Source organism: Lynx rufus, unplaced genomic scaffold (assembly GCF_022079265.1).
Source record: "Lynx rufus isolate CCGP_SWC_20201006 ecotype Redwood Valley unplaced genomic scaffold, mLynRuf1.p SCAF_2, whole genome shotgun sequence".
NCBI lineage: Eukaryota > Metazoa > Chordata > Mammalia > Carnivora > Felidae > Lynx > Lynx rufus.
In genome coordinates this window covers 8,102,531-8,159,133 of record NW_025814834.1, presented here as the reverse complement: position 1 = coordinate 8,159,133, position 56,603 = coordinate 8,102,531, and the positions used below count along the sequence as shown (strand labels likewise).

General features: G+C 47.9%; 1 long non-coding RNA gene across 2 annotated transcripts; it reads right to left on the bottom strand.

Moving 5' to 3' along the window:
* Positions 1-16,962: 16,962 nt before the first annotated feature.
* LOC124515715 (uncharacterized) lies at positions 16,963-49,474 on the bottom strand. Of its 2 annotated transcripts, none has more exons than XR_006962873.1 (3): positions 48,625-49,474; positions 48,385-48,514; positions 16,963-17,220 (listed from the first exon to the last, which is right to left on the bottom strand). It is a non-coding gene; the product is annotated as an uncharacterized LOC124515715 (long non-coding RNA). The 2 variants fall into 2 exon arrangements; XR_006962872.1 differs by lacking the exon at positions 16,963-17,220 and adding an exon at positions 43,881-43,905.
* Positions 49,475-56,603: the final 7,129 nt, after the last annotated feature.

Genomic DNA, 56,603 nt, shown 5'->3' with positions numbered 1-56,603 from the left:
GGTCAGACTGCAGCCAGGGCAAGGAGGTGAATGTCACACGGACGTCAGGGGAAGGCACGGGAGTGGGAGAGCGAACCAGGGATGGGAGCAGAGTGGCGTGAGCAGGGCCCAGTGTCTCCTCCCCCAAGGCAGGTGGCCAAGCGAGCGAGAGATTTCCTGGGCGACCGAGGGGGGAGGGGGGGATGAAAACGCCCCGACCGCCACCTGCTCCTCGTGGCCAGAGCAGGAGCCCAGGTTGTGGGGCCTGGTGAGAAACGAGACGGGCGGAAAACTGGGGCAGTCAGACGGGGTGACGGCAAACAAAGGCCTCTCTCTGCGAGAGAAACGCCGGCTGGCTGAGGGTCGCACTCAGGCCACGCGGGGCCCTCGCGGGCGGCGCCGTTTCCTCCGCTGGGGCCGGTGCCCTTCCGCCGGGGGCGCGCGGTGGGCACAGCTCCGGGGCGGGACAGAGGGCGCGGCCCGGCGGGCGAGGGGCGGCGAGGACAGCCACCGCCCCGCCCCGCCGTGTCCCTGGCGACCGAGGCCTCAGCGCCCGGGCGGGGGCCTTCGGAGGGTGAGTCTACGCCGGTTGCTACGCAACGGCCCGGTGACGTCAGGCGATTGAGTTTGGTTCCCAAGGTAACTGGCCGGGCAGCTGGGCCGGGAACTATTTGTGTCTGTCCCCAGAGGGGCTGCGGAGCCTCCGGGGTCTGGCGCAGCGGAGGAAATGCGCTGCTGGCCGGCGGGCAGGCGGGGGACAGAACACAGAGGCCCTTTCAGCTCTCGGAGCCGGCGACCCAGGCGGGGCGGCGTCTGCGCCCTACGGGAGGACGCCCCTCCTCCGCTCCCCGCCGCCCCGGTTTTCTCCCCACTCCTGCGGGGGAGGCCCCTGGACCGCCAGGCTTTGTCCTACTTCTAAACGCTCCCCTGGGTAAACCCTAGGAAGAAAGGGGCCTCTGTTTGCAGCAGCCCGGCCCGCACCGCCACCCTCACTGCACACAGTAGGCGCTCAGCACGGCATTCCCATGGGACTGTGGACATTCTGCCCTTTCAGAGCTGCCAGACGCCTCCAGCACTCACAACCCCGCGTCGGGTTCTGATCTCGAGCGCCCCGGTACCTGTCCTCCTTGCGCTGGTGAGCACATCAGCAGACCGGCTCCATATTTAGGGGGCCACGATGCAAAAATAAAGTGAGAGGCCCCTTGTTCAAAAGTGACTGAGGGACAATGTAGGAAACAGACCCCAATCCTGCCCACTGAGGACGAACTGCAAGAGAGTGAAAGTACATGGGTAAACTGAGGCAAGTGGTCCCAGTCACGGAGGAGAGAGGATAAGGTTCAAATCTGGAGTGGAAGAAGTGAGCGACAAGACACAGCGGGACCAGAAAGACCAGCAGGTGCACAAAATAAAGCAGTGACCTACATCTGGGCCTGAGAGCTGGCAGCAGGTTGCCTGGGGGACCCCCAGGGCGTCGGGGCGCTGTAACTGGGTCTCCGGACTAAGGCGGTGCCGTCTGGCCAGGCCTCTCGGGCTCTCCCCTCCTCGCCGCACCTGTTGCAGTGGATAACATGGAGCCTCTCACAGTCCGTCTCCAGGGTGCCACCATCACCTCCTCCAGCAGGGGGGCCAGGCCAGGCTGGCCCCGGGGATGTGGATATCCAGGTCCAGGTCTCAGAGACCGGGCGTGCATGCATCGACATCCAGACCAGCTGTTTCCCCAGGAGCCAGGGCATGCTCTGCCTGTCCCACCCAAGGGAGGCATCTGCCCCATCCCTGTAAACCTTCACTTCTTGTCAGCAGTCTGACAGCTGACCAGGGGCTCTGAGGACCAGAGGCATCTGGTATCTGTTGAAGAGCAGCCGCAAGGCCTTCTTTCCAGGGCAGTGAATTCCCACAACCTGATCCTCACTCGAGAAAAGCCTGCAACCCTTGTCTTCTCTCCTCTCTGTGAAGCAGGCTCCGTAATCCCAGTTTCACACACAGGATGGGTTCTAGAATGCCCTCTCGCCCGGTCTCACCTCCAGATTTGCCAGACTCTCCCAGAGGATGCCTTGAGAACTGGCTCTGGGCCTAGGAACCAGAGCTGGTGAGCAGAACCGGCGACATAATGTGCAGGGCCTAGGGCAGAGGGAAAATGCAAGGCCCCTTGTTTAAAAAGTGTTGAGAAGGTCAAGATGGGAGGGTGTCTGGCTGGCTCAGTCAAAAGAGCATGTGACTCCTGATCTCAGGGTCATGAGTTCGAGCCCTATGTTAGGTGCAGAGATTACTTAAAAATACGTAAGTAAACTTGGGGCACCAGGGTGGCTCAGTTGGTTAAGCCTCCGACTTCGGCTCAGGTCATGATCTCACAGTTTGTGGCTTCCAGCCCCTCATCGGGCTCTGTGCTGACAGCCCAGAGCCTGGAGCCTACTGTGGATTCTGTGTCTCCCTCTCTCTCTGCCCCTCTCCTGCTCATACTCTGTCTGTCTCTCTCTGTCTCCCAAAAATAAAAAAACACTGAAAATAAATAAACTTAAAATTAATGCCAAGATGGTGACAACAGACATGAGACCAAGCATGGGGCCCTGTATGGCTGCATAGGTTGCACACTCACAAAACCTGCCCCGCCCAGCTGGCAAGTCCTAGACACCAAGTAAACCTCCTTCCTGCACAGAATCTATCTGTTCCCTCTGTCAAGGTCCATCTGTTGGCCTCTCCCCACACTGCGGCCAGCCACTTACTTCCGGGGGCACTTTCCCACCCATCCATTCAACACAATCTGGGCACCTACGGGGTCCTCGGGCCCACCAGATATCGCAATGGGGATGTGCCCATTGCTTTCCCATCAAAGGACCAAAGTCACAGAATACTTCCAGAAATGCTCATTTATGCAAATGCTGGATGTTTGGTTCTCTATTTTCGGCTGAAGAACGCTCGCTCTTGAAAAAATAGATAAGGATAGATAAGCATCTCTGTAAGATGATGAAATATGAAATGTAGCAGCTGATTGATGAGGGTTTGGCACTAAACAACATTAAAACAATATGAAAGAACAGAAGTCAAGGGTGTGTTTGCGGCCTCTTAAGGTCCAGGTCACGCCCATGATTCATCTCACTCTGCCCTCAGGGAACCGGGGGAGGGAAATTCTGCCACAGCCCATTAGGTTTAGTTCACCCTGGGATCAGGTCCTGCAGTGGGAGCTCCCCGGGGATCAGCTGAACCTGCACCCCCTCTTCTCTCTCTGCTTGCTCCTGCCACCTTCCCGACCCTTCCACAGATGTGACCCCAGGAGAGCTCCCTGATAAACTTCCTGTACGCTAGTCTATGAAGTCTCCTCTCACCCTGGGAGGCACCCATGGGCCCCGCCCACCTACTTAAATGCCCTATAACAGCTGTTCTTTCATTCATTCCAAAGACCTTCACTGGAGACCTACTATGCACCAGATGCTGTTCTAGGTGCTGGGGGTAAAGCAGAATAAGGCAGGCAAACACCTGTGCCCTCATGGAGCAGACGTAAAGCAACCACAAATACAAAGCCATAACATCGAACTTAGAAGTTCTATTTTAAAAAACCAACAGAATGATACCGTAGAGAATATCTGATCTGAGCCAGGGGCAGCTACTTTAGATCAAATTTCCTTTGGGTCAAGAAAGTTCTCTCTGAGGAGGCAATAAGAGGCCAGGCACTCACCAGTTTGAAGGACAAGCATCAACCAGGCAAACTCAAAGGCTCTCAGGTAGGAAGTTGGGATGTTGGGTTCAAAGCAACAAAAGGTGAGTCTAGAATAAACCGAGTGATGGAAGAGGAGGTCAGAGGCAAGGCCAGATGATGCAGGGCCTGCAAGAAGAATCCAGAAGAATTCAGCTTTTATTCTAAGTGAGGTGGGAGCCATTGGGCAGTTTTAAGCAGGGCAGTTATGGGATCTTTACCTGTTTAAAGCATCACTCTGGCTACTGGGGGAGAATGGATTCACTACACAAACCACCTGCTGTTTGGCACATGTTCGCCCTTTGACCTAATTGTTACTAACCACCATTTGCGCAACAGCCTCTCTATTGCTGGAGGCCAGTCCTTGGACTCGTTTGGATCCCCACACTGCCTTGCACTGAGTAGGCGCTCAGTAAATATTTAGAGGCCAACCAGATGACACTTTTGTGTCTGCAGTGATCTTCTGGAGTCTTGCTTCTCGGACCAGCATCAGTGCCACCTGGTAGCTTACAGGGAAGGTAGAATCCCAGGCCCCACCCAGAACGTCTAAATCAGAATCTGCAATTTAAGAAGATCCCCCAGAAATCCGAAGGCATGGTAATGTTTGAGAAGCTCGTATAAAAAAGAGTAGAATAGGGGCGCCTGGGTGGCGCAGTCGGTTAAGCGTCCGACTTCAGCCAGGTTACGATCTCGCGGTCCGTGAGTTCGAGCCCCGCGTCGGGCTCTGGGCTGATGGCTCAGAGCCTGGAGCCTACTTCCGATTCTGTGTCTCCCTCTCTCTCTGCCCCTCCCCCGTTCATGCTCTGTCTCTCTCTGTCCCAAAAATAAATAAACGTTGAAAAAAAAAATTAAAGGGGCGCCTGGGTGGCGCAGTCGGTTAAGCGTCCGACTTCAGCCAGGTCACGATCTCGCGGTCCGTGAGTTCGAGCCCCGCGTCGGGCTCTGGGCTGATGGCTCGGAGCCTGGAGCCTGTTTCCGATTCTGCGTCTCCCTCTCTCTCTGCCCCTCCCCCGTTCATGCTCTGTCTCTCTCTGTCCCAAAAAAAAAAAAAAAAAAAAGTTGAAAAAAAAGGAAAAAAAAATTAAAAAAAAAAAAAAGAGTAGAATAACTGGAGGGCCAGACAAGGAGGTGCGGGGGGGGGGGGGGGGGGCTGGAGGTGAGCCAGGAGGTGAACCCAGGTGAGCACAGTGGGCTCACTCGGCAAGTCTCCCATAAAAGTGGCAATGGCCCTGAGTCACTGAGTCTGAGAGGAGCTGGGACCAGTAATACAGCTCACACTTATTTGGTGCTTTCTATACGTCAGACACTGGTTTCTCAATCTTTTCCATGCATTAATCATTTAGTCTTCACAACAGTCCTATAAAGTGGTACGATGACAGTCACCGTGCCCATATTGCAGATGAAGAAACCGAGGCCCGGTGAGGTTAACGTTATTCCAGAATCTTCAGCAGGTATACACGCATGTGTCCGCACCGGGTATTTATGGCAGAGTGTGTTCTGATTGGTCCCTGCCTGCCCTACTGATTATTCAATGTTTTGAACGTCGCCGTGGTTACAGAGCTGGACGGAAGAAGCAGGATCCAAACTAGTCCACTGTGCTGGAGCTACACTCTAAACCACTATCCTCTATACATCTAGTGCCATCACCGCCCAGAAACGGCACTCCTCGGGGACAAGTAACGTGTGTCAAAGTATTTTGCAAGCTATAAAACCCAGTATGAATGCCAAGTGCATAGACTCCTCCAGAGAGAGAAGCCTGTTAAAGCTGGAGTAGCTGGGCCGCCAGAGGTCAGAGGAGAGGTCGCGGTGGGGAAACGGCATTTTCTCTGCTTACTCCAGGGGGAAACTGAGTCAGAAGGAACAGCCTTCCTGAGTGGAGCCCCCACGATCAGCCCTTGGGAGGCTCTAATTTGCCGGAAACCCCAGGCAATAACCACGTTAGCCTGGGCGTGTCTTCACGGACCGACTGGACCCTCCTGATGCTGACCACTAGAGGGCGCTGCTCCCCAGCCTTCGTCCCACCGGACCCCACTTGCTCGCAAGAAACTAGAACTTGGAAGGGGTCCTCGTGAACAAGCACCACGGACTTTGAGAAGTGGAAAAGGAGGAAAGGAAAGGTGGAAGGGGGACTTCTACACACTTTCGATACCCCAAAACACTCTGGTGCAGGAGCTCTTGTTCCCATTTTACAGATGAGGAATTTGAGGGCCAAAGATGTTGGATAAGATCCCCCAAATCAGGAAGCTAGGGAGAAGCAGAGCTGGGTCATCTGATTTAAACCTCAGTTCCCAAAGGGACCACAGGTAGGTGTCAGCTCATCTGACCCTGTCATGTCGCTGGTGTCCCTGCTTCTGTTGACCCTGCATTCTGATTGGTGGCCGCAATCACTACCTCGCTCTGTTCCGGGCTATGTTCCGGCAACAATTCCAACAGCCAGCCCTCATAAAAAAGGCCCTTTCTTGAAACTTGAAGTCATGGTCTCCTGCTTCATTGCCCTCTGGCCTTCAGGGACCCCCATCTGCCACCCCAACACAGCAGCCTCCGATTTTGGCAGATTCTGGGTTGCCTCTGATCCTTAACCCTCTGATCCTAGCCTCAAATTCTACGTTCCTTCCGCACCCCAGGAACCCCACAGGTTCAGGCGTTGCCCCTGGCACCCCACGGCAGGTAGCAGCACAAATAAACACGGGGACATTTGACCAAGAAAAGCCTGTGGTTGGGGCCAAAGTTTTTTGTTGTTTTTTTTTTTTTTTTTTTTCCTCAGCTCCCACCAACTCCTTTTATGGCCTCTGGGTCCAGTTCCTTCTTCATAATAAGTCAGAGCTGGAAAAGGCCTCAGGAGTCACTAAGTCCAACTTGAGCCAACACTTTCCTTCTCTACATAACCCTCCCCACCCCCACCCCCTGCCTTGTTGCCTCCCTGCCTGCAGCCAGGTTCACAAAACCAGGCCAAGGCAGGAAGCTTCCCGCACTGGAGGGAAACTCCAGCCCTGGGGCGGGACCTGGGCAACTCGTCGGCCCAGGTGGCCCAGCCCGGCACCTGCAAAACGGAGGGGAGGGAGGTGCCCAACCGCCACTTCTACTAAGGCCCCGCCCCCAGTTTCTGAGCTTCTGTATCTAAACCCGGGGACCGCCCTAACGAACGTCTATTTCGGTCCCTTTCGCACGGCCCCTTTCCTTCCTTCTGCCCTGGGAGCTATGGGCAGCTCGCGTGTCTGTGCGCACGTGCGTGTAAATGATCATGTGTGCGCCGGAGCGTGTGCGCCGCGGCACACGCGTCGGCGCCAGTGCCCGGGTCTGTGTACGCCCCCTACCGGCTGGCCGCCACCGACTGCCGTAGCTGCCAGGTGGCCGTGTGCAGCGCCGCGTGTGCAGAGTGCCAGTCCGGACCACCCTTCCCTCGTCTCGCGGCCGAGAGCATCCGGAGCATGCGGGCGACTGGCTCTCTGTCCGCGGGCGCGGGCCTCCCTTCCCGGTCCAGCATTTTCTGTCTTCCCGGGCCTCCCCGCTCCGCCCGCTCGGAGCGCTCCGGGGCGGGGGCCGGGAGCAGCCCCGCCCGGGCCGCCTGGCGAAGGTGGCAGGGCTGCGGGGCGCGCACCGCCTCTCCCCTGCCGCCCCCGCCCCGGCGCCCCGTTGGGTTTTTCCATGACTGCATCCGGCCGCGGGCCGCCTTTGTTCCCGCCGTCCCTACGAGCTGGCCCGCCTCTCTCCTGCGCGCCGGGGTTTTTCCAGGGCTCAACTGGAGCATGGCGGAGCCGAGTCCTGCGCCCGCGTGGGCGGCGGCCCCGCAAGGACCCCCGCGATCCCCTGCGGGAGGCCGAGCCCTCTCCAGACGTAACGCTTCGTCCCTGCTGTCCCCAAGGCCTGCCGCCCCCGAGCCCCACATCCGTGCGAAAAGTTGGAGCACCCGTCCCGCGCGCCTCCGCTCTTCGGGAAGCGCTTTCGGCGCCCCAGGTCCCTCGCCGGACTGCGCGTCGTGGCGCGGGGGCCGCACGGGTGCAGTGTTGCCGGAGCCGGAGCCGGGCCGCCCCTGCCTCCGGCTTGTAGAAGGGCTCTACATTTCTCCCACGGGGCAGGGGGCGCAGTCGGGGCGGTAGGAGGCCTGGCCTGGCCCACCCCACTGCAGAGGGGACCCAGGCGCGCACACGGCCAGGCACAGCTGGGAGACACCGGGCGGTCCCCACCCCCACGGGAAACGTCACACTCGCCTCTGTAAGCGCCAGAGCGCGGGGGACTCCTCTGTGCCCTGAACCCCCTCTCCGACATCAGGAAGGAAGGGGGGAGGTAGGCAGAAAGGCGGTGTTCCAGGCACGGGATCCTCACGGGCCGCATGGAGACTGCGTGCCCGCAGCCCTGTCCTGTCCACACTGCCGGACCCAGTCAGTCCACGCTGAGCTCCGTCCAGTTTGGTGTCTGTGCAACGGTGGCTTTATGCCCCTGGGGAGCCTCTCAGCTGTTACTCGGCCATGTTGGCGGGAAAAGTGTAGAAAACGCTGTGTTTGCGTCTGAGTGAGGCTTGCTAACCCTACCACAGAAGCCAGACTCGCAGGGTGGCCTCCAGACCGGGGTATAGGGAGAGGGGGACATCTGGGCGGGGGAAGGGGTTCTGGAATAAGACGGTGTCTGCCTGTGTGCGGGTTTCGGAATCCCTGGCTGGCCCCTCCCCACAGCTCAACGGGAGGCGGCCCCAACTGGCCGAAGATCGAGAGGTGGGGTTGGGAGGAGGGTGAAGGACAAGGAGCACCCAGATCCAGGGAGGCCCAGAGCTCTCTCCCTGTTGGGGGCAGGCGGGACGCGCCTTGAGCGCTCCCGGTGCCAGCTCCTCTCTTCCTTCCCTGGTGTATTACCTTGTTTCGTAAGCAGTTACCGGGAGCCTGAGTGCCCTGAAAGGGTGGCTGTAAGCAGGATGTGACCCACTTCCCCAAACGGCGGCATTCTGGCTTCTCCTTTCTTCTCACCACACCCCCAAAGGGGTGCAGGTTGTGTTTAGGGTCTCAGACCACTTGTAAGTGGTTCAGATGGTAAACCACACTTCTTACCAGTCCCCCTAGTCCAGACAGAGCTGGTGGTGGGGACAGCAGGTGAGAAAGAGAATCTGCTGGCCCTAGAGTTCTGTTTGCGGTGCCTTTGTCCTCAGTTGTCTTGTCTGTCCACTATTTGCCCTTGTTGCCCCTGTTCTTGGCCAGGCTAAGAACCTTAATCCCCCGCGGTGCCTGGGCAGCTCAGTCGGTTAAGCCTGGGACTCTTGCTTTCAGCTCAGGTCATGATCTCACAGTTTGTGAGACTGAGCCCCGTGTCTGGCTCTGCCCTGTCAGAGAATCTTGGGATTCTCTCTCTCCCTCTCTCTCTCTGCCCCTCCCCCTCTCATGTGCACGTGTGTGCTCTTTCTCAAATAAATAAACGTTAAAAAAAAAAAAAAAGAATCTTAATCCCAGGCCTTAACCATTATCCCTCAGTTCTGTCATCTATAAAATGGGGATACAAATGGTGTCTATTCTCCAAGGTGGTTACATGGGTTAAATGAATTTATATGGGTTTAATATATGTAAAGAGCCTGGCACATAGCAAATACTAAACAAACATTTTCTGTCATTATTGAAAGTTAAGCGACTCCTCTAAGGTCACGCAGTAAGTGGCTAAGTTTGATTCCAACCCAGGTCAGCTGGTCCCAGAGCCCATGCTCTTTTTTTTTAATTTTCTAAAAAAAATTTTATGTTTATTTCTTTTTTTAAATTTTTTTAATGTTTATTTTTGACAGAGAGAGAGAGTGCAAGCGGGAGAGAGCAGAAAGAGCGGGAGACACGGATCCAAAGCAAGCTCCAGGCTCTGAGCTGTCAGCACAGAGCCCGATGCAGGGCTCCAACCCATGAACCTTGAGATCATGACCTGAGCCAAAGTCGGACACTTAACTGATGAGCCACCCAGGTGCCCCTCCATGCTCTTATACTATGCTATATATATGCACTAGCAGAATTGGGAAACTACTCATGTACACAGGTTCTCTGTAAACTAGAGGGGAATCACGGGTGTTGGGGGTTAGGAGACATTTTTCTGGGGGGGGCACATTCATAATGGTGATGTCTGATCCAGTTCCCACTTTGGGACTGTTACAATTGTTTTACGGCTTTCAAAAATTACATATATTAATCGAGAAATTTATGACAAGCTGATAATTACCTTGATGGTAGAAAACTCCAGGTCCTTCCAGCAGTGATGTAAATTCTATGACATTTCACTTCATATTTATTGACTTGTTTTTACCCAGCATTGCAGCAGGTGCTGTGGGGGCAGGGAGAGCATTCTTAGGAGGGCAGAGAAGTCACTTTACTGCCTTCTTGTGGAGACAATACATATGTCTATGTAATGGTGATATCTTTTTTTTTTTATGTTTTTTTAATTTATTTTGAGAGAGAGAGAGAGAGAGAGAGAATGTGCACGCATGTGAGCAGGGGCGGGACAGAGAGAGAGGGAGAGAAAAATCCAAAGCAGGCTTCTTGCTGACAGTGAGGAGCCCAACACAGGGCTCGAACTCATGAACCGTGAGATCAAAACCTGAGCCAAAACCAAGAGTCAGACGCTTAACCAACTGAGCCACCCAGGTGCTCCGATTTTTTTTTTTTTTTTTTTTTTTGAGAGACAGAGCGTGAGCATGAGTAGGGGAGGGGCAGAGAGAGAGAGGGAGCGAGAGAATCCTAAGCAGGTTCCCAGCTGCCAGCACAGTGCCTGATGCTTGGACTCTATCTCACAAACTGTGAGTCATGACCTGAGTTGAAATCAAGAGTTGGACACAACTGACTGAGCCACCCCTTCACATTTTAAGTAATCTCTACACCCAACATGAGGCTCGAACTCATAACCCCGAGATCAAGAGTCACAGCCTCCACCGGCTGAGCCAGCCAGGTGCTCCTAATGGTGATATCTTTAACTGTCAAAAGGAGCAATTTAATTAACTAACCATTAATATTTCATGAGGACCAGGGGTGAGCCGACTGAGGTGGTCCCATGATCCTTCCTCCTGGCCTTCCTGTCTTTGTATAAGCACCTCCCTGCGTGTGGGTGGGGCTTGTTCTAGCCAATAGAATAAGGCAAAGGTGATGGGTGGCTCTGATTATGTGCACCTGATTACATTACACAAGACCACAATGACCGTCTTGCACAGGACCTCCTCCTTGCTGGCTTTGAAGAAGCAAGCTGCCATGTTGTGGACCGCCTACAGAGAGGGTGGGATACTGCGATACTGGCTGACACGGGGGAGAAACTGAGGCCTCTGACGAGCTGCAAGAAACTGAATTCCGCCAACAACCCCATGAGCTTGCAAGCAGATCCTTCCCCAGTCAGGCCTCAGGTGAGGCCCCAGCCCTGACTGAAGTCTTGCCCAGCCTTCTGTGAGAACCTGCAAGATGATAAATGTGTGTTGTTTTGAGATGCTACATTTGTTGTTACGTATACAACAACAGAGAACTAATGCGGGATCTAGTAGGTGAAAGGTCCTGCGTAGTAGTAATATTATGGGGTACAAAGAATTATAAGGGATCCAGCACTTGAGGAGCTTCCAGGCAGCCAAGGTGAGAAAGGAAACCCAGCATGGTTTCACTATCTGCCAAAAAGAAAGTAATGTTTCTAAACAGGCATCTTGGCTCCTGAGCCTAAGAATTTGTCACACGGACAATAGAATCTATGAACAGAGTGCAGAGTCTGAAAGGCCCGGACCCACCTGCAGTTCAAGATCCCCCCTCATCCTGCCTTACTTCCTGCCCGACCTCTTGCTACATGGCACTCTCTCGTTCACTGCTGTCCTTCCGGACGGCTCTTCTCCCTTCTCTGCTCACTGACTGCTCCATTTCAAGGACCAGCTTGACTGGCAGCCTCTTCTACAAAGCTTTCTTGAATTCCCTAGCAGAATTAACCACTTGCTTTTTAGTTTCCAAATCTGTATGTTTTAATTTTTTTTTTATGTTTATTTATTTATGTTGAGAGAGAGAGAGCGAGCAGGTAGAGGAGGGGCAGAGCGAGAGGGAGAGTGAGAAAGAATCTCATCGCGCTGCCAGTGTAGAGCCCCGTGTGGGGCTCAAACTCACGAACCGTGAGGTCATGACCTGAGCCGAAATCAAGAGTTGGCTGCTTAACCGACTGAGCCACCCAGGTGCCCCCTCAAATCTTTGTTATCAAAGGCATCATATTGTATTATTCATTTCTGATTTTTTACTGAGCACCTGCTAAGTGCTAGGCCTCCTGTTAGGTGCAAGAGATACTGTCACAAGTATAGCACAGAGCTGTCCTTGGGGCCTTAGGCCCTCAGTCACGGGCCCATCCTGTCCTCCACCCAAGGCCAGTGCATCCTAGGCACTCAGCAAACACAGCAGCCACAGGTCTTCGTGTGGGTTAAGTGAGCGACTGAGGCTCTGTGGGCCTTCCTCTGGTATCTCATGATGCGTTCCTGGCCTCGTGACAGCCTCTTTGAGGGGTGAGTTAACTGTCAAATATGCTCCCAAGTAGCTGAAATCAGTTGGATATTACGATTTGGTAATGTAACACTCAACATGTCGGCAGCAGATGTCAGCAGAAGCGGACTTAGTTTACCTGTAATTGATATAGGGCTTTGGGGACTGACTGTCATTAATAAATTAGTGGCATTTTAAGGTTGCTCAAGGCTCCACAGTGTGGGAGATAGGGGTCTCCTGAGCCAGTGATAGGAGGTGTATGCACCTAATTTATCTAAAAATTGATTGACGTGAGCAGCAAGTTAAAAAGAAAGGGGGCCAAGACGTGGCCCTATTAGTCCTTGTTGCCAGGCCGCCCCGCCAGGTGTTTATAATACGGGGTGTTCAATTCCCTTCTAACTAGCGGCAGCCCCACATGACAAAACTTCAAAGGGTGCTGCCCATGCCGTCAGGCAGAGTTTGGAAAAGTGTGAGGGCCCTGGAGGACACAGGCTGTGGCATTTGGCTATCGTTAGGGGAGCGGCCCGTGCCGTGCCGTCCTTTCCCTGGGCCCCCTCCCCCAACTTCCTGGCCATCCTAGGCAAAGGTTTGGCCCCATGTTTTCCATTTCCTGGAGAGTCTCCTTCCCCAAGCATCCTGGCCCTCAGGGAAGGATGGGGTGCTGCCCCGAGTCCCCCCCATCAGAGGGGACCTCGCAGCCTGTCGTGGGGCTGCATCTTGCTGTGTATTTGGAGTTTCCTGGCTGTGACCTGTCTTGCACCTGGGGCCTCCATTATCTCCACCTAGAGTTTCCAAGCCACGCCCCGAATCCTCGGGTGGGATCCTCGGGTGGGAGTCCCCACCCCACCCCCAGACACAGACCAGGGCTTCAAGGGATCATTTCTGGAGTCTGATGAGCTTCCTGGATCTGACCAGAGTTCTGCTCCATTCCTGGGACTTGCTTGCTGTGGCCTGCGGCCTCCGTGGGGAGGAGCCGTTCCCCTCCCCCCACCTCCCCGCCCCCGCCCCTGTGCTGAGGAACCCGTCCCGTCCCTGCTTGTCTCCTCCCTGCCCCAGTTTGCCCTCCTTCCCTCCTGGCCAGAGCCGATGTCCCCTTTTAATTTAAGCTGCAGAGGAAGTGGCCTCAGGAATGGCCTAAAAAGCTGCCCCTGAGCCCCATCATCGAAGAGACCGTCCTGTGAAAGGCCCCCTTCTATCAGGTCTCCTCCCTCAGCCTCCCTAGAGCTGGATCGTTTTTGGATTTCCTGTCTTCATACCCATTTTTCTGCTTCATCCTTGGAATTTGGTGACCCGAATTTTGGCCTGACGTCTTGGCCGGGGGGCCTGGCATTGCTTTGACTCTCCCCCTGCAGACTTGGCATGGGATTCTAGAAGGACTGCCTGCTGCTACACTCTGTGTGTGCCCAACCCCAAACCCCAGTCCCAGGAAGTCACTCCACTGAGGCCGCAGTGAAGACATCTCTCCAGGCTCTGATCTCTGCCTCAGTCAGAGAGTTTGGCCCCGGGCGGTTTCCAGCTGATGGTGTGGGATTAATAAACAGCAGGAAGTCTTTGTTCTTAAAAAAGAAAGGTCTCTTTAAAAAAATAGTTATGCACATAACAGAAAATTCAAAAGGGGGGGGGGATGCATTCTCTCCAATACCCGTGTTCTTCAGTTCCCGGCTGCACAGGTAACTATTTTTGGAGTTTTTTGTTTCTTCCAGACATTTCTAGGCACTCACCCCACCTCACCCCTGTCTCCACCACCAAACACAAAGCCTTGATTGTACTGTTTGCCATTTTTCATGGTGTAAATGCTCCCACCATGGCTGATTTCAAGATGCCAGCGGGATGTCGGTGAAGGCGGAGTTAAAAAATAGGCCCGATTCGCTGGGGATGAGAGCCAGCTCCCGCTCTGCGTGGTGAAGTTACACAGACACATGAAACACACGGCCAGACACACACAAACGGAATCGTAGGACACCGTGGAAGTGCACTTTCCTTCTCACACTGTACTGAACCACCTTCCCGGGCAAAGCCAGATAGCAAGCACCGCAGGGGAATGAATGTATCGACCGGGCTGTTCCTCATACGAGACAAGAATGGGGAGAGTCTGTCTTGGAGAAGCTTGTGGCAGAAAACCATGAAGGCTCATCAGGGTAACTACGGGGTAAGAGATGTTAAGAACCTAATCAGTGAGAAGTCATTTCTGAAGAATAACAATTTGGGGGGCACCTGGGTGGCTCAGTCGTTTGAGCATCAGACTCCTGGTTTCAGCTCAGGTCATGATCTCACAGTTTGTGGGCCCCACGTCAGGCTCCAAGGTGGCAGCATGGAGCCTGCTTGGGATTCTCTCCCTCTCCCAATCTCTCTCTCTCTCTCTCTCTCTCTCTCTCTGCCCCTCCCCACCCCCATGTGTGCATTCTCTCTCACAGAATAAATAAACTTAAAAAAAAAAAAAAGAATAGGGGAGCCAGGGTGGCCCAGTCAGTTGAACTCCCGACTCTTGATTTTGGCTCAGATCATGATCTCGCAGTTCGTGGGATCGAGCCCCACACCCAGACTTTGCACTGACAGTGTGGAGCCTGCTTGAGATTCTCTCTCTCCCCCTCTCTCTGCACTCCTCCCCCACTCTCTCTAAATAAATAAACATAAAAAAGAATAAAAACCCTTTGGTTTGAGTAAATCTTTTTTAAAGTTTATTTATTTTGAGGGGGAGACAGGGGCAGAGAGAGAGGGTAAGAGAATCCCAAGCAGGCTCCACACTGTGTGGGAGCCGGATGCAGGGCTCAAACTCACCAACCATGAGATCGTGACCTGAACTGAAATCAAGAATTGGTCACTTACCCGACTGAGCCGCCCAGGCACCCCTGGTTTGAGTAGATCTTGAAGAAACAATATCTTAATTTCTAATCGACTACTTAGGAGTTAAATGAACCCCTAATTCAGGACAGAATTTAAACTGCCAGGAAAAAAAAAAAAGTTTCACCTACCTCTTTAAAAGCTGCAGAGAGGGGCGCCTGGGTGGCGCAGTCGGTTAAGCGTCCGACTTCAGCCAGGTCACGATCCCGCGGTCCGTGAGTTCGAGCCCCGCGTTGGGCTCTGGGCTGATGGCTCAGAGCCTGGAGCCTGTTTCCGATTCTGTGTCTCCCTCTCTCTCTGCCCCTCCCCCGTTCATGCTCTGTCTCTCTCTGTCCCAAAAATAAATAAACGTTGAAAAAAAAAAATTTAAAAAAAAAAAAAAAAGCTGCAGAGATGGGGCGCCTGGGTGGCTCAGTCGGTTGGGTGTCTGACTTCGGCTCAGGTCATGATCTCGCACTCCGTGAGTTCGAGCCCCGCGTCGGGCTCTGTGCTGACAACTCAGAGCCTGGAGCCTGCTTCAGATTCTGTGTCTCCCTCTGTCTCTGACCCTCCCCCATTCATGCTCTGTCTCTCTCTGTCTCAAAAATAAATAAACGTTAAAAAAGAAAAAAAAGCTGCAGAGGGTTGAGGCGCCTGGGTGGCTCAGCTGGTTAAGCGTCCGACTTCAGCTCAGGTCATGATCTCACAGTTCATGAGTTCAAGCCCCACATCGGGCTCTGTGCTGACAGCACAGAGCCTGCTTAGATCCTCTATCTCCCTCTTTCTCTGCCACTCTCTCTGCTCTCTGCTCACTTCTCTGCTCTCTCTAAATAAATAAATAAACTTAAAAAAAGAAAACCCTCAGAGGGTTGATCAAATTTCCCAGCTAGAGAGAATTGAGGAATCTAAAAACCTGGAGAGAAGAGCCAGATGAGTGACGTCACCTGCAGGCATGTGACCTTGGGCTTCCTCGGTCTTCTAAAGAAGCTGTGGACAACCCAGCCCTGACATCTGCCAAATTACTCACTTCGGTGGCTGCCCAGGACTCCCTCTGAGTTCCATTAGGAAACATTGGGTTTTTTTTGAAACAAGCACTTGAGAAGGGATTTCAGCTCACTGGGTTTCTGGGTGACTTCCTCTGCGGTTGGCTCGTCCCTCTGCCTCCTGGTACCTCTGTCAGGCATTCTGAGCTTCCAGCAATCTTTGTCAGAAAGGGGATAATTACGGCTGGTGTCCACCTGGGCTCTGCTGGTCCGGCTTAGTCCCTGGCAAACTGCTTCTCACAGAGAGTTGAAGTGGAGGTTCATATACCCTTCAGATGACAGGTAACCCTTGGGCCCCTCAACCCCTGTGTGAGCCCCTCCTGTCCCTGAATCCCAGGAATAGAGAAGGGGACCCATATTGAGCACTAGCACCACAAACTGTTTAGTTTGTGGAAAAGCAATACCTTCTAAAGTATCCATCTTGTACCTAGAACTGAGAAGGGTTTCACTCCGAATGCTAAGACATACAAGTGTATATAAAGAGCCGTGGGTGTAGCCCCGTGCCACGGTTGTACAGCAGGAGGTTATGGATGACTCCCCCGGCAGCACTCGGGGCTCCCTTTGAAGCATGTGGCTGATCCCCTTTGGGAAACAATCCTTCAGGCCCCATCTTTGCCAGGGATGTGTCTTTGGCGAAGCCATAGCTAATGGGAATTTGGGAATATATAAGATGGGTATGGACAGCTAATAGGAATATACAAAGTTCAAGAGACTGTGAGGTTGGAACCAGATGGCTGAGAAATGTCTTCAGCTTACCATCCACACACAAGGACAATACCATTTCAGTTTACTCAGGGAGCAGCAGGGGGAGAAATGGATCATTATGAGGGCCACATAACTCAGAGATGGCTCCCCTGTGTTGAAGGAGCTCAAGAAAGTTAGCCCACCACTGTAATTGGATTGGGGCAGTGGGGAAGGGGGGTGTAAAAACTTAGAACACAAAATCTGGTGCCTAAAAGCCACAGGCTGATAAAGAAAAGAGGAAGAAAGGTCCCAGTCTTTGGATTTATTCCTCCATGCTGCCATTTTCCAGGATACAGTTCAGTTCGTTGGCAGGTATGTTTCAGAACACTTGGGGACAGGAAAAATAGACAAGCATGTATTTGGGGGGAGTTCAGGACTGAGTAATTCTCAAGTGGATTTGCTCACATTGCCAGGATTAGATTGACTCCTTCACTTAGGCTGAGGGGTCGTAATGCAGAAGACTTCGTTTCTCCCAGTAGACCACCTCAGCACATTCCACGGCATTCTGTGGGGAGAGCAGAGAGCTTCAGAACCATACCAGCTCTTCTAGAGGCTGGCCCAAATGAAACATAGTGGGCAGAGGGCTGACTGGAGCGGGGGACTCAAAAGAGAGGGAATTGAGGGAATGGGGTGGACCACACTGAGCACAGAAGGTGCTGGGTGGGTCTGTCATTCAGGGTCAAGATGGAGGAAAGGTTGCTGCTGCAGAACATTCAAGAAGATTTGGAACCGAACAGATTGACTGGAAAATAGGTAAGGAAAATGAATCTTAAAAAACAGTAAATCTGAAAACACCAGATGCTGAGGATATGTGGGAAATGGGTATTTTTAAACACTGTTGTTGGCAGGTACCCTGGGACCGCGTGGCAATCCTCAGTAAGCTGAAGGTGTGCATACCCGGGACCCAGCCGTGCTGCTCCTGGGTGTATACCCACCGAGGTCTTTGGCACAGGTGTTCCAGAAAACAAGCACAAAGATTTTTTTTTTTTTGAAGCACTGTTTGTAATAGCAAAAAAAGTGAAAACAATCTGTCTCTAGGCAAAAGAATGGACAAAATGAACTCTAACTTGCTCGTGGGAGGCATTCTATACTGCAGTTAAAGTGAATGAACTATATCATCATGTATCAACATGTAAAATCTCAAACACATATTGCATTAGAAAAGCAGGTTGCAATACGGTACACACGGTGATTCCTTTTACATAAAGTTTCAAAACACATACAAATGGTACTCTTTGGTTTAAAAATGCCCTTGAGGCACCTGGCTGGCTCAGTCAGTAGAGCATGTGACTCTTGCCCTCAAAGTTACAAGTGCAAGCCCCCACATTAGGTGCAGAGATTACTTAAAAATAAAATCTTTAGGAGCACCTGGGTGGCTTGTCAGTTAAGTGTTCAAATTTGGCTCAGGTCATGATCCCCTGGTTTGTGGGTTCGAGCCCCACGTCGGGCTCTGTGCTGACAGCATGGAGCCTGCTTTAGATTCTGTGTCTCCTTCTCTCTCTCTCTGTCCCTCCCCCGCTTCGCTCTGTCTCTCTCTCTCTCAAAAATAAACACTAAAAAAAATTTTTTTAGTGTGTTTATAATATGTACCAAAGACAGAAACATACATGGGGTGAATTTCACCAACCTCAGGGAAGTGGTTACCTTTGAGGAGAGAAGGAAGGAAAAGCCACATAGGGATTTAGCTATTTTTGTGGAGCTTTATCTCTTTAAAATAAATAAATAAACAAACTAAATAAATAAATAAATAAATAAGGCAAAATATTAGCATCCGTCTAATCTCAGTGTCTGTCTACAGATGTCGACCTATATTACATTTCACACTTGTGGTAGACTGAATAATGGTCCCAGAGATGTCCCTCCATGCCCTAATCCTCAGAATCCACGCATATCCTACCTCCTGTGGTAAATGGGCCCTCGAAAATATAAGTTAAGGATCTTGAAATAGGGAGATTATCCTGGGCCCAATGTAATCACCAGGGTCCTTAGGGAGGCAGGAGAGTTAGTCAGAGAGAGGAGATGTGATCGTGGATGTAGAGGTTGGAGGGATGTGCTTTGAAGATGGAAAAAGAGGCCACTAGCCAAGGAATGCAGGCAGCCCCTAGAGACCAGAAGAAGTTAGAAAACAGATTCTTCCCCGAAGTTCCAGAAAAAATGCAGCCCTGTCAGTATCTTGGTTTTGGACTCTGACCCCCAGAACTGTAAGGGAATAAATTTGTGTTGGTTTAAGCCGCTAAATTCATGATAACTTGATATAGCAGCAACAGAAAACGAATACAGTGTCTTGGGGGGCATTGTTTCATAATTCAAAAGTTTGCTTGCTTTTCTTTTATGATGGTAAGTTGGGAGAAGAGCAGTAAAGTAGAGCCTAGGCCCCGTCTTCCTGTTCCTCCTCCTTTAGAGGAGGTTGAGCCATTGAGGAACCCTCCTCACCCCAGCCTCTGGAGTTTCTGGAAGCCCTGGTTGTCAGAACGTGCCCAGAGCTTTGGGGTGAGCCACACCCCGGGATAACTTCCGGAGCCGGTTCCCTCCATCCCTGGAAGGTAAAGCTTCCAGAAGCCCACAGAAATCTGAGGTGACTACAGAGATGAACACGAGCACTGCGTGAGGAGCTCCCCCAACGCTCCCTGGCCCTTGTACTATCTCCTGCAGAGGCCGCGTGGACTGCCGGGGCGGGGGGAGGGCAGCCAGTGTCCAGGGGCTTTGCCTGGGAGTGGAGACTCCAGATGTTGGATGGCCAGGCACCCCTCCAAGGCCAGAAGTCTTATGCAGGGGGCTGGGCAGCAGCACTGTGCTAACAGGAGCCTCGACTTGGGTCAGTGCCCTCCCAGGGGAGTTCAGCAGGCGGCTGCTGCCTGAGATCTGATGGGTGCAGGTGTGAAGTCTGGCCAAGGGAGCCATTTGTTGAAGAGGTTGGCTGCAAGAGAGACTGATAGGAGAGGGGGCTAAGGGCATGTAAGGATCAAGAAAGACTTGTTTTCAGGAAAAGAAACATCTGGGTATATCTGTGTGCATGTGTGTGTGCACGTATGGGTAGGAGGGCTTTTGGGGGGAGAGATGTTCGGTTGGGGGGTGTAGGAGTGGAGGCCAAAGGCTGTGGAAGAGGCTTGAGGGTCCAGAACATGGCACAGGCAGAGGAGTGATCTTGGGTGGGAGGAAAGATGGTTCTTCTCTTTCCAGAGCTGGAAACCAGCTGAGAAAGACATGGACAAGCGTCTGGAAGGACAGGACACCCCACCCACCCCAGAGTCAGCCTGGTGTGGGAGTGGGGGACAAGGGACGATAAAGAGGCTGCATTCACTCCATGTGGGTCACTTGAATTGTTTTATAGTAAAGATGTATTCCTGTACTACTTGTGAAATTAAAAATAAATTTAAATATATGAAACCCAATGGGAATCTGGGTGGCTCAGTCCGTTAAACGTCGGACTCTTTGATTTCGGCTCAGGTCACACTCTCGCCATTCACGAGTTTGAACCCCGCATCGGGCTCTACGCTGACAGTGTGGAGCCTGCTTGCGATTCTCCCTCTCTTTCTCTCTCTGCCTCTCCCCTGCTCCCACTCGCTCTCTCTCTCTCAAAAATAAATAAACATTAAAAAATATATTAAACCCTATAAATATTATAGTTAGTTGTTCAGAAAAGTGGCAGACAGGTGTAAGATTCACTGAAGGGGTAGGATGGGGTTTCCGGATCAGACTAAGTATAGGGGCCCCTCAGGGGGAAAAGCTGAAGAAGTAAAGGGAATGTGTAACAAGTCTTGCGGCTGCAAGGCACCATGGCCAGAGCAAGGACCCTGCTGGAGAGGAAATGGCAGCTGAGGAGATGAGGATCAGATGCTTCAGGGTCTCTGGGAGGCATTTTGAAAGCACAGACTCCACCCCCACCCCCACCCTCACCCCTGAGTCAGGAAGCCTTCCAGGGGCTCTGGAATTCCCTTGCATTTCAACGGACTCCATTTCATTCATTCATTCATTCATTCATTCATTCATTTTGAGAGAGAAAGATCAAGTGTGAGCAGGGGAGGGGCAGAGAGAGAGGCAGAATCCCAAGCAGGCTCCATGCTCAGCCCAGAGCCTGATGCAGGGCTTGACCCCACAAACTGTGAGATCATGACCTGAGCCAAATCACGAGTTGGACGCTTAACCGACTGAGCCACACAGGCGCCCCTATATTTATTTAAGTAATCTTTGCACCCAAGGTGGGGCTCGAACTCAGGACCCCAGAGATCAAGAGTCACATGTTCTACTGACTGAGCCAGCCAGATACCCCCCCCCCCACCAAACTCCATTTTATTTTTTTATTTTTGGGTTTTTTTTTAATGTGTATTTATTTTAGAGAGTGGGGGAGGGGCAGAGAGAGGCAGGGGACAGAGGATCTGGAAGGGGCTCTGTGCTGGCAGCAGAGAGCCTGATGCGGGGCTCAAACTCATGAATCGTGAGATCATGACCTGAGCCGAAGTCAGATGCTTAACTGAGTCACCCACACGGACCCTGATGCGATCTGTGGACACCATCTCCTCCTCTAAAGGATTTCTCCCCCCAGACATGTGGCTCAGCACCATGGCTCTGGTTACCTGTGACCTAACCTGCAGGCATCTTCCCAAGAGCCTCCCTCCTGCTTTTCTGCCAGCTTCTCTCCACACAGCGTCCTCACCCCACTCCACAGACTCACTCAACCCAAGGTCCCGCACACTCAGAATGAAACACTGAAGGGGAAAACCCTTCCATGGGTCACAGGGCCAGGGAGGGGCTGAGTTAACCCTCAGACTCACCCCAGCTGAGAATATTTCTTTCCTTTCTCTCTTTTTTTAATTTTATTTTTAAGTAATTTCTACACCCAGTGTGGGGCCCAAACTCATAACCCCAAGATCAAGAGTTGCACGCTCTACTGACTAAGCCAGCCAGTCGCCCCAGAATATTTCTTATCAACTGCAGTTTTTATAAGGTAGTAAAATACAAAATAACGGTCTAGCTTGGCATGTTCAAAACTTAAATAAATACAACATAAAACAGGTGAGGGGGCGGGGCTTGGCTGACTCAGTCGGTGGAGTAAGGGACTCTTCATCTCAGGGCTGTGAGTTGGAGCCCCATAAGTGTAGAGGTTACTTTTTTAAAAATCTTGAGGGGCACCGGGTGGCTCAGTCATTGGAGCGTCCGACTCCTGATTTTGGTTCAGGTCATGACCACCTGGTTTGTGAGTTCAAGCCCCATGTTGGGCTCTATGCTGACAGTGCGGAGCCTGCTTGGGATTCTCTCTCTGCCCCTCCCTTGCTCACATTCTCTCTCTCTCTCTCTCTCTCTCAAAATAAATAAACAAACCTTTAAAAAATCTTAAGAAAAAAAAGCAATACAATCATGGGTCTACAATTCTGAAAAAAAGGAAAAAAATTATAAACACATTTTTTTCCCCTTTTTCTTTTAGCAACAGTACCGCAATGAGCATTTTTGTAGCCATATATTTTGGACACCTTAAAGATTCCTTCCAGATAACTTGTAGAGGTAGAACTGACAGGTCAGAAGATACTTGTAATTTTAAAGCTTGATTTCTCTCCAAAAAGGCTGTTCCAATTCTTTCACATTTCTAGAAATAATTCAGGAGAAAGCTGCTGCCCAAGAGTGGGCATTGATCTGCTATAATCTGATGGTAATAAGGGGAAATGTTATTTTAAATGGTTTTATTTTGACTTCTTTGTATTAAGGAGATTAAACATTTTCTCTTCTTATTCCATTTATTTCATTGTTTTTTTGTTTTTTTTTTTTTAATTTTTTTTTTAACGTTTATTTTATTTTTGAGACAGAGAGAGACAGAGCATGAACGGGGGAGGGTCAGAAAGAGGGAGACACAGGGCGCCTGGGTGGCTCAGTCGGTTAAGCGTCCGACTTCAGCTCAGGTCACGATCTCACGGTCCGTGAGTTCAAGCCCCGCGTCAGGCTCTGGGCTGATGGCTCAGAGCCTGGAGCCTGCTTCCGATTCTGTGTCTCCCTCTCTCTCTGCCCCTCCCCCGTTCATGCTCTGTCTCTCTCTGTCTCAAAAATAAATAAACGTTAAAAAAAAAATTAAAAAAAAAAAAAAAGAAAGAAAGAGGGAGACACAGAATCGGAAACAGGCTGCAGGCTCTGAGCTGTCAGCACAGAGCCCGACGCAGGGCTCGAACTCACGGACCGCGAGATCGTGACCTGAGCCGAAGTCAGCCGCTTAACCGACCGAGCCACCCAGGCGCCCCTATTTAATTGTTTTGGTTCCTCTGCCCTGCTCACATCATCCATCTATCTCTTTGGTGCCATGTGCTTTATCAGAGCCCTTTGATGATGAGGGTATTTGCCTCTGTTGCCACATACATCTGGAAAATGTATTTTCCACATGTGTCTTTTGCCTTTAAATATGTTTTGCTGGTGGGGCGCCTGGGTGGCTCAGTCCGTCAAGCGTCTGACTTGATTTCAGCTCAGGTCATGATCTCACAATTCGAGAGTGTGAGCCCCGCATCAGGCTTGGTGCTGACAGCACAGAGCCTGCTTGAGATTTTCTCTCTCCCTCTCTCCGCCCTTCCCCCGCTCTCTCTCCCTTAAAATAAATAAATAAACTTTAAAAAAAGTTTTAATAAATAAATATGTCTTGTGGGTCTTGACATATAGAAACTTTTCATTAAAAAATTAGATCTAGGAGTGCCAGTCTGGCTCAGTTGGAAGAGCATGAACTCTACATGCTGAGTGCACAGATTACTAAAGAAAAAATATATAAACTTAAGAAAATTTAAGTCTAATAGGATTTGTTTTGTTTATTTCTATTTCTGTCTTGAATGTGGCACTCATCAATACTTCAGGTAATGAGGTACCATAGTCCCCCTTTATCCATGATTTCACTTTGGGTCTCATTACCCAGTCAACCATGGCCTGGGAGGAGGTGACCCTCCTTCTGACGTAACATCAGAAGGTCAACAGTAGCCTGATGCTAACGTCACAATGCCTACGTCATTCACCTCACTTCATCTCATCATGTAGACTTTTTATCATCTCGTATCTTCACATGAAGGGTGAGCCCAGTACAATAAGATACTTTGAAAGAGAGAGATACATCCACATAACATATATATGGGTTTTTTTTTTCAAATTGTGGCATATTTTTATAATCATTCTATTATCAGTTATTGTGGTTAATCTTTTACTGTGCCTAATTTATAAATTAAATTTTTTTTTCAACGTTTATTTATTTTTGGGACAGAGAGAGACAGAGCATGACCGGGGGAGGGGCAGAGAGAGAGGGAGACACAGAATCAGAAACAGGCTCCAGGCTCTGAGCCATCAGCCCAGAGCCCGACGCGGGGCTCGAACTCCCGGACCGCGAGATCGTGACCTGGCTGAAGTCGGACGCTTAACCGACTGCGCCACCCAGGCGCCCCCTAAATTAAACTTATCAAATAAATCATAGGTATATATGTACAGGAAAAAACAGCATATATAGGGTTTGTACCATTCACAGTTTCAAGCATCCACTGGGGGTCTTGGGAAGTATTCCCCATGGATAACGGGGGACTGCTGTATGAATAGTAAGAATAAAAAGGAATATTGAGAGAGGGAGATAACGTAAGGAGAGGCTGAGTGTGGCAAGATCCCTATTCACTGTAGCCGATCCAGGTTCACACTGGAATTCCTGTCAGAGGTTGAGATGGAGGGATGGAGGAGGGAGGGAGGGAGGGAGGGAAGGGCAAAGGGGAAAAGGGACAGAGGAAGGACAGACCTGTATGGCAGGGGAGGGCCCAGCTAGATCCAGTGTATAGATCTGAGGATGTCTCCAGGGTGGTCCTGTCTCCAGGGTGGAACTGGAGGAAACAGACTGTTGTGGCCAGGAAAACCAGATTATCTCATCCCAAAAGCCAACACCGTGTCTGAAACATCCAGAGAAGGGGACAGAACCTACACAGGGGGCTGTCCTTGGACCCAAGGGAGGGCACAGCTGTTTACTAGACAGCCAGTCTAAACACCACACCGGAAGTTCTGCAGAATCAAGGTCAGATTGGCTTTGGTCAAGGTGGCTGGGGAGACCAGGTCAAAGGTGAGTTCTCAGTTTGCCCATCCCTAAGAAGTGAGGGGTGCTGCCCGAAGGAGCTTTTACCTGTTGCTCACTTTACAAAGACTCCACAGTTGTTTTCCTGTTTGCCAAGTTCGAATTTTAAAAACCACTGAAGTCAGTAAACTTGCCTTTCTCCCACAAAAAGCTGAAAAACCCTCAAACATGGTTTGTCTGTGAATTTTAAAAATTGTTCTCTGAGTGGTGCCTCAGTCAGCTAAGCATCTGACTCTTGACTTCAGCTCAGGTCATGATCTCACGGTTCGTGAGTTCAAGCCCCACATAGGGCTCCAGGCTGACAGTCGGAGCCTGCTTGGGATTCTCTCTCCTTCTCTCTGTGCCTCCCGGCCTCAAAAAAAAAAAAAAAAAAAAACCCTTAAAAAAAATTGGCCTCTGTGTTTTCACATTGTGTGTTTAGTGTTCTGCATAGTTGAATTTGAAAACAAAGGTCAGAAGCATTCTTCCTGACTTACTGTAGACGTTTCAAAAGAACAGGCTCTGGCTAATACTAAGAAGTTACAGAAATAGACTGTTTGGTCACTGGCTGCTTAAAATGGAAAAGCCAAAGTTTTTCCGAGAGGAAACTAAAGGACGTGAGGAGTCTAGACTCTGACCACTCTAACGGTGTGTGTGTGACTGAGTGGGACTGGAAGTTTTGGGGGGCTTGCTCAGCACTCTCTAAATCCGGTAAGCATTTGGGGGTGCCGATAAGCAGGATCTTTAGCTGCACAGCTGTTTTTTCTTTTTTTTTTTTTTTTTTTAATTTTGAGAGAGAGAGAATACGTGCATGGGGGAGGCGCAGAGAAAGAGAGAGAGAGAGAGAGAGAGAGAGAGAGAGAGAGAGAGAGAATCTGAAGCAGGCTCTGAGCTTTCAGCAAGGAGCCCAATGCGGGGCTCGAACTCACGCTGTGAGATCAAGACCTGATCCAAGGTGGGGAGGTCGGTCGCTTAACCCACTGAGCCAACCAGGCACATCTCTGAACGAAGGCAGTTCTCGGTGGCGAGAGGGTGTGCCTGGGGCAGCCAGCCGGCTCCGTGGGATCCTGCCCCTGTGGAAACAGTATGAGTGTGTGATCCCAGAGAGGGTGTGTGTCCCTGGGCCTGGCATTCTGTGTTACCAGGCAACCCAATGTGTCTGGGTGTGTCCCCTCAGCGCTCGCTCTCCTGCTAAAGTCTCCGGGCACAGCCTGCTTGGAGGGTGTCTGAGCTGTGACCATCCCCACCTGATCAGGTCTGTGACAGCCCCCGTGTCTAGCCTCAGTGAATACATGCACAAAAACACGAGGGGTGCGTGGCTCAGGTTCTCACAGACTGCTACCTCTGGATATTGTAGCTGAAACTAGAAGTTTCCATTTGGCCGTGTGTTTGTGTGCAGACCCCTCTGTGTCTGAGTGTTGGCCTATGTAAGGCTCTAGAAGGACCCTGCGTGTGGCTGAGGGTTGAGAGCTCCTCCAGGAGCTGTTGTCCCTCTCTGGGGACCGGCCTTGGGCATCAGGGGAATTCTGCAACAGTGATGGCACCTTACAGTCTTTTCACTGTCCTTGCAGGAATCTTTTGAACTCAGTATTTGGAACCAGCCCCAAGTCTCTTGGTACCGTGGGCAGCGATCCCTCTAGGCAAAACTGAAATGTCTGGAAAAGTAACAAGGCAGACCTATGAGTGCCTAAAACTGGTCCTTAAAGGAATTTTTCAGAAAGAAAAAAAAAAGGGATTTAAAAATATTTTGAACAAAGAAAGAGACATCTTTGAAATAATCAAAGCACTTTCTAGGTTGATTCCTTTAGAGTTCTGTTCTATTTTGATTCTTAAGAGGTCTATTTTAATATTAAGGAGGTAAAAAAAAAAAAAAAAAGAGTTCAGAACAGGAGATGATTTGCTCCTGCCTCACAGGGAGGTGGAGACAGTGTTGGGACAAGAACCTGATCCTAGGGTTCACCCCCCCCCCCCCCAGGGTTTTCCCAGCCTGTTTCTGTTTACTTCTGTGTGTGTCTCTGGGCGTGTCCCCCTCTGGGTGGTGCACAAGCAGGCTCTAGGTGTGTCCCAGCTCAGAGCAGCTCCGCCAGCGGGGTGTTTCTCCCCTGCAGGGAAATTCCAGGGGGCAGTGCCGGCCTCAGCTGCGGTGAGACATTATTTCCTTGGGAGGAAACCGGCTCTCAGCAGCCAGGAAAGAAACAGTTTCCATTCTGAGAGGGAGGAGAGGAGGGAGGAGGGAGGAGGGAAGTGGGTGGGAGCAGGAAGGGGGAGGAGGTGGGAGGGGAAAGAGGCTGGGTGGAGGGAGGGAGGGGGAGGGGGAGGAGGCAGAAGGGGGTGGGGAGGTGGAAGGAGAGGAGGGAGGTGGGACGGAGCCACCCCAGGGCCCACAGGCCCGCGGGCTCCCTGAAGCCTCCAGACACGGCTTAAATTTAGCACTTCTATTCTGGTTCTTGCAGCTCAGCCTCGCCCGCAGCCATACAGCTGGCCGGTTTCCCCAAGCACAACTGCTCCTCCAGACAAGGTAGAGGGCGGAATGTGTAAGCTTTTCTCCTGGAGAGGGCATCCCCCCCCCCCCGTGTCTTCTGGCCCTGTGGAATTGGGAGGTACAGAGGAATGGAAGAAACCCACCACCCTAACTCACATTCGGAACCTGGGGCCCCCATGTGCGCGCGCTCCACTGACGCCACCCCCAGAAAGGATCATGGAGAGGAGGCCACGTGCTCAGCTGAGATGGGAACCGACCTAGTCCCGGTTCACTGGCTGGTGGAAACTCAGGCAAGAGAAGGAATGATTAAGGGAACATGCAGGAGGAACAGCAATGAGACATCATCGTAATTCCGGTGAGGCCACCTCATTCTGGTCTCTGCTCAGATGTCCCTTCCCTGACCACACCAGCCCCCACCTCTCCCTCCCTGCCTCTCACCTGCTTCCTTTCCTGCTGGTGTACCCGGCCATCTGATGATGGCATGTACACCTTTGTTTAATGGAAGATCCAGGAGAGCGGGGCTCGGCTTTGCTCACTGCCGTGTCCCCAGCGTCTAGGGAAGTTGGCTGCATTAACTGAACACTTGCTCTGTGCCAGGCACTGTATCATGCATGTGCTTTAAATGCGTTAAGTAATCTTAGCCTTACTGTGGTCCTGTGAGGGTTTTTACCCAAGTAGAAAAATGACGCCCAGAGAAGTTAAGAATCTTGCCCAAGGACATAGGATTTGACCCTGGCCCTCTGTGCTCCTACACATGCCCTGGATCGCCAACCATGGTGACTTGGCCCTTTCCTCCACCCTCGCACAGCCTCTGCTGGGGGGACTACCCCACTCCTTCTGCCCTTGCTGAGTTCCCTGTGCCAGTCTCAGGAATGCTGAACCAAACCCCTAGACCCTGAGCACCCCCAACCAGCCTGGCCTTTGGACAAGGAGAAGAGGAGCATTCATACTGAAGGGATCCAGAATCTCTCACTGTGAGTGGTTTTTCCCGTACTCCCAGTATCTAAAAGCAGAGTCTCCTGGAAGGATTCAGCTGTCACCAGTCTCCTCCTCAGGAGATGGGCTCTTTCCACTGGAGAGAAATCTGCTTCGGAGTAAGAAATCACATAAGCAGGTATTGTCACAAGACTACCATATTTCCTATCTATTTTCCTAAGGGCCTGTTTATCTTTCCTAAAAGCCATTTGATGGGACACCTGGGTGGCTCAGTCGGTTAAGCATCTGACTCATGGCTTCACCTCAGGTCATGATCTCATGGTTTTGTGAGTTTGAGCCCCCTCGTCGGGCTCTGCACCAACCGTGCGGAGCCTGCTTGGGATTCTCTCTCTCTCTCCCTCTATGCTGCCCCTCCCCTGCTCATGCTGTCTCTGTCTCTCTCAAAATAAATAAATAAATAAATAAATAAATAAATAAATAAATAAATAAAATCCATTTGTTTTCCTGTAAATGCCCTTCTCCCCCTCCCCTTCCCCTATGAGGATGGTATAGAAGCCCCAAATTCTAACCACCTCCTTGAATTACATTTTTCTGTGAACTCACATGTATGTATATGAATTTTAAAATATCTCTTCTTTTGCAAATCTGTGTTTTGCCAGTTTAATTTGCATGTTCGCAAGAACTGAACCTAAGAGCGTACAGAAAAAAGTCTTCCTCCCAAACAATGCCAAGTACAACCTGGAAGGAGAAACACCGGTGGTGCCATTTTTCAGATGGAAGGGGACCCGCTGACCCTGACCATTTGTTAGCAGTCAGGATGGATTTGTGCTAATTTTTCTGCTATCTGATCACTGTACATCCAAGGTCACTATGATCTCTGCAACTGAGTTTCTTTCACACAGAGCGAACAGACACTGGAACCTACTTCCTCAGTCTGACTAACATGCTTCCAGTTAAAAGGCCCACCAGGAAGAGCCCCTGCCCCCAAGCAGCAGGTTCACTGGCCTAAGAGGGCAAAGTGGGCACTTACTCTGGGGGAAATCACTGTGGTCTGCAGTGCAACCCTTAGCTCTGTGGGCCAGAGGGGATCCCTTTGGCAAGACTGACTCACACTAATCAAACTCACCAAGCACCGATGTAAAAACCAGAATGCTATCTTCCTATTTTGCCGAGAAGCCTGCTTGGCCCACAAGATGCTTACGTTGGCAGGTGTGGATGGTCTCTCTTTCCTGCTGGGTGAGTCTGGCAGGAAACTATACTAGAATGAGAAGTATAGTGGGTGGGCCTGGAATCTATTGGTGTATCTCAGTGGCCCAAAGTGATGAAAGGGTCAGATGTCTACGAGAAGAAGCCCCCTGCTGGACGTGTGGTTTGTTGGGAGAAAGCACCCATTCTTCAGCTCAAAGCTTATTTCAGAGAATGGCATGTAAACCCTGATAAACTTGGAAACGGGAACTGCTCTTAGTGCAGGGACACAGGGCACCCATCCACCAGGCCCACCCCCAGGGAGCACTTAGACCTCTTAGCATCGTTCTGAGGTGTTCCCAGCTGGTGGCTGCTGGCCTGCGGACATATCTGGTGAGAGAAGCTGGGGAGGAGAGCTGGTTGGCTGCCAGTAGGAGAGTGACATTTATTATATAGAGCCCCATGGTTGGCTTGGGAAGACAAGGTTAATCTCTGGATAGACAGAGATCTTGAACCCTAGCACTTGGATTTGGGACACCACAAGTAGACTTCTACCCAAAGAGCAACTCACCCCTAGCCCTGCCCAAAATTTACCACGTAGTCATTTTTGGAGTTAAGGTACAATAGTCCTGTGAGACCCCTTTTGAAAAGCAAATCCACCTAAAGAGGAATACAGAATTCTTTCACCTAGGATCCTTGGAATTTTTTAGGTGGGTAAATGAATTCTAGAACTACCCTGCAATTTCTGGCTATATCTGAGTACTCCTGTTTCTGTGGAAAGACATTCTTTTTCCACAGACTGCTTGGAAATGACCAGAGAAGAAAAAGGAAAGAACCAGGAGGGAAGTATTTATATGTAGATAGAAGCAATTTTCGAGACAATATTGTTAAACAAAAAAGCCAGGTGCAGACCAGGTGCCTAACATTTAAATAAGAAAAGGCAGGGTTCCAGCTCACGTTCATTTTTGCTTTAGATGTGGGGAGTGGCTCTGGAAGGAAGACGAAGCTGGTGAAGTTTGAGGCCAGTGGGACAGGGAGGGAGAGAAGCTTCTCACCACATTCTCATTTCGACTTTTAACTAGTGGCCCATGTGCTCAAAGAACAATTGGTTTTTAAAAATCCATTCGGGGGCACCTGGGTGGCTCAGTCGGTTAAGCGTCCGGTCAGGTCACGATCTCACGGTCCGTGAGTTCGAGCCCCGCGTCGGGCTCTGTGCTGACAGCTCAGAGCCTGGAGCCTGCTTCGGATTCTGTGTCTCCCTCTCTCTCTGACCCTCCCCCGTTCATACTCTGTCTCTCTCTGTCTCAAAAATAAATAAATAAACATTAAAAAAATAATAAAATAAAAATCCATTCGGCTTGATACTCCACCACAGGTGCTCCTGCCTCTGGCTTCAAGTCCTAGTTCTGTGCTGGGCTGTTCACCTGCTCCCAAACCCTCATCACGGACCAGGCGGCACCACACATCTGCGGCGCAGGGACCCAGGGACCCTGGCAGGGAGCAAGTGTCGAGTGGGAGTGGCACGGAGGGTCCTCCAGCAAGACTTGTGGCACAGTCCATATCTTCACTTACACCTCATAATGCCCAGAAAGACTAGAAGGACCACAAGCATCTAACCAAGTCCATGGGGTTAGGGAAACTGAAGGACTCAAAAAAAAAAAAAAAAGTCTGCTTTTTGCTCCTTTTCCTGCTTCTATTCTTGCTAGGACTTGCACCCCCGCCCCACTCTTCACATGCCTCATAACGCAAATAGCATATGTCCTCCTTGTAAAGGATGAGGAGTTCATGATTACTCTAGAACAGGTAATCTGTAAGGAAGGACCAGGTGAGAAAGACTGACGGAAGACATCATATCTGTATTCCAGACCGCCCCCCCCCCCCAACCTGCCTGCCACCCCGGCACAACACAGCTCACCGCCAAGACCCACTGGTTCCAAGGAATAACACCCGGGCCCTGTGTTCTAACTGGGTCCTGGATGCCTGAGACGACCCATATACCAGACCCAGGAAAATAGAAGGGGCTCTCCTTTCCTTTCTGAGCCTCCCAGACACCTTGTACACACTCGCTTTCTCTCTCGCTCTCGCTCTCTCTCCCTTCAGTAAGCTCTGCTTTTACCTCCTGCTGGCTTGAGTTTGATTTCTATCCTGGGAGCAGCCAGAGACCCTCTCAGCTGGTCCCTCAGGACCCCCCCACCCCAGGGTCCCCAGACCTGGCCTGCTGGCATTACCCCCAGGGTGTCATGGAGGCCACCCCCAGCAGATGGCAGCATGTAGCTGGCCTGCTGAGGAAGGGTGCCAGGCACACACAGCACCCAGGAATGGGGACTGGATGCCCAGAGAGAGAGGACTGGCAGGGTGATTCTGAGGGCAGGAGGTGCCGTGGACAGGACTGAGCAGGCCCCTCATCTCTTCTGTTCCATAGGCCACTCTGGAGTCTGGTGAGACCCTTGGACCCTTCCCAGAGTGAGACTTTTAGTTGTTTGCTTTTAAGTAATCTCTATACCCAACATGGGGCTCTAACTCACAACCCAGAGATCAAGAGTCACATGCTCTACGAACTGAGCCATCCAGGTACCCCCAGAATAAGATTTTTAAATGCATAAAGTAAAATGCCCAGGATTACAAACGAGGCAAGTTATACTGAAATACAGTATAGTGGTGGGCCTGATAACTTCTATGATTTTGAAGTCATGATGAGTGTAGATATTCAAAATGTTGGCAACTGTGATGTGTTATGAAAATAGCTGTCACTCCCAGTAGGGGACAAAGTCCCAGTAACCGCCTGCACTAATGTGATGTGATGTCTACACACACAATGGAAGGAAATGCTAGATTTCAATGAAAGATTAACGAAAATAGACATGTAAAAATTTTCCTTCCAAATTCATGGACTCCTAGAACCTTGATCACAGGCGAAGAAACTGAGGAGTGAAGGTTTGAAGGGGCACCAAGTGGGGAAGAAAAGATGGATTTCTAGCCCATCTCTCCAAACCAGTGTGTACTTTCAAAGTGAGTGTCCGAGGGCTCCTGGGGGGCTCAGTCTGTTAAGTGTCTGACTCTTGACCTCAGCTCAGGTCATGACCTCCCAGTTCGTGGGATTGAGCCCCGAGTCCGGCTCTGCACTGACGGAGAGGAGCCTGTTGGATTCTCTCTCCCTCTCTCTCTCTCCTTCTCTCTCTGTCTCTGATTTTCCCCATGTGCATACCAGCACACACTTTCCTTCAAAATAAATAAACTTTAGGAAAACAAAGTGAGGCAGCGCCTGGGTGGCTTAGGCCGTTAAAGCGTCTGACTTCGGCTTAGGTCATGATGTCATGGTTCCTGAGTTTGAGCCCCACATCGGGCTCTCTGCTCTGAGAATAGAGCCTGCTTTGGATCCTTTGTCCCTCTTTCTCTCTGCTCCTTCCACTCTCTCTCTTTCTCTCTCTCTCTCTCTCTCTCAAAAAATAAATAAAAACATTTTTAAAAAACAAAGTGAGTGTCAGAAACAAAACCAAAAAAAATGTGAGAGACACAAAAGAGGTCTGGGGACTGGTCTAGCTTCTGCTAGGACACTTTGCCCCAGCTGGACACAGGCACAAAGTTTACGAGGGTGGATGTCCCACCTAACCCCTCCAGGCTCTCTGGTGACAGTTGAAAAACAGGGCCCGGGGGCACCTGGGTGGCGCAGTCGGTTAAGCGTCCGACTTCAGCCAGGTCACGATCTCGCGGTCCGTGAGTTCGAGCCCCGCATCGGGCTCTGGGCTGATGGCTCGGAGCCTGGAGCCTGCTTCCGATTCTGTGTCTCCCTCTCTCTCTGCGCCTCCCCCGTTCATGCTCTCTCTCTGTCCCAAAAATAAATAAACGTTGAAAAAAAAAATTAAAAAAAAAAACAAAAAAAAAAAAAAAACAGGGCCCGGCTGGGAAGACCGGTCAGGGTTTCTCTCCCTCTCATTTCTCCAACTCCCCTCCAACGTCCCCCCTCCGCCACCCCATCCACTGCACTTCTGGAGAGACCATGCCCGAGGAGCTGGAAGCCAAGAAATCCCCAGGAGCCTCCTCCCTTGGGAAGGTAGTTCACCCCAATAATGGCCAACAGCAAGGAAGCCGGGGGAAGGCCTTCCTTCTGCTCATGCTTCAATCTTAACAGATACTCTGAGTCTTACTAAAAAGAGAAGCACAGGGGCACCTGGGTGGCTCAGTGGGTTAGGCGTCTGGCTTCAGCTCAGGTTACGATCTTACGGTTTGTGGGTTTAAGCCCTGCATCGGGCGCTGCACTGATAGCTCGGAGCCTGGAGCCTACTTTGGATTCTGTGTCTCCCTCTCTCTCTGCTCCTCCCCCACTTGTGCTCTTTCTCTCTCAAGCATAAATAAACATTTTTTAAAAATTAAAAAAAGAGAGAGAGAAACACAGGCCAAAAATGGCGACACCAGGCCAGGCCAAGTCACCAAACTGGGCTCAACACCTAACCTGATTGCAGTTTCAACTTCTGCTAGAATGGAAGTTTTAGCCTGTCAATTGGCGTGTTTTAAGTGTATTGTTTTTTTTAAGTAATCTTTATATCCAACGTAGGGCTCGAACTCCTGTCACCTGGGTCCTCTGCCTCCCCAAAAGGAACAGGAGATAATCCACCCAACAAGACCTTCCCTGCCCTTTCCCTTAAAGGAAAGTGACTCTGCCTCAAGCAATCCTTTCTTCTCTTTTGCTAATAACTTCCTCACCCCACCCTCCTTCCTATAAAAACTTTCCATTTTGTACAACTCTTGGAGGTTCACCTCTACTTGCTAGAGAGGTACTGCCCAATTCATCAGTTGCTGAATTAGATCTTTGATTTACTCAGCTGAATTTTTGTTCTTTAGCAGTCTGAACCTAAAAACAGGGCAAGGGCACCTGAGTGGCTCAGTCGGTTAAGCATCCGGCTCAGGTCAGGATCTCAAGGTTGGTGTGTTTGAGTCCTGCCTCAGGCTCTGTGCTGACAGCTCTGAGCCTGGAGCTGCTTTGGTTTCTGTCTCTCTCTCAAAATAAATAAACATTAAAAAAAAAAATTTTTTTTTAAGTTATTTAAAAAACAGGTCAGCCAGATTCAGTTTACCAATAGTTTGTTTGTTTGTTTTTTAAGATTTTATTTTTTGGGGCCCCTGGGTGGCTCAGTCAGTTAAGCCTCTGACTTCGACTCAGGTCATGATCTCACTGCTGGTGGGTTGGTGGGTTTGAGCCTTGCATGGGGATCTGTGCTGACAACTCAAGAGCCTCAAGCCTGCTGTGGATTGTGTCTCCCTCTCTCTCTGCCCCTCCCCCACTCACTCTTGATCTTTATCTCTAAGATAAACATTTAAAAAAAAAGATTTTTTTAAAAAGTAATCTCCACAGTCAACATGGGGCTCAAACTCACAACCCCAAGATTAAGAGTTGCATGCTCAACCGACTGAGCCCGGGTACAGTCTTACTTTATGTCTCAGGGCTTGGCATATTCCTTTTCAGTTTCACTTGTGTTTTAAAAAATTTGAAACCCACATGAAAATAAGCAAAATGGATGCCCATTTACCTCCCAACCAGATTCTACAATTATCAATCTTCTGATAATTTTGCTTGACCTGGTGGATTCACCCAGTTTTGAAAATCAATTAATAAGTTTAGCCAATAGATGGTTGAATACTCAAGTAGTAATCTCTTAAGAAGGAGTGCAAAAGGCTGAGAAGGAGAAGAGATAAATTGGAAAGACTTCAGGAAGCACGTGCACGTGTGCGTGTGTGCAGTGTTTTTAAATGCCAAGAAATAGATCTGCAAGGATACATAGCAAATGCTGAAGGTGCCCTGGGGGTAGCAGGAGCAGGGAGAGAGATGAGACACAGGCTTCTGCATTTTATCTGTATAGGTGTCAGCATTTTTCAAAAAAATTTAACCACAAGCATGTACTACCATTGGATTTCTAAAAAATTATAAAATAGGGGCACCTGGGTGGCTTAGTTCGTTAAGCATCTGACTCTTGATTTCAACTCAGATCATGATCTCACGGTTTGTGAGTTTAAGCCCATGCTGGCAGTGAGGAGCCTGCTTGGGATTCATTCATTCTCTCTCTCTCTCTCTCTCTCTCTCTCTCTCTCTCTCTCTCTCTCTCTCTCTCTCTCTCTCCCCCTCCTCCCCCTCCCCACCCCGCCACCTCTGCCCCTCCTACTCATGCTCTCTCTCTCTTTCTCAATATAAATAAATAAACTTAAAAATTTTTTTAATTAAAAATTATAAAATAAGGAAAAGTCTTTTTCAAAGACTTTCTTTTTCTCAAGTACTGTCAGCCCACTGAACAGGAGCTGAAAATGGGTTTATAATTAACACAGGAAAAGTCTTCCTTAAACTTTAGTTTGAGGGCTTGGAATTTCCAACAGGGACAATAGAAAGGAGACATTCTCAGCAGGGTCTTCAGTTAAGATTCTCCTTGCCAAGCCCACAGCCTGCCCTTCCAACAGTAGTTTACCAAAGCCTGAAAGAGGTGTTGCCTAGCTAGTGAATGGCCTATGGACGGAGGTGATGCTGGAGTATCTGGAGGCTCCCTCTCTGGGGTCTTGCCAAAGGAATTGATACATTTTCTGATGAGGGATGGACCAGCTGCTAGCAACCCAGAATTGTTGAGGTTCCAGATTTGGAGTAATCTATGCCTCTAAAAAGCCACACCTGAGAGCTTTAGAGAAGCACTTCTCTGATGTGAAATGTGCCAGGAAGCCCTGGAGGCAGATTCTGATTCAATAGCTCTGGGGTGGGGCCCCAAGACTCTACATTTCTTTCCTTTTTTAAATTTTAAAAAATTTTCTTTTTTAATATTTTATTTATTTTTGAGAGAGACAGAGACAGAGAGAATGAGAATGAGTGGGGGAGGGGCAGAGACAGAAGGAGACACAGAATCCGAAGCAGGCTCCAGGCTCTGAGCTGTCAGCACACAGCCCGATGCGGGACTTGAACTGGTGAACCACAAGATCATGACCTGAGCCGAAGTCGGACGCTCAACCAACTGAGCCACCCAGGCACCCCAAGACTCTGCATTTCTAACCAGCTTCCTGGTCCACAGCCTTGCTTGAGTAGGGAGGTTCTGGAGTACTTGACCTAGAGGCCCTCTACCCTCTCGAACTTGCTCCTTTGACTCCACAGCCTGTCAACATACATTAAAATGTGGCTGACAGTTCCTGGTGCCATAGTATGAGCTTGACTGCTGCATCCCTCACTCCTGAGGGACACTGGTGTCACTATGTTTGGGCACAACTTCATCATGGTACTGGTGCCAGCTTCCCAGGGTGAGCCTTCTCATCCCACGCCTAGCCCCACAGAGTGGTCAGGTGCAGAGCAGGGGGTGGGGTACAGCCCTCCCTCCCCAACCTTACCTTCCATGAAGTGCCTTAGCTGCCTAGGCAAGCGTGCATTTCTCAACCTGCCCATGAAACCAGTTTCCCCAGATCCTTACAAAATGGTTCCTTACAAAACGGATCCTTACAAAATGGTTCCCCGTAGGGTGTGCCTCCCCCATCCAGTTGTGGAACAAAAACCATTTGTCAAAAACTGAAAAATGGGAATAAATGTTGTTGAAAGGACATGAGGAATCATATTCTTCTACTTTTTTTTTTTTTTGAGAGAGAGTGAGAGAACACAAGCAGAGGAGGAGCAGAGGGAGAGGGAGGGAGAGAATCTTAAACTTCATCTCATGATCTCATGATCCATCTCATGATCCTGAGATCATGACCTGAGCCAAAATCAAGAGTTGGACGTTTAATCGACTGAGCCACCCAGGCGCCCCCTCCCACTTTTTCGTATGTTGAAAATTATTTAATTTTTTTTTAATTTAAGGGTGGCTCAGTCAGTTAAGCCTCTGACTTCAGCTCAGGTCATGATCTCGCAGTTCATGAGTTTGAGCCCCACTTCAGATTCTGTGCTGACAGTGTGGACCCTGGAGCCTGCTTTGGACTCTGTGTCTCCGTCTCTCTCTCTGCCCCTTCCCTGCTCACACTCTGTTTCTCTCTCTCTCTCTCTCTCTCTCTCAAAAAATAAAATAAAATAAAATAAATAAAATAAAATAAAATAAAATAAAATAAAATAAAATAAACATTAAAAAAATAATAAAATAAAGTTTAAAGCAGTTTATTCTTTGGGGTGCCTGGCTGGCTCAGTTGGCAAGGCATGTGACTCTTGATCTCAGGGTTGTAAGTCCAAGCCCCACTCTTGGGTGTAGAAATTGCTTAAAAAAATAAAATATATTCTTTAAAAAAAAGAAAGAAACTGCTCTAAAAGCAGATAACCTTAGAAGTACATATACAGGAAAAAGTCCTTGGGTTCATCATCACTAACAACAAATTTGAAAGTCTGCCCAACTACAAGATCCTAAATGCCTATGTGAGGGTGGAAAAATTTTCCTTCTACTATTCTAAGTTCTTTGGCTAGTCTAATAATTAAATGAAAATTAAACAGGGGGAGGGGCGCCTGGGTGGCGCAGTCGGTTAAGCGTCCGACTTCAGCCAGGTCACGATCTCGCAGTCCGGGAGTTCGAGCCCCGCGTCGGGCTCTGGGCTGATGGCTCAGAGCCTGGAGCCTGTTTCCGATTCTGTGTCTCCCTCTCTCTCTGCCCCTCCCCAGTTCATGCTCTGTCTCTCTCTGTCCCAAAATAAATAAACGTTGAAAAAAAAAAAAAATTAAAAAAAAAAAAGAAAATTAAACAGGGGGAAAAAAAAGCAAATTTAATTTTGTATATAAAAAAGCCCTATAAAAATATGAGATCCAAGGGGTGCCTGGGTGGCTCAGTCAGTGTCTCACTTTGGCTCAGATAATGATCTCACGGTTCATGGGTTTGAGCCCCATGTCGGGCTCTCTGCTGACAGCCTGGAGTCTGGAGCCTGCTTTGGATTCTGTGTCTCCCTCTCTCTCTGCCCCTCCCCTGCTCATGCTCTGTCTCCCTCTCTGTCAAATATAAACATTAAATTTTTTTTTTTCTTTTAAACAAGACCCAATGTCAGTCAAGCAATTGAGGCTTACATGCCACCCTGAGCTAGGGAAAGGGATGGGGCTGGGACATCGCAGGGGAGGAGGGCAATTTTCAGGACCATGAGAAGAGTAGATGTTTCCTAGGCAGGTGTTGGCCCTGCCATGTAGGTAAGTCTTTCAGGAGATACATATATATATATATGTATACAGCGTATATATATGTATACGCTGGGACTTGATTGCCTTCAGGTCAAAATAATCTACATGCCAAAGTGGCACATTTTGGGGTGGCACGTTCTGTTCCCGTTCGGTCCCATCTGTGAAACTTTCCCAAGAAGCTTCACAGTCCATAAGTTGAATTGGTAGGTTGCCCCATCTCACTGAACCAGTCTCTTAGGCCCAAGAATAGGCCAGTTCAGTTAAACAGTTGTGTCTTATTTTAAGACAGAAATGCAGGTGGGCTCTCAAAATAAGGCCTATTGTGCAAGCAATCAGATATTTAATAAGAGGCATTTCTATGGAAACAAAAGGAAAACAATGGTTAATGATTGGAGAAGATTATACTCCCGATTTCTGAGTTCTGAGGGCAGCCAGTTGAGAAGATTTCTAGATAATCTGTTTGGAAACCTCTTCAGATGCAGTAAGACCAGGTAACGGCAACCTGATAGATTTTTCTGGTTGGCAGTTTTAATGTCTCTGGTGGTCTTTCTGAGGGGCCACACAGATACAGGCATGAAGACTGTCCTTTTTTTTTTTTTTTTTTCAACGTTTATTTATCTTTTGGACAGGGAGAGACAGAGCATGAACGGGTGAGGGGCAGAGAGAGAGGGAGACACAGAATCGGAAACAGGCTCCAGGCTCCGAGCCATCAGCCCAGAGCCCGACGCGGGGCTCGAACTCATGGACTGCGAGATCGTGACCTGGCTGAAGTCGGACGCTCAACCGACTGCGCCACCCAGGCGCCCCAAGACTGTCCTTATATGACATGTTGTGGTGATTTCTTTGAAGTTTATATCAAGTTGTCCAGCTTTAGCTTGCTTGTGTGGCTCTGGGAAAAGAGCAGTTTTAGTCCTCAATGATTCCAGGTCAGAGGGTCAAAAAAGTAGACTATGCAGGGTCCCTGGCTGGCTCAGTTGGTACAGCATGTGACTTGCGATCTTGGGATTGTAAATTTGAACCCCATGTTGGGTGTAGAGATTACTTAATAAAATCTTTTTTTTTCATGTTTATTTATTTTTGAGAGAGACAGAGTGCAAGTGGGGGAGGGGCAGGGGGGGAGGGAGACGCAGAATCTGAAGCAGGCTTCAGGCTCCCCGAGCTGTCAGCACAAAGCCCAAAGCAGGGCTCAAACCCATGAATCATGAGATCATGACCTGAGCGGAAGTTGGATGCTCAACAGACTGAGCCACCCAGGTGCCCCACTGGATCTTGGGGACCTGTCTTCAAGCCCCATGTTGGATATAGAGTTTAGTTAAATAAATAAACTGGAAAAAAAAAAAGAAAAAAAGTAGGGGCGCCTGGGCGGCTCAGTCAGATAAGTGTCTGACTCTTGATTTCAGCTCAGGTCACAATCTCAGTCTTGAGATCAAGCCCCATGTTGGTCTGTGCACTGGGTGTGGGGCCTGCTTGAAACTCTCCTTCTCTCTCTGCCCTTCCCCCACTTATTCTCTCTCTCAAATAAATAAATATATATATTTTTTTAAAGTAGAAGAATATGGGGCGCCTGGGTGGCGCAGTCGGTTGAGCGTCCGACTTCAGCCAGGTCACGATCTCGCGGTCCGGGAGTTCGAGCCCCGCGTCGGGCTCTGGGCTGATGGCTCAGAGCCTGGAGCCTGTTTCCGATTCTGTGTCTCCCTCTCTCTCTGCCCCTCCCCCGTTCATGCTCTGTCTCTCTCTGTCCCAAAAATAAATAAACGTTAAAAAAAATTAAAAAAAAATAATAATAAATAAAATAAAGTAGAAGAATATGATTTCTCATGTACATTCAACAGTCAGAAAATCAGAAATGTTAGTTTGAAGAGCTGTAGCCAAATATTAGAGGAAACTAGAAGAATTCAGGACCCGTGTCAGTTTATAAGTCGCAACAAAACCTGGGAGACAATTGGCAGGACTAGAATCTGATATCCACATGGGTGTACTATAGTTTCCTTTGACACATAATTTTCTCTCTATTTTTCTAATTTTATTTTTTTAACATTTATTCATTTTTGAGAGTGACAGAGATGGAGCGTGAGCGGGGAAGGGGCAGAGAGAGGAGGAGACAGAGGATTGTGCTGACAGCAGAAACATAATTTTCTCTTTATAGTCAGCCCCATTTCTACCAAAGATAACCACAGTAAGACTAATTTGTTTGCAAATTAAGTCTAGTTTGGATAACCTTGGCCTGATTATTTACTTAAGTGAAGCAAGAATAATGATTTACCATATAGGCTCTTTCAAATCTGCTTTGCTGGAACTTTTCATAAGGAATCTCATATTGGACTTTTAAAAGCCTCTCAAGGCTAAGCCAAGCCAATGACTCACCATCAGACTTTGCCTGCAATACGTATAGATTTGGGTGTATTCTTTTTTTCTTGAGGTCCCCAAAATATTCTAAGGTTCCTGAGCCTGCCGGAGATTGACCTTCTTTACTTACGTAGTAAAACTGCTGAACTCTGTCTGTAAGCAGGATACCAGACCAATTTTTTCAAGGGCATTATTGGCTCTATAAAGTCAATATTAGTTCCTTAAAGCTGTCTGATCATATCTGAGCCTCTGCTTTTATTCTCAAATATGACATTCTAGTCAAAGCCTTGGTAATTTATACCCAGTGTTTCCAATTGTGTCCTATTACAGGAGAACAGATTCTTATTGGACTTAAGCAAATAAATATACTGTCATAAAGAATATTCGCTAAGTTTCCCAATACTGGAAGGATCAGGCAGGGAAAGAAAGTAAATGTTTCATCTTTGTTTACAAAGGTGTACTTTACCAAATTGCTGTAAGTCATAGTTAGCTTAAGAAAAAAGTGAAAGGGCACCTGGGTGGCTCAGCTGGTTGAGCTTCTGACTCTTGGTTTCAGCTCAGGTCATGATCTCATGGTTATGAGATCAAGCCCCACAACAAGATCTGTGCTGAGTATGGAGCCTGCTTAAGATTCTCTCTCTCTCTGTCCCTTCCCTGCTCTTGCTCTTTCTCTCTCTCACACAAATAATAATAATAATTATACACACACACACACACACACACACACACACTTCTTAAAAAAAGGGGGGGGAGCAAAAGAGAAAAAAGTTTCCTTAAATCTGGAGAAATAAAACATTAAGGAACCAGCAACATTTCAAGCAAAAAGTCATAAAAAACTATAATCGTCCTCCTCAGTTCATTCAGTCCCATGTTAATTCTTATTCTGCTTGAATCCAGTATTTGCATTCGTTCTGGAAACTCTTACCCAGTTCAGTCTAATGATCTTAAAGTTATCAGAAACCTATACTTGTCAAAGTCCTTTCCATGAATTTCCTCGAAGAAGCACTTTTGCCAGAACACTTTTGTGAAAGCATCAGAGTAAAACAGTAACTCTCCGCAAATGACAAAGGCCTATAATGGCCATGGTTAAAGATCTAACAACAATTCATTATAATGCAATCAACAAGGAAATGTGGTTATTTCTATGACATATGATATTTTAAGACAATAACTAGCATTAAGACTGGTTAACATTATCCCAGGACATAAAGAATTTTATATAACTTCTAAAACGCGTATAGTAACATATACCTTTACAAACATAAGGTAAAGAAGGTTTAGTAATTTTCATTTTTATTTATTGATTTATTTTTGAGAGAGAGAGTGCACAGGGGAGCGGCAGAGAGAGATTCCCAAGAAGGTAACACACTGTCATGGCAGAGTCTGATGCAGGGCTTGAACTCACGAACCATAAGATCATGACCTAAGCTGAAACCAAGAGTTGGACACTTAACTGCCCAAGCCACCCAGGTGCCCCAAGGTTTAGTATTCTTATTTGACAATGCTTCCCATGTAATTTAACATATCAAATGAACCTAATTAGTTTTAATGTCTCTCACTGTGTAAGAAGAGATAATAAATCTTTTGAGAGGTTCCAGGAACCCTCTGGAAAATCAAAGTTACTCGTATGCAGGTCAGAAAGATTTCATTTAGAATTTGTTTTTTAGAGATTTGTCCAAAATATCAAAAGATTTGAGGGTTTTAGGGGTGCCTGGCTGGTTCAGTCTGTGGAATGTGTGACTCTTGATCTTGGAGTTGTGAATTCAAGCCCCACTTTGGGTGTAAAGCTTACTTAAAAAAAAAGGCAAAGGATTTGAAGACTTGACTAAATAGGATCACAAATCATTATGAAACAATACTTATCTATTTAACTCAAGTGACAGGGGCGCCTGGGTGACTCACTTGGTTGAGTGTCCAACTTCATCACAGGTCATGATCTCACAGTTTGTGGGTTTGAGCCCCACTTCAGGCTCTGCTCTGACAGCTCAGAGCCTGGAGCCTGCTTTGGATTCTGTATCTCCCTCCCTCTCTGCCCCTTCCCTGCTCATGTTCTGTCTCTCAAAAATGAATAAAGGTTAAAAAACTTTTTTTAACTAAAGGGACAAAAGATTTTGAAGGCAAATACCAAAGTGTACATAGTTATAAGCAAAACTTAGAACTTTTAATATTGAGAAGACTTAGTTTTCTTAAATAATCAAAGACCTAATTAAGACAACATGAAGCATAGGAAATTATTTTGGTAAGACACAAAATCTTTGCTTTCCAGTCAGATTATTTAAAAGGCAAAGAAAAACTTTTTACAATCTCTTCTTATCAAGACCAGCCCAATAGTTCAGGATAACTTTATCCTTTCAGTAGACGAAAGAAAAAGAAGTTCATTTTACATAAGTACACCATTAACATTAAAGGTTATTTTTAAAACCCTTAATTCAATTTTAGCCAGCTTGATTACACAAATTCTCGCTCCTTTTTTCTCTCTCTCTTCCTGACTTTCTATACCTTTTTGTCCTTTAATCCTCTTTCCTAATCTGAAATAACCAGTTTTACTTTAGGACAAGTTTATTTTTTTTTCCCTCGACAAAATGTATCTTCATATCTCATACCTCTTCCTACCAAAAACACATCTTACTTTCTTTGTAGAGTTGTTTCCTTTGTTACTTCTTGTAGTTTTAACGTCATTTGTTAGAATTCCTAACCTTACAAAACCTGAACTTCTAGTGAAAACCAATAAATGAGCAATGTAAATTGTTATTTAGCATTCTTTAGACTGGCAAATTTATGAATACATTTCACAATGTCTAGAAACATATGCCTTTTTTTTAGTGCAATTTTCCAATGTAGTACTAACACATCCAAATGGCTTTTAATTTTTTTTTTTTTCAACGTTTATTCATTTTTGGGACAGAGAGAGACAGAGCATGAACGGGGGAGGGGCAGAGAGAGAGGGAGACACAGAATCAGAAACAGGCTCCAGGCTCTGAGCCATCAGCCCAGAGCCTGACGCGGGGCTCGAACTCCCGGACTGCGAGATCGTGACCTGGCTGAAGTCGGACGCTTAACCGACTGCGCCACCCAGGCGCCCCCCAAATGGCTTTTAGTTTCTCTGTAATAAGAAGCAAAAAGCAGATAAACCCATGTTCAGTAATTAATGTTTCAAGATTTTATCTTACTTGGAAATGATCTACATATTCAATGAATTTCCATCACTTAGCTCTTCCATCACCACTCTAATAGTGGAGGTTATTAAATGATTTTGGAAGGTATTTTTAAGTACACACACCATAAAATGTAATGATGGCTTAGAAGTTCACCTAAAAGTTCTTATTCCAATTATATCTAAGTCACTTGTTCCCAACAATTATGCTTAGACTATCCATGAGAGCTTTATGAGACGGCCATCATCCCAAGTTATTTTCTTGCTGACAAATTTTGTAACAGAGATGATATCTTTTTTTTTTTTTAAGTTTATTTATTTATTTTGAGAGAGAGAGAGAGAAAGCATGAGCAGGGGAGGGGCAGAGAGAGGGAGAGGATGCCAAGCAGGCCCTGGGCTGCCCAGCCCAGAGCCCAAGGTGGGGCTTGATCTCAAGAACCTGAGATCATGACCTGAGCTGAAACCAAGAGTCTGATGTTTAACCAACTGAACCACCTGGGTGCCCCAGAGATGACATGAATTTTTTGACTAGCAAATTCAGGTAGAATAAAAGTTGTATGCCTATATTATGTTTAATGTTGACAATTCTGAAGACATGTTTATTTTTTTTAATTAACTTATTTATTTTGAGAGAGAGAGAGAGAAAGGCAGAGAGAGGTAGAGACAGAATCCCAGTCCCTGTGCTGTCAGCGCAGAGCCAAATGCGGGGCTCAAACTCATGAACCGTGAGATCATGACCTGAGCTGAAATCAAGAGGTGGATGCTTAACCAACTAAGCCACCCAGTTGCCCCTGAAAACATGTCTATTTTAATTAAACCAATAAACTTAAACCAGTTTTAGTTACTGAATATTTTCCCAAATCACATGAATTGGAAAAGCACTTGGATTTGTTTCTATTACATTTCTGAGGGTTTAGGAATACTTAATTCATATAAGCAGTTATTTCAAACCAAATGAACAGAGTTTTTTTACAAATTAATATTGGCAATACTATCAGGAAATAGAAAAATATCACATGTCTACAATATACAAACGTAGACACACACAATCATACAGACTAACACAGAGACCCTATATATATCTTTCTAAAATTTTAGAATTTGAGAGTCAGGGATGATAATTACAAAACCCACTGATTTATAAAAGAATAGTTGGATTCAAATGTTATTTTGGCAGTTGAAATAAGTTCACCTACTCAGATGGCATAAGCTCCTTTTTTGTTTTTTTTTAAGGTAATCTCTACAACCAATGTGGGGCTCAAACTCACACCCCCAAGATCAAGAGTTGCGTGCTCCACTGACTGAGCCAGCCAGGCACCACTGCTAAAGCTTTTTACTAAGATTTGTGGAGAGGATCTTTAAGATTTTTCATCAGCCCAATTTACAAATAGTTCCTTTCTTGTCCTCCTTATAAGAAACCTCTCGCTGGGGGCATCTGGTTGGCTCAGTCGGTAGAGCATGTGAGTCTTGATCTTGGTGTCTTAAGTTTGAGCCCCAGGCTGGATGTAAAGCTTACTTAAAAAATAAAATATTTTTGGGGCGCCTGGGTGGCGCAGTCGGTTAAGCGTCCGACTTCAGCCAGGTCACGATCTCGCGGTCCGTGAGTTCGAGCCCCGCGTCGGGCTCTGGGCTGATGGCTCAGAGCCTGGAGCCTGTTTCCGATTCTGTGTCTCCCTCTCTCTCTGCCCCTCCCCCGTTCATGCTCTGTCTCTCTCTGTCCCAAAAATAAATAAACGTTGAAAAAAAAAAATTTAAAAAAAAAAATAAAATATTTTTTAAAAGTTTGCATTTCAAAAGGCTGGCTATCGGATTCTAGAAAAGATGGGGTAGAAAATCTGTATCACAAAGGCATAAAGGAAATATCCAAGTTTTCTCCAAGAAGTTTTGAGTATATTTCCCTCTTATCAAAGGTCTAGAGAAATTATTATTTAAGTTTTTCTTTTTTTCCTTAAATGTAGGACAATTCTGTTTCCAATGTCCCAAATATTATAGACACAATGTCCCAGATATTATAGAAACAATATCTGCAAGCATTTTGAGATGAATAGGAGAGCTTTGGGGGATGGTAAAGAGAGGCAGACTTTGAATTATTTCTAGAGTTGCATTTGTAAGAAAAGGACAGTTGCTTTTAATTTCTCAAAGAACTGGGTTGAAGCCTAAATGATATTGAGGCACCGATCCACCCATCCAACTACATTATCTTCAATTTGCTTCTTTTTATCAGGGAGAAGATTTCTAGATAAGGTGGAAATCAAAAGATTTCTGTGTTCTAGAGCTTCAGGGTTTAATGTGATATGCCTTTGAAAAGTCTGTATAAAGTGCTTTAACAAAGGCTTTCTTTCTGAGTGCACAATTCAACCTTGGACCAATTCACCTGAGAGGCAAAAATCTTTACTATTGGTTCTATCAGTCCCTGAACAGCATTTATAGCAGCGCCTAAGAGAAATTCTGGTCATCTGTTTACTCCGTGAGGGGGGGGTTTCCTCAGGGAGCCAATCTGGCTTGTCTATTAGCTACAGTATAATTAAGGATGGGAAGAACACCCCTTAGCAGCTGGTCCACATCCCTGTGAGTGGGGTTGTGAGTGGCCAGTGATCGTTCTTTCTTTCTTTTAAAAATTTTTAAAGTTTATTAATTTTGACCGAGAGAGAGAGACAGAGAGACAGAGAGACAGAGAGAGAATCCCAAGCAGGCTCTGCACTGTGTAGAGCCCAATGCAGGACTACTCCTGAACTGTGAGATCATGACCTGAGCCAAAACCAAGAGTCGGGGGGGTTAACTGACTGAGCCACCCAGGCACCCTACGAACGGCCAGTGATCTTTCTGACACTTCTCTAAACTTGGTAGGATATTCTGAAAGTGGAGGTAAGAGGATTTTTATAATTTAAAAGATCTGCTGCTTGTCTCTGTCGCATGAATTCTTTGTGGTTGGCACCTAAGATATTCCAGCAAAGGACACTGCATAAGAAGACCTGAGGCTGGTACAGCCTGATTACCGAGCTTGGTGTTTCTTCTAAATTCACTCCCTGGCCCTCTGCAGTTACACAGATAACCAGTACCCTGGGCCTGGACACCAAGCCAGAATGCTCTCCGTAACTGTCACAGGGAAAGGGAAGCTAAAACAGGGAGACAGGCCAGGATTTCTGTTGAAGGTGGGCTTGAGTTTTTTATCGAAGTCTAATTTCTGTTCTTTCATCTTTTTTTTTTTTTAATTTTTTTTTTAACGTTTATTTATTTTTGAGACAGAGAGAGACAAAGCATGAACGGGGGAGGGTCAGAGAGAGGGAGACACAGAATCTGAAACAGGCTCCAGGCTCTGAGCTGTCAGCACAGAGCCCGACGCAGGGCTCGAACTCACGGACCGTGAGATCATGACCTGAGCCAAAGTCGGCCGCTTAACCGACTGAGCCACCCAGGCGCCCCTGTTCTTTCATCTTGTTAAGGGAGTCCCTGAGGCTAACCATTATATTCCTTTGTGTCCTCTTTGTTTTTTCCACAGGTACCAGTAAGACAATTGTAGATGAGAGCTCTCTAAAATTTTCACTTTCAAATACAGCCAATTCAGAGGGTCCATTATCTGGCCATTGACAAGTAGGATCTTATACTAATCTCAGTAGTAACTCTAACCAGTAAGTCTTTTTATGGCTTAACCATGGATGCAAGAAACATTCCAAAAGAGGGTGCAGAGGATTCAGTCCTCACAAAACCCAGAAAGTTCACTCCCATAACTAATCCAAGAAAGCAAAGACCTTCAGTGTCACAGACAGTAAGAATGGTGCCGTACAGGGGCGCCTGGGCGGCTCAGTCGGTTAAGCATCCAGACTGTTGGTTTCAGCTCAGGTCATGATCTCACGGGTACCTGAGTTCGAGACCTGATATCTGTGACACTGGGCAGGTGCTACTGACATGGGGCTTTTCCATCACCAACAAGACAACAAAGGCCCCTTATGGACCGCAATCCCTTAAGACAAAGGGGATCCCTTAAGCTCCCCCTAGAGCTGGCACAGTCAGACAAAGACAGTGCTGCTTTTCAGACCTGCAGCCTCTTCGGCCCTATGCCCTATGCATGCTGGTACACGCATCTTCCAGTGAGAATATTCTCACCGGTCACAAAGCCGAGCTCTCAAGACATGGAACAGGACGGAAAGGAAACCTCGTATGGGCTATGATTCTCCCTCTCATGACAAAGGACACAGGAGACAGAGACCAGAGGAAACCGTGACTGTCTCTGGGAGAAAAGGGATTAACAGATACATGAGTCCTCGTAACAAATCTTTACCAGAGTCCCCGTACTCAAGGAACTACTTCACACAAATATTTTCTCTTGCTAATCTGAAGTTAGAAAAAGACAAAGGACTCTCAGCATGCTCGCTTCCACTGGACCCTACAGGTGGAGATCCAGGAGACTGACTTGGTAAGAATTCTTACCTTCCGTTGGCTCTTGTCAGAGGCCCCAAGCTCAGTCAGCTGCAGCAGGCTTGGAGCAAGCGGTGTCTGGCCTGTGAAGGTCCCTTGCAGGTCGCCAAACTGTCGGGGTAGTTCCTTGGCTGGTCTAATACTTAAATTGACAGGAGACAGATGAAGAGGAGAAAAACAAATTTTATTTCATAGGTATGGGAGCCCCATAAAAATATGAGACCCAAAGGCAGTCAGGCAATTGAGACTCACGTGCCGTCCTCAGCTAAGGAAAAGGACAGGGCTGGGGCTTCAAAGGGGAGGAGGGCAATCTGCAGGAAGATGAAAAGAGCAAATGTTTGCTAAGCAGATGTTGGCCCTGCCATGCGGGCAAGTCTTTCAGATTTAAAAAAAAAAAAAAAAGAATTGTCTCTGGTAATAGCTCTCTTTCTGGGCCAGGCTCCCCATGGAAATTCTTTTAGGCAATTAAGGGAGAGGTAAACGTTTTTTCTGGAGTCTGCTGGGACTTGATTGCCTTCAGGTCAAAATAATCTACATGCCAAAGTGGCATATTTTGGGGTGGCATGTTCTGTTCCCCTTCACCTAGGAGAGGTGAAGAAACTGCGGTCTTCAATTCATTCCCTCTTATACTCAGACCTTGTTGTAATTTCAAGTTTTATAAAGTAGCCATGTAGCCATGTGGAAGATTCTGGAATAAAGGGCACTGTGCTAGTCAGATGCAGAGTGGAGAGCTCTGCATCCGCCAAACTATTTTTCTTCCCAGTAACTACTAGACTTTTACACCAGGAACTTTTCTAAGCCTTTTCAATGTATTAACTCATTTAATTCACAAACTTTATGAGCGTTACCACTGTTATCCCCGTTTATGAGAGGAAAATGAGGCACAAAGAAAGTGATTTGCCCAGTAACACAGCCAGTGAGGGGAGAGCCCAGGCAGTGGACTGTCATACAAAAGCACAGCTCTTCTCACACTGAGGCCAGGCCGCAAAGCACTCACTCCTGTAACATATGCAAACACCTTCCTCTCCAAGAGTCTTCTGAGACAGGAGAGCCTGGGTGGTGCAGTTGGTTAAGCCTCCGACCCGATCTTGGCTCAGATCTCACAGATCATGAGTTTGAACCCCACTTCAGGTTCTGCACTGATGGCATGGAGCCTGCTTGGGATTCTGTCTCTCCTTCTCTCTGCACCTCCCCTGCTTGTGCGTGCTCTTGCTCTCTCTGTCTCTCTCAAAATAAATAAACTTAAAAAAAAAAAAAGTCTTCTGAGGCAGAGCCACACAGGGAATATTTTTCAGCCATAGAAGGAAATAGATATGTGCCATAACATTAATGAACTTAAAAACATCATGCTAGGGGTGCCTGGGTGGCTCAGTCAGTAAGCGTCTGACTTCAGCTCACGTCATGATCTCACGGTTCATGGGTTCAAGCCCCATGTCAGGCTCTGTGCTGACCGCTCAGAACCTGGAGCCTGCTTCGGATTCTGTGTCTCCCTCTCTCTCTGCCCCTCCCGTGCTCACACTCTGTCTCTCTCTCAAAAATAAATAAACATTAAAAAATTAAAACAGAAAAAAACCACATCATGCTAAGTGAAAGAAGCCACACACAATGAGCACACATTTTGGATTCTGTTGATGTGAAATGTCCACAATGGGCAAATCCACAGAGACAGAAAGCAGATTCGTGGTGGGGCTGGAGGAAGGGGCAGACGAGGAGTGACTGCTAATGAGTCTAGGGTTTCTTTTTGGGGTGATGAAATGGTCTGGAATTTGTGGTGATAGTTGCTCAACTTTGTGAATATATTAAAAATATTGAGTTATATACTTTTTAAAATGTTTTTTTAATTAAGTAAACTCTACACCCAACAGGGGGCTTGAACTCATGATCCCAAGACCAAGAGTCACATGTTCTACTGATTGAGCCAGCCAGGTGCCCCTGAGTTATATACTTTCAAAGGGGGAAATTTTATAGCATGCGAGTTATATGTAAAAAGCACAAAACACACAAACAAACAAAAAACTGGTCTATTGAGAATATTTAACAATTTAGTCAATGAAAGCTGGAGAAGACTAGTAGAATACATTGCCCTCAAATATACTACATTGGCATAAGGATGATTTTCAGTGGACGGCAAATAAGAAAGAGATCCAAGAAAAACTCTCTGCCCTCCTATTTGCCTAAAAGCAGGACATAACTTTGCAGAATGTCCCCACTCCCCTCTCTACCAGGAAGGACAGAAGTTAATCACCAGAGAAAACTCCAGACCCTTATCAGCCTGGAGATGGCACCAGAGGAACTTACATAACAAACCTTGCAGAAATTAGCCATCCTCTACCATTAGTTCCCTGAACACATACCTTCCCACAGTTTGCCACTCTAGAAACTCAAAAGTCCTTTTCCTTTGTCTCGTCACTTTTTTTAATGTTTATTTATTTTTGAGACAGAGTGTGAGAGGGGGAGGGGAAGAAAAAGAGAGAGAGACATAGAATCCGAAGCAGGCTTCAGGCCCTGAGCTGTCAGCACGGAGCCAGACGTGGGGTTCAAACTGACGAACCAAGATATCATGACCTGAGCTGAAGTTGGAAGCTTAACAACTGAGCCACACAGGCAACCTTGGTCTTGTCACTTCTCTGAAAATGTATTGTTCTCTTATTAACACGCTATAAGAAGCCCAAGTTCTAATCACTCCTTTGAATTACTTACCACTGGTGCTTCCTTGTGTTTGTGTGATGTACATTTTAATAAACGTGTTTGTTTTTCTCTTAGTAATCTGTGTCTGACAGACTAATTTACAAGGCTCCAATCAGATAATTTAAGGTGGTAGAGGAAAAACATTGTGTTTCTTCTCCTATACTCCTAGACGAATCACCACAGTCTGATTTTTTTCTGTGTCTCAGCTCCTGTCTCTCCTACCCCTTAGTTCCCATGCCCGGCCCTTCTGGACTTGTTCAGCTCTTCAAGTTTAACGTGCCTCTTCTCTCTTCAGAGTTTAAGAGAAGGTTCAGCTCAGCTGAGGCATCTCTGCATCCAGGAAGCCTTCCTGGTCTTCTGCCTAAGTCATGGCCACTGCCACCTCGTGTTAGCACCCCATCATCCTACACTCACCATCAGGGTCATATGCTCAAGGTGGGACTCCATCTCATGAACCATGAGATCGTGACTGAGCCAAAATCAAGAGTCGGACACTTAACTGACTGAGCCACCCAGTCTGAGTCTGTTTTTTACAGTCAAGAATGTTTCTTGGCTTCTCGCTTTCCTCCTTTGATCATTTATTTCTTAAATTCCACATATGAGTGAAATCATATGGGATTTGTCCTTCTCTGACTTATTTCGCTATTATACTCTCTAGACCCATCCATGTCATTGCAAATGGCAAGATTTCATGCTTTTTAATGGCTAAATAATATTCCATTGTATATAAATACCACATCTTCCCTATTCATTCATTTATTGATTGACATTTGGGCTGCTTCCATATTGGCTATTATAAATAATGGTGCGATAAACGTAGGGGGTGCCTGTATCCCTTTGAATTAGTGTTTTTGTATTTTTTGGGTAAATACCCAGTAGTGTGATTACTGGGTTGTAGGGTAATTCTATTTTTAATTTTTTGAGGAACCACCAACACCATTTTCCACAGTGGCTGCCCCAGTGTCCATTCCCACCAAGAGTGCAAGAGAGTTCCTTTTTCTCTACATCCTCACCAACACTTGTTTCTGAGCAATCTTGGATGTTTTTTAGGGTAGAACTGAGCAAAATGCTGTGCTCAACAGAGAACTATATATTAATGTTTTCTCAAATGCAACCAGCTAGTTAATCCTGATACTTCCTTAACACAGAATAGCAACCAAACACTTGTTTATTGAGCACCTATTATGGTCAAGGCACTTTAGAAACATCATCTCCAATCATCCTCCCAAAACTCTGCCAGGACATATTCTTATCCATATTGTACATATGAGAACACAGAATCAGGAAATAAGTACTTGGCAAAGCCACAAGCTACTAAGTATTAAAGTACTTTGTTTTACACAATGTTAAGGAAAGGTAATTATCTAGAAAGCTTTTCACAGACACAAGCATCTTGATTTTCTAGGAATATTTCAAAATAATTATCAGGAAGCGCGCTTGGCTGGCTCAGTTGGTGGAGCATGAGACTCTTGATCTCAGGGTCTTGAGTTCAAGTCCCACGTTGGGTGTAAAGATTACTTAAACAAATAAACTTAAAGATGCCATTGGGGGGGGCGGTGCCTGGGTGGCTCAGTTGGTTAAGCTTCCAACTTTGGCTCAGCTCATGATCTCAAGGCTTGTGAGTTCGAGCTCCGCATTGGGCTCTATGCTAACAGCTGGAGCCTGCTTCAGATTCTGTGTCTCCCTCTCTCTCTCTGCCCCTTCCCCATTCATACTCTTATCTCTCTAAAAAATAAATAAACATTAAAAAAAATTTTTAATGGGATAAGAAGGATTTTGATAAACAGATGAGTCCTTAAAGGATTAATGGTAAAGAGGGATATGTTGGCTGCATACCTCCCCACCTGTTTAAGAAAAGACCATCTTTCCCAGACTTCAAGCTGTATTACAAAGGTGTACTCATCAAGATAGTATGGTACTGGCACAAGAACAGACACTCGGATCAATGGAACAGAAAAGAGAACCCAGAAATGGACCCACAAACGTATGGTCAACTAATCTTTGGCAAAGCAGGAAAGACTATTCAATGGAATAAAGACAGTCTCTTCAGCAAGTGGTGCTGGGAAAACTGAACAGCGACATGTAGAAAATGAACCTGCAACACTCTCTTACTCAAAAATAAACTCAAAATGGATGAAAGACCTAAATGTAAGACAGGAAGTCATCAAAATCCTCGAGGAGAAAGCTGGCAAAAACCTCTTTGACCTTGGCCACAACAACTTCTTACTCAACACGTCTCCGGAGGCAAGGGAAACAAAAGCAAAAATGAACTATTGGGACATCAAAATAAAAAGCTTCTGCACAGCGAAGGAAACAGCAAAACTACAAGGCAACCGACAGAATGGGAGAAGATATTTGCAAATGACATATCAGATAAAGGGTTAGTATCCAAAATCTACAAAGAACTTCTCAAACTCAACACCCAAAAAACAATCCAGTGAAGAAATGGGCAAAAGACATGAATAGACACTTCTCCAAAGAAGACATCCAGATGGCCAACCACCACGTGAAAAAATGCTCAACATCAGGGAAATACAAATCAAAACCACAATGAGATACCACCTCACACCTGTCAGAATGGCTAACATTAACAACTCAGGCAACAACAGATGTTGGTGAGGATGCAGAGAAAGAGGATCTCTTTTGCACTGCTGGTGGGAGTGCAAACTGGTACAGCTACTCTGGAAAACAGTATGGAGCTTCCTCAAAAAATCAAAAATAGAACTACCCTGCAACCCAGCAATTGCACTACTAGGTTTTTATCCAAGGGATACAGCTGTTTCAAAGGGGCACATGCACCCCAATGTTTATAGCAGCACTATCAACAATAGCCAAAGTATGGAAAGAGCTCAAATATCCATCAAGGGATGAATGGATAAATGGAGTATTATTCGGCAATCAAAAAGAATGAAATCTTGCCATTTGCAACTACATGGATGGAACTAGAGGGTGATATGCTAAGCAAAATTAGAGAAAGAAAAATACCATATGACTTCACTCACATGAGAACTTTAAGATACAACAGATGAACATAATGGAAGGGAAGCAAAAATAATTTAAAAGCAGGGAGGGGGACAAAACATAAGAGACTCAACTATGGAGAACAAACAGGATTACTGGAGGGGTTGTGGGAGGGGGGATGGGCTAAATGGGTAAGGGGCACTAAGGAATCTATTCCTGAAATCACTGTTGTACTACATGCTAACTAACTTGGATGTAAACTTAAAAAATAAATAAATAATTTTTTTAAAAAGAAAAGAAAAGCCCATCTTTCACCAAGCAAGAAGAGCACCTACCATTTATCAGCTGGGTGTTGCGATCTCTATATTGTCAAAGTTGTTAGACATAAAAAGACAAACAGGGACATAACAGATCCCATGGAAGCTGAGGACTTGCCAGACTGAGGTTTTCCCAAGGCAGATGCCTCAACTTGGATGAAGCACTTCTCCGCTATTATTTGATGAACTTGGTCCAGACTTCTAGCCATAAATCTCAGCTGCTTCACCTGTAAATGAGGAGATATACCTGCCCGGCCCTCTCTTAAACTGACCTTACTCTGATCAAGGAAAATACCTTCCTTCCTCATAGGCTGAAATGGGCTCGGGAAATTAAAGTACGGCAATTATGACCTGAGAAAATGCTACAGTAGGAAAAAAGGGAAGGAAAAAAGAGAGCAATAAGGACGCTTTTCCTCCCAACTCCCAAAAATGGTCACCAATCACGTGAATTCTCCAGGATCACTAGAGGCCAACATTCTAGAGTTGGGGTGCTCCTCGGGCATCAGCTAGTGCTGTCTCCAGACTAGGCAGGACCAAGCTGCTCCAGGCACAGCGAGGAACTGAGGAACCGGCACTGCCTGGTCCCTCTGAGCCTTTCTCATTTTCCAGACCACGGCCCTGATGATCAAGAGGCCATAGGCTGCATGTAACTTGAACCAAACTTATTCTTAACGGACAGAAAAACACTGGCGGGAACCAGGCCAGTTTATGAAATAGTGATTGTCTTGAAAGGTGGGTTTAACACTTTTCGTACTTTCCTGTACTTGTAAGTACTTTTGTGTGCTTAACCTCGCTGTGTTTATTTCTCCATCTGTACCTAGTTAGGAAAATTATAGCACTTGAAACGGTCTGACATGTAACTATTCAGTGAATGCCAGCTTTCATGATTTCTTCCGAGATTTTCTACGAAGAAGAGGGATTTGTATCATGAAAAATACCCTTTAAAAGTTCTATTATTGTTTTTAACAAACATCCCATAACGGAAAAATTTTTACCTTTTCAGCATTAGTATCCTCACCCCTTCCCTATTTCCCAATTTGAAGTAGCAAGTTGCAAACTATTGTAGTAATTCGCGGAGATGTCGGCCTTTTCTTTTGTTTTTTTACATCACATTCCAAACCTTTATAAAGAGCTACATCGGTCAACTCCCGCGCTGAAGCGCGCGGACCGAGCAAAGAATCTGGAGAGAAGGCCTCTGGCTTTCCCAGAGGCGAGTCGTTCCCTCCGCACCCGGGTAAAAGCACCCACTTCCGCCATTAGGGCGCGCGACGGAAAATGGAGGCGCCAGGCCCTCCCCGCGGCGGCCGGGAGTTCGGCGCCTGCGCCCTGCCGGCCCGCTCCGCCCCACCCCAGCTCGCGAGGCCGTTACGGCCGTTGAAGGAGGACGAGGGGAGGGGAAGGAGCGCCGCCCAACGCCCCACCCGGCGCCCCAGCGCGCGGTTCCGGCGAGCCCGGCTCCGGCCCCGGTAGTCCGTTCCAGGCCGCTCCGGACCGCTAGCCGCTCCGTAGGTGCTGGCCGCGCTCCGTGCTTTCCCTCCAGCCCTTTGTGTCCCGGCGCGCGTCGGAGGGAACGCGGGAACGCGCGCCGTGCCGTGCGCCTGCGCAAGGGGGCGGGACGGCGCGCCTTGCCAGGAGTCGTGAGTGGGCGCTGTTCCGGGTCGCCCCGTCCCGCCCCGCCCCCAACCGCCATTTCGTGCTCCGGCGCGCGCCGACTCCGCGTGATGGACGCCCGGAAGCAGGGACAACAAAGGCCCCTGCGCAAGGGCCGCCCGGTCCGCTGATCTTTCCGCTGCTCGCGGGGCGAAGATGGCGCCCAGACCCTACAGCTGTGCCCGAGTTTGGGTCGAATGGGCGCCTCTACTTTCTCTGTACTAGGCCCGAGAGTTGGCCCAAGGGGCATGCAGGACCTCGTGTGTGCACAACCCTGGGGTGTGCCTCTTTCCACGTGTGTACAACCTCGGGACAGTGCACTCGTCCCAGTATACGTAGACTTGTGTTTGCACCATCCGATATGCACGAACCGGTGGGTTTCCACGTTTTCCTCTGTGCACGATCTCAAGGATTTGCTTTTCACACGAGTATGCGCACACTTGTGTTTGCACCGAATGGCTGCCCACAGAGGTACGGGTGTGTACGGATTCCTGTTCGCACGGACCTGAGATGTGCACAGGTGCATGGATGCATGAGTCTGGTATATGCACCAACTTGTGTTTGCCCTGGGACGTGTGCAGACCCATTAGTGCAAGCTCGGCCTCCCGCAATCAG